At 33.6% G+C, this 72,089-nt stretch overlaps 7 protein-coding genes across 11 annotated transcripts in view; 4 read left to right on the top strand and 3 right to left on the bottom strand.

Annotated features, from left to right (window-relative positions):
• Window positions 1-1,265: 1,265 nt before the first annotated feature.
• Window positions 1,266-3,215, top strand: LOC127253000 (PLASMODESMATA CALLOSE-BINDING PROTEIN 3-like). 2 transcript variants are annotated; one of them, XM_051277396.1, is made up of 3 exons: window positions 1,266-1,782; window positions 2,244-2,277; window positions 2,810-3,009. In XM_051277396.1, the coding sequence occupies exons 1-3, from the start codon at window positions 1,485-1,487 to the stop codon at window positions 2,856-2,858; spliced, it is 381 nt and encodes a 126-aa protein (XP_051133353.1). In that variant the 5' UTR covers window positions 1,266-1,484; the 3' UTR covers window positions 2,859-3,009. The 2 variants fall into 2 exon arrangements, with proteins under 2 accessions (XP_051133353.1, XP_051133352.1); XM_051277395.1 differs by having other exon boundaries at window positions 1,269-1,782; window positions 2,781-3,215.
• A 14,396-nt stretch (window positions 3,216-17,611) lies between these two features.
• Window positions 17,612-21,172, top strand: LOC127252765 (ER lumen protein-retaining receptor). The gene is made up of 6 exons (XM_051277071.1): window positions 17,612-17,837; window positions 19,130-19,395; window positions 19,481-19,596; window positions 20,377-20,450; window positions 20,596-20,659; window positions 20,749-21,172. Exons 1-6 carry the CDS (start codon window positions 17,747-17,749, stop codon window positions 20,783-20,785), a joined length of 648 nt encoding a protein of 215 aa, XP_051133028.1. The 5' UTR covers window positions 17,612-17,746; the 3' UTR covers window positions 20,786-21,172.
• An 8,437-nt stretch (window positions 21,173-29,609) lies between these two features.
• Window positions 29,610-30,475, bottom strand: LOC127252868 (stress protein DDR48-like). Its single transcript, XM_051277224.1, has 2 exons — window positions 29,822-30,475; window positions 29,610-29,728 (listed from the first exon to the last, which is right to left on the bottom strand). Exon 1 carries the CDS (start codon window positions 30,419-30,421, stop codon window positions 29,843-29,845), a length of 579 nt encoding a protein of 192 aa, XP_051133181.1. The 5' UTR covers window positions 30,422-30,475; the 3' UTR covers window positions 29,610-29,728; window positions 29,822-29,842.
• A 281-nt stretch (window positions 30,476-30,756) lies between these two features.
• On the bottom strand, window positions 30,757-33,319 carry LOC127252924 (uncharacterized). The gene is made up of 8 exons (XM_051277312.1): window positions 32,872-33,319; window positions 32,696-32,764; window positions 31,731-32,617; window positions 31,563-31,677; window positions 31,347-31,480; window positions 31,190-31,265; window positions 30,896-31,095; window positions 30,757-30,807 (listed from the first exon to the last, which is right to left on the bottom strand). Exons 1-8 carry the CDS (start codon window positions 33,317-33,319, stop codon window positions 30,757-30,759), a joined length of 1,980 nt encoding a protein of 659 aa, XP_051133269.1.
• Window positions 33,320-33,814: 495 nt separating this feature from the next.
• On the top strand, window positions 33,815-49,725 carry LOC127252869 (probable disease resistance protein At1g61300). Of its 4 annotated transcripts, none has more exons than XM_051277228.1 (3): window positions 33,967-34,092; window positions 42,196-43,510; window positions 46,546-49,725. In XM_051277228.1, exon 3 carries the CDS (start codon window positions 46,554-46,556, stop codon window positions 49,581-49,583), a length of 3,030 nt encoding a protein of 1,009 aa, XP_051133185.1. In that variant the 5' UTR covers window positions 33,967-34,092; window positions 42,196-43,510; window positions 46,546-46,553; the 3' UTR covers window positions 49,584-49,725. The 4 variants fall into 4 exon arrangements, with proteins under 4 accessions (XP_051133186.1, XP_051133185.1, XP_051133182.1 ...); XM_051277225.1 differs by having other exon boundaries at window positions 42,196-43,465; XM_051277229.1 differs by lacking the exon at window positions 42,196-43,510 and having other exon boundaries at window positions 33,815-34,092; window positions 46,546-49,723.
• Window positions 40,911-43,321, top strand: LOC127252925 (putative late blight resistance protein homolog R1A-10). Its single transcript, XM_051277313.1, has 2 exons — window positions 40,911-43,231; window positions 43,273-43,321. The coding sequence occupies exons 1-2, from the start codon at window positions 40,911-40,913 to the stop codon at window positions 43,319-43,321; spliced, it is 2,370 nt and encodes a 789-aa protein (XP_051133270.1).
• A 22,034-nt stretch (window positions 49,726-71,759) lies between the features above and the next one.
• LOC127252926 (uncharacterized) overlaps window positions 71,760-72,089 on the bottom strand; it is a 6,924-nt gene continuing 6,594 nt past the window's right edge. Inside the window, exon 25 of the mRNA XM_051277314.1 lies at window positions 71,760-71,840. Coding sequence (XP_051133271.1) covers window positions 71,760-71,840 — 81 coding nt within the window. The remainder of the gene's footprint in view (window positions 71,841-72,089) is intronic.

Here is a 72,089-nt window from a genome sequence, read left to right on the forward strand (position 1 = left end):
ATACATTATAGGAAAGTTATGAGTTTCATTCGTTGGATTGCTTTAGATGAATCGTATGGATTTTGTTTAATTTCGAGCATGAACATAAAGCGACATAAATATATAAAAAAATGATAGATTTATGACAATAGAATTGTGGAAGGATGAGGAAAAATGGTTATTATTGTCATCTTCTTCCTCTTCCCCATCCTCAGTAGAGTTTGCAAAATTATTGTGAGCATCTGTCTAAAGTCTTTAAGATTGCTATGTATTGTTGGAGTTCTTGGACCCACCTCAAGATAACATAAAAAATATTGTACATCGTATAGCAAAATTAAAAGTTTGAACCCATGATAATATAATTATAAAAATAGTAATTTTTCTGTAGCAATTACCAAATTCATATTTATTTGCATCAAAAGACTTAAAACTATTTTATTAAAGAACGCCTAAGTTTGAACCCATGACTCAGTGGTAAATATACTTGCGAGCACGGATGAACTCCAATATTTTGATTTTTTAGTAAAAGAAATATGTGTGGTTTTATCTTCACCTGTTATTTATGTTGTATTATAAAAATCAAAGAATATTGTGTTGAACCGATAGTAGTAAATTGACATTCAGCCTCCCCTCCAAAATTTAGGGGTTGATTCCGCCACTGCCATGATATTAGATAATGAATTCGTCACAACACCAACATGACTATATACTCTCCGTTTCAAAATAATAGTTTCATTTTGCCATTTTTGTCTGTCTCAAAACAATAGCTCTATTTCTATTTTTGGTAACAAGCTCCCCACTTTTTTACAAAATTATTCTCATTTTTTTCACAATAATTACATAAAGTAGGAACATTTTGATCTTTTAAAACAATTTTACACTCTATATCAATATAATACTATTATTTTTTAATTCACGTGCCAATCACAAATATTTCTATTGCTTTGGGACGGAGGGAGGATTATAAATATAATTCCATTTTTATATACGAGGAGTGCTCAATGGAGTGAGTTGCAATAAATTCACTACAAAAAAAATAATATATTTGTAACAAAATTTCGTCCCTAAAGTTCACGTAGCTAACGTAATTTCATTTCTAATTCCGTCTCTAATGTCATTAGTAACGGAAAAAAGTAGATTTAGAGACAAAAATATTTTATTACAAAAATGATTTTTTCTTGAAGTGAAAAAAGAAAAAGCATGTCCACAACTTCAGTACCATTTTGGTTAATCGAACTAAATTTAGAAGATACCACGGTGGGCATACATACTTCTATTTAAATAAAAAGATAAACCTAGAACTAATCAAAGCAAAGATATTACAGACATTACTTTGAACCAGCCAAATCTAGTAAAAAGTAAAAACAAAAATAAAAACAAATGAAAAGAAAAGAAAGCATCCACACTCGTATTCTTTCATTGTCCATTGCTTTCTCCTCATCCCCAACTTAAATTAATTGTCTCACTCTCAACAATATCAGCAGCAGCAGCAGCAGCCTAGCTATATGGCACTAGTAGCCTTGCTACTCTTGCTCTCTGCCGCCGTCGAAACTCCCTCGGTCTCGGCCACATGGTGCGTCGTGAGGAGCGAGGCGAGCGACCAGCGCCTGCAAGCTGCTCTAGACTACGCATGCAGCGCCGGAGCCGATTGCGCCCCCCTCCGATCCACCGGACTTTGCCACTTGCCCAACACCGTACAGGCCCACGCCTCCTATGCCTTCAACAGCTATTATCAGCGCAAGGCTCGCGCCCCCGGAACCTGCTTCTTCGGCGGCACGGCCACCATTGCCACAACTGACCCAAGTTTGTGCATCCTTTCATATCTTTAATTCCGACAAGTTTTGGATTTTTTTAATTCTAATTTACTGTGTTTTTGTTAGAGTGTTGATTGAGGATTTATCGGTACTATGCTGCTGATTGATTGTAATAATCAGTGCATGAAAATACTATAAGTAATACTACATTCGTCTCTCTCTAAGGGTCTCATTTACTTTTTACGTGTTGATATTTGAACATTAATTATTATACCAAAACGTAGTACAAATTAAGAAAAAAAATTACAAAAATACTTTCATTAATATCTTATAATACTAATAGAATGACATTTGTACAAAAAATTATACAAACATAAGGATATTTTTAATGTTAAGTATAATGACGCAAAAAACAAATATGACCCTTAGAGGCGGACGGAGGGAATATATGAAAATATATTAGACAATATATATTAATATTTATAATTTTTTATTTTTATTTTTTGCCAGGCTATGGATCTTGTGTGTATCCATCTTCTCCAAGGTACGTTTGCTTTGTTGTTTGGAGTTTGATTAATGTGTGGTTTGTGATTAGTGGGTTATGGGTAATTAAAGCAGCCTTTCTTCTTTGCTTTAATTTTCTTTTTCTTTATTTTATGCTTTTTATGCGACTTTCCTTTCCTATTTGCTCTATTGTTGAATGAAAGTTCATTACTTTGTGATAAAGTCCAATTATACATATATAGATAGATTGATTGTTATTATTTTGCTTTTCTTTGATGGAAGAAGCTGGAGTCTTCAAGAACCTACTCATCATTTCATTTCTTGTTTATTCTTTATTATTATTAGTGAAATAATCTTTCAGTTTCGTGTTCGAGTCTTTTGAACTTATCTGCAAAATAAATATTGATTTAATATAAATAAATATTATATGTAATGTTTTAGATGAATAAACTAATTTAAATAAAAGATAATATTTTTTTAAAAAAATATAAAATTTTATGAATAGTATGAAAATCAAGTTAAAAGACACAAGTAATTTTTTAGGACTGCGGGCTTGACTAGTGTTGAATCAGGCGGCTCGAGCGCGCTACCAAGTACATCTACAGAGCCGCCTGCTGCTGATCATAAGCCTTTGTATGGAGGTGGAAATGAAGGTGGGATATTAAACCCGGGCATGGGATCCGGCGCGCCAAATGCTTCAGATGAATCGAAGTGTGCAATCTTGAACACATGCTTGCTCCTCGTAGCGTTCATATGCCCCGTTGTCGTTGCCAATGTCATGTAATATAGGTAGAGTTCGACGTGAGGAGATTTAGCGTCGAAACAGTGTTTAAAGTTTTGAATGTGGTGTGGTGTGGCTCTGTTTTTGTTTTTGTATTTGGCTTTGAAGAAGCACGTAATACAACAACGGCCGATTAAATGAATTGGGCGCATCACGCATGCATTCCATACTCTTCGGGTGTGTTTACTTTGCATAATTAGAGTGGATAATATTATTTTATACAACCTAATCGTGTGTTTATTATGTATTATTATAATTCGGGATTAAGTAAAGTTTGAAATAATAATGTTGTAATAAAGGATTATTAATTCTTTTCCTATATGTAGTATTAAATAATACTAAGTATAATAAATGTAAAAAGACCATTTTATATATCATTAATTCCTAACTTAAAATTAACTTTGTCATTTATTTAAAGTTATTTTAGGCAAAATTAGTAATCTTATACAATAATTCATTATAGCAAATATTAAATTATTTTATCATATGATTATATAATCTATTAAAACAATACACGGTAATCCTATCGTACCAAGTAAATACACCCTTCAAATATTGATTTAATACTCTGTCTATATACATATTTTTTAGAAAAACAAATTTAATACTATTTACTCTCTTTCTTAGAAAAATTCATGTCACTTTATTTATTTATTTATTTATTTATAATAATTATATGCTTCCAGCATCACATAAAGTTCAATAAAATTAGTATATAGAATAGTCTACTCTAGAACTTCAAATAAATTTAAGAGTGCATACACAAAAGCTTTATAGTTAAGGGCAAGAATATTTTGCAGTCCTATTGCATATTACATTGATCGAGTTTGATTTTATTATTATTATTATTATTATTTATTTTATCAATTTTAATTTTATGTAAAATAAAATTAATTAATTTTGCTCTTACTGTTAATTTTTCAACAAATTTTTTTGAAGTGGGAATATATATAGACCGAATAGAACAATACTGGAAAAAACATATCTGTGTTAGCTGACTTTACAATTAAGCAAATTTTACAGATAGTCAATACAACCATATTGAATACAATACGGTCGTGTTCAAATATGACGACAACATGTTCAAGTATGACCATGTTATGTACGATGTTATAAGTTGTATTCAAATGTGATTATAAACTGTAAACTGTTATAAAACCTTATTTACACATGGTCATATTCTGTGCGTTGTTATATACTCTTTTGAATATGATCATATTCTATATTTTATAATTAAATATGTGCACAATTCCTAATAAAATACTCCATTCGTCTGGTTCTAAGAGTCCTATTTAACTTTTGCGTCATTGTATTTAATATTAAAAATATCTTTTTATTTGTATAATATTTTACACAAATGTCATTATAATAGTACTATAAGACATTAATAGAAGTGTTTTTGTCATTTTCCCTTAATTTGTACTTTTTTCATATAATAATTAATATTCACAGATCAACACGCAAAAAGTAAATGAGACTCTTAGAGCCGGACGGAGGTAGTATCAAATTACGCATTTTAAATAATATTTTTTTACTTATTTTATAAACAATATATATTTATAGTAACATATAAATATTAATTTTAATGATTTATATATACGTTATATATATATATTAATTTAATTAAAATTTGTTGTATAAATATATATATGATAAAATATTAAATAAATTAATCATTTTGAATAATTATTTTTTACTTATTTTATTTACAATAAATATCTATAATCACATAAACATTTAACTTTAATAATTTTTTAAATAAAAACATATATAGATATTAATTTAATTAATATTTATTATATGATAACATTCAACAATATATAATAATATTATATATTAATTCAACTGATATTTATTATCTAAACTTCAAAAATACTATAAAAAATCATTAAAGTTAATATTTTTATTAGATTATAGATATTTATCGTCATAGATTAAGTAAGAATATTATTTAAAATAGCTAATTTGATATTTTTATTGTGCATTGTAAGGCTGTCTTTAATTAGAAAATTTGAAACATGATCATATTTAAATCGGATTTATAACATCATATATAATATGATCATATTTGAACAAAACCGATTTGTGTTCTTTTGTGGTTACCACATGTTTTTACTATTAAATTTTATTTTTTCTTATAAAAATATCAAATACAACAGTTATTTTTCTTTTTTTTTATATCATACTATAAAATTATTTTACATTTAAAACATCACATCAATAACTATTTATATCACGTCACACAACTATTCAAATTTAATTTTTTACTATTCATAAATTCAAACCCAAAAACTCAAAGTCACGTACAAACACACCCTAGAAACTCACACAGCATAATCATGTTTGAGCATGAGTTATAACAATATTAAATAACATGACCATGTCTAATACGCTCATCCAATACGGCCACGGCTATATTCAATTTATGTCAATTGTTATGTCACCAATTTTCGTTGGAAAATTAATAGTAAGCCTAAAATTTAACCAAAATTAATTAATATAATAAAATACATATTATTAATATTATTAAAACTTTTTTAATTATATTTTCTTAATACAAAATTAATTAAATGCATATTCTATTTTTTTTAATTATATACTAATTAAATTTATTTTAAAACTATTAATATTATTAATTATATAAAAATAATAAAATAATATCATAAGTTACTATTATTGACTAATTTAACATAATTTTCTTAAATACCGTATTCCTAATAAAAGCGTTCAATATAATTATATTAGAAAGAAGGGAATAGTATTTTTTTTCTTCAATCCAACATTATTGTTATGAGAAAACGAGAAAGAAAGCAAATAAAGAACACAGAGGTTTTACGTGGTTCGGTGACGGTGTGTCAACCTACGTCCACGGGCAGGAACCGGAGAGATTTTTATTATACTGATTCAGAGATTTACAATGTGTCATCCGACTAAGAACCATAGTTGTCTATTTATAAGCACCCCAAAACACTCTAAACCCTAAGCCCATTTGTTATTAATTAGGATAAGCCCAAAAGGAACCCTGCCAATTGAAACAACCCTTTCGCTTTGGTTTAGGGTCGGGTAGACCGCTAAATCCAAGTCACGTTTCAACAATCTCCACCTTGACTTGGAGTTTCTCCAACCGCCAAAGGTTCGTCAGTATCTCTCAGTCGTCTCATTCCTGCCAAATGCCCCGAGAAGGCTTTACCTCCTACAAATATTCACCAAGTTCAAGCAATGCTCAAACTTCTCCGTCGGTAGTGCCTTTGTCAACATATCAGCTGGATTGTGTTCTGTAGCTATTTTCTGAATAGAAAACTTGTCTTCCTCCAGAACATCACGGATAAAATTCAACCTTACATCAATATGTTTGGTTCTCTCATGATACACTGGATTTTTAGCCAAACTCAAAGCACTTTGACTATCACAGAATAACACCGGTTTCTCCACCTTCAGACCCAAACTCTGCACCAGACCATGTAACCAGATACCCTCCTTAATACCTTCAGTCATTGACATGTATTCCGCCTCAGTCGTCGACAATGCAACCGTAGGTTGTAAAGTAGACTTCCAACTGACTGCATATCCAAACAGAGTGAAGATAAAACAAGTTAGTGATCTTCGTTTCACCAAGTCACCCCCGTAATCAGAGTCTGCATAGCCAACAAGACCATCACCATGGCCTTTATCATCATATACCAGACAAATATCAGACGCTCCTTTCAAATATCGCAAGATCCACTTTACAGCTCCCCAGTGACCTTTACCCGGATTAGCCATAAACCTGCTCACCACACTAACCGCATAAGCGAGATCCGGTCTCGTACATACCATCGCATACATAAGACTTCCAACTGCACTTGAATATGGAACCGTCTTCATGTAACTAACCTCTTCATCTGTAGCCGGTATAGTGCTTCGATCAAGTTTAAAGTGTGCCGCCAAAGGGGTACTTACCGGTTTGGACTGATCAACAGAGAATGCCTGCAAAACTTTCTCAATATACTTTTCTTGAGAAACCCACAACCGTCTTGCTTCTCTATCACGCCAGATCTCCATACCAAGTATTTTCTTTGCCGCACCCAAATCCTTCTTGTCAAACTCACCCTTTAGTAGAGCCTTCAAGTCATTAATTACAGTCATGTTCTTAGCTGCAATTAACATATCATCCACATACAACAGCAGATACACAAAGGAATCAGTAGAAACTTTCTTCGAGTAAACACAGTTATTAAACTGATTACGAGTATAACCATTAGACACCATGAATGAGTCAAATCTCTTGTACCATTGCCTCGGAGATTGCTTCAAGCCATACAGAGATTTCTTTAACAAGCATACCTGGTCCCCTTTAGAACTGTAGAACCCCTCCGGTTGAGACATGTAAATTTGTTCTTCTAGATTACCATGAAGGAATGTTGTTTTTACATCAAGCTGCTCCAGCTCCAGATAAAAAGCATCCACCATTGCCAAAAGAACCCGAATGGTTTTGTGTTTCACCACAGGAGAAAAGACTTCATGGTAATCGATTCCTTCCTTCTGTGAAAACCCTTTTGCCACCAGTCTCGCCTTGAACCTAGCAGGTTCAACACCAGGAATTCCCTCCTTTCTTTTAAAGACCCACTTGCATCCCACTGGCTTCACCCCTTTTGGTAGTGCAACAAGATCCCAAGTCTTGTTCTTTTCAAGAGACTGCATCTCTTCATTCATTGCCATAATCTAGGTTTCTGCATCTTTACTCGCCACAGCTTCTTTATATGTCTTTGGCTCATCAGAGCCAAGATCATCACCAACCGCTAGTGCATAAGCAACAGAATCCATGTCACACGTATTGACACATCCTGCAAACCTAGTTGGTTTCTGAATATTTCTCTTTCCCTTTCTTACTGCTATGGAATCTTCAACCCCAGTACCAGCGTCATCAGTTTCCCCCTCAACCGGTTTCCCTTGAGGTTTTGACTGATCTGGTTGATCGGATTGATCAATATTATTATCCTGCTGCTTTTCCTCTAACACAACTCTGTCAGGAGTCTCAAACTCCACCCTCTGGTTAGCATCACAATTTTTTGTACCTGCAATACTTTCACAACCTCTACTCTGATCAAGCATAGCAGATTCATCAAAGGTTACATCTCTGCTAATAAGAAATTTACCAGGATTTTTACCTTTTGTACACCACAGTCGATAACCTTTTACTCCTGTTGCATACCCTAGAAATATGCATTTTACCGCCCTCGGCTCCAGCTTACCATCATTCACATGAGCGTATGCAGGGCATCCAAATATTCTTAGATTAGAGTAATCAGAGGGTTTACCGGACCATACCTCTTGAGGAGTCTTTAAGTCAATTGTAGTTGATGGAGATCTATTAACCAGATAGCTAGCAGTGTTTACTGCTTCAGCCCAGAATTGCTTAGACAAGCCAGCAAATATGCGCATACACCTAGCACGCGCCATGAGGGTTTGATTCATTCGCTCTGCAACTCCATTTTGTTGTGGTGTGTGTCGTACAGTGCGGTGTCTCACTATACCTTCTTTCTTGCAGAAATCATCAAATGGAGCGTTGCAGAACTCCAACCCATTATCAGTTCTTAGAGTCTTGACCTGTTTACCCGTCCGTTTTTCAACCATGGTCTTCCACTCCTTGAACTTCCCAAACACCTCATCTTTAGTTTTTAGAAAGTACAACCAGACTTTTCTCGAATAATCATCTATGAAAGTGACAAAGTAAGAACACCCGCCCTGCGATTTCACCGGAGAGGGACCCCATAGATCTGAATGAACATACTCCAGAATTTGTTTTGAAGTGTGATGACTGGTACTAAACCTCACCCTGCGTTGCTTCCCTTTGACACAAGCCTCACAGAATTGAATTTTACCTATCACATCTCCACCAAATAAACCCTGCTTGGTCAACACAGACAACCCTAACTCACTCATGTGACCTAATCGCCGGTGCCACAAATTTGTCATATCATCATGTTTATCCAAGGACTGGGATACCGCCGCCGTTCCCATCACTGAACTGCCCTGTAGAAAATAAATTCCATGCTGCAGTTTTCCCTTCATCATTACCAGCGCACCTTTCAGGACTTTCACTCACTCACATTCACCATGATATTTTAAACCATTCTTGGCTAAGGTTCCAAGGGAAATCAAATTCTTTCTGAGTTCAGGAACATACCAACAGTCAAATTTTCTGACAGTACCGTCATGCAATTTTATCTGCACTACCCCGCTCCCTTTTATGGCTAGAACCCCATCATCACCTAACTTCACCGTTCCATTCCACTCCTTAAAAGAAGTGAGTAGATCACGAGAGAACGTCATATGGTGAGAAGCACCGGTATCCATAATCCAGGAATCAGCAGTACTAGCACTACACGCTGTCAGAACTTCACCAAAGTCCCCATCATCAGAATTGTCTTGTACCACAGCAGCACTGCTGCCACTGTTACTAGAATCAACTTTTGTATTTCCCTTTTTTTGTGGACAATCCCTTTTAACGTGCCCTTTCTCCTTGCAAAGATAACACTTAACTTTGCTAGAGGATTTTGATTTTGAACGCGACCTCCCATTCCCGTTACCCCTCTCCTGTGGTCTTCCCCTACCTGCAAACAGACCTGAACCAGAGCCCTCTTCCAGAGAAACCTTTCTTTTCAATTCTTTGGACATAAGGGCATCTTTCACATCATTAACAGAAATTGTAGTTCTACCATATAGCATAGTATCTACAAAATTCTCATATGAACCAGGTAGTGAACACAGTAAAATTAGGGCTTGATCTTCATCATCTACTTTAACCTCAACTCCTTGAAGATCAAGAATGATACGGTTAAAGGTATCAAGATGATCCTTTACCTGAGTACTTTCGGACATCCGGAGGGTGTAAAGACGTTGCTTCTAATATAGCCTGTTCGTGAGAGAGTTGTTTTGGTACTTCTCACACAGTTTATTCCATAACCCAAAAGCCGTTGTCTGATCTACAACCTCCCGTAACACCTCATCAGTAACTGACAGCAAGATCGCGGAATGAGCCCTTGCCAAAATCTCCTTATTTACCTCCTCCTTCGTGTCTTTAGGAAACTTGTCTTCTCCCTCCAACGCAGCCGCACATCCTTGTTGAACCAGAAGTGCCCTCATCTTGACCTTCCAGAGCGTGAAGTCATTCGACCCATTAAACTTCTTCAGATCAAACTTATACGAGGACATCTTCAATTAATGAGATATGGCTCTGATACCACTTGTTATGAGAAAACGAGAAAGAAAGCAAATAAAGAACACAAAGGTTTTACGTGGTTCGGTGACGGTGTGTCAACCTACGTCCACGGGCAGGAACCGGAGAGATTTTTATTATACTGATTCAGAGATTTACAATGTGTCATCCGACTAAGAATCATAGTTGTCTATTTATAAGCACTCCAAAACACCCTAAACCCTAAGCCTATTTGTTATTAATTAGGATAAGCCCAAAAGGAACCCTGCCAATTGAAACAGCCCTTTCGCTTTGGTTTAGGGTCGGGTAGACCGCTAAATCCAAGTCACGTTTCAACAATTATAAACTATTTTGAAAAACTAACTCTCCTTTTGTTAAGTTAATTATTCTTAGTAATTTTCATCGCAGTAGTTATTATAATAGGCAAAATCAAAATTAAATCAATGATATACTAACTTTAAAGCAATACACCATTTTCTTTTTAATTATTATTATTTTTATATGATCATCACTGCTTATTAAAACAAAAGGCATATTCAACATTTATCTCCTATTTGGGGTGTGCTTGAAAACAAAACTAAGTAATTCAAGGATTTGAAATTGATTTATTCTGATATTTTTTAAAAAATAATTTCGATCAAATTCTATTTCAAATTCTATTTTTTTTTTTTTCAATTTCTCGATTTGAAGCTAATTCAAATTTGATATTTATTAAATTCATGATGAATACAATAAGGAGTGTTTGGTACAAAAAATAAAAATTGCAGAGAAACGATAATTGATAATGGTATTGCAGACAAAAAAAATTCAAAAGAAAATGAGAATTAATTCTTTTGTAGGATAAAATAGAGAATTTAGTTGAAAAATGTAAAAAAAAAAATACAGATTATTTGGACGAATCGATCAAAATAAATAATTAATTGACCAATAAAAAATTTTAACGAGTGAAAATTAATAAAAGAATATATTTTTATTTAATTTTTTTTTAAATAATAAATTAGCTACTGTGAGATCAAATTTTGGTATAATTTTTTAAAAAATAATAAAAAAATACATATTTGAATAATAAATTAATAGTCATATATAATTTAATAAATATAAAAATTAAATATACAAAATAAAAAAAATATAAAAATATATACCGCATCAAATATATAAATCTTTCTACCCGACTTACACAAAAAATAGACTTTTTATACAAAAAATAATATGTTAATGTAAAAATGATTAATTTATTAAAAACATTATATTAACATAATTAAATATAAATAAAATTAATGAATAAAACATATGGATTTATGAAAGTATAAAAAAGTTTAATTTATATTGCAAGAAATTATTTTATTACAAACTCTATTGAAGGCTTTGGGTATATTTCTTTGAATCCTTACTTCCCAAACTTACTGTAGGGTAGGTTTAAGTGGCCTTTTAAGGGCATTTGTGGGGTGCTTTCCCTGCATAAACCTCCACGTCAATGTCAGATCGTTATTTGCATATTAAAATAAATTAAAAAAAATTTTAGCAACCCACAAAAACTTTTATTTTTTTTTCTAAAATATTATTTATTTTTATTTTTTTATATTTTTGTATTATATAAATTTTTATTTTATACAAAATTATATATATTGATATAAATTTATTTAAATTTAATAATATTATTAATTATTTTGATATAAATTAAAAAATATATAGTGGGGTGGAAGAAAAAGATTGTGAAATAAAAGAAAATGAGTATGAAGTGGAAATTGAGAAAAATTTTTGGAGAGTTCTTTTTGATTAGATGACATAAGTTTTCGAATTAAAGCAACTATCTACTATTTTTTATTCTCCATTAAACAACCCATTTTTTTTTTTAATTTTATTTTATCTACTTTTATTTTAATTAAAAAAAAATACAATTCATAACATTTTATTTTATAATATAAAATTTAATTTAAATAAATTATTTTACTTATTTTTATTTTAATTAAAAAAATAAAAAATACAATCAACAACATGTTATTTCATAATTTAAATTTAAATTTAAATTTAATAAATGATTCTATTTACAATCATTTCAATTTAAAAAATAAAAATAATATAATTCACAATATAATTGTAATTTAAATTTAAATACATTATTTTATTTATTAGTTTAAATCATAACTATTATTAGTTATCAAATCACTATTCATAAAAAATTATTTAAATCTTCGGCCCGAACCATGTATGGCAGATCAGTGACTTAAGGCGTCTGAGTTCTTGGTCACAAGTCCAATCCCTACACCACCAGGCTTTTTAGGGCTTTTGATAAATGTAAAATTGTGTTTAAACAATTATTTTCAATTGATTGGCACTGTACACATCACATGGTTATTTCATCTAACTTCCCACCATTCTATCTGAAATTTTTCACGCAATCGTACGGTGTATTTTTCTGCCGAAATACCATCAAGTAATAATAATAATATATAATATAATTATATATTACTTATATCTTATTTTATTTTATATTAATTTATGTCAATAATAAATTAATATTTTACTTTTTATGTTAAATAAAATTTTATATTTTACAAAATAATATTTATATTGATTTTATTTTATTACAATATTTATATAATTTAATTTAATTTAAATCAAATATTTTCTTTTATATATATATATATAATCTATCAATCCATTATAAATTAATCGTTACAATTCAAAAACCACCCAAAATTTTCTATCTAAACACATTTCGATGTACCGGCTCAATTCAAAAACCATCCATAATTTTCTATCCAAAATTTACGTAGATTTTCTTTATTAGTATTATATAATATAAAAGGAATAACATTTGTTTAATATATTGTAAGTTGGAAGAATATTTATTATGTTAGATTAAGTTGTACAAATGTTAAATTAGGAAATGATAATTTTATTTTGGGACAAATCAAAATAAAAAATGACAACTTTTGAATAAGACAGATGGAGTATTATCAATACAAAAATTTTAAATTTAAAATTTTCTAAAATTTCAAAATTTCAAAGTCTTCTATCTAACCAACCCTAAATATTTTCGAAAGTAATTTCAAGTGCTAATCAAAGAGATCCATACTTTTTTTTAAGGGTTTGTTTGTTTGGGGATTTGGATTTTGAGTTGGGATTTAAATAATAAAAATTGTAAATTTGAATAGTTGTATGATGCGATATAAATATGTGTTGATATGATGTTTTGAATGTAAAATTGATTTTTAGTATAATATAAAAAATAAAAAAATAGGTATTTGATTTGATATAATTGAGGAGAAAAAATAGGATGAATAGTGTATTTAAAATCCAATCCCCAAACAAACACATTTTTTATGAAAAAAAAAGGCACTAAATTGGGTTTATTAAATAGTATTAATTTGAATTTGATATTAAAATATTTTATATAAAAAAAATACTCTTTCCGTGCAAAAACAACATAGATATTTGGACCGAGTATGAAAATTAAAGAATAATAGTGTTAGATGAACAGTGGACTATAAAGGATGTAAAAGTGTATTTAAAAGACTAAAATGTTCCTACTTTATGTTATTATTATTAAAAATTTGGAATAATTTTGTAAAAAAATAAAAAATTAATTATCAAAAATGAAAATGAAATCATTATTTTTTAGACGGAATAAAATGGTAAAATAAAATTATTATTTTAAATTGGACATAAAATATATTTTTTCCCAAAAATACTACTAAAACTCTGGAGTTCGGAACTAAAGAAATACAACCTTTTATCTTACAAATATCAAATTGTTACGAAGTGTACACATAGCAACTATGTGGTACTGTGGTTGCTTTTTTGTTTCCTTCGTGTGGATGTTTCATGTATCTATAAATATATGCTGAATGAAACGAACTGCAATCGCATTACATTTCAATTTCATTCATTCACATTTAATTTCCTCTTGTCTGCTCCATTAAATTATCTCGTTTTTGCTTCTTTCATTCTGCGCAATTCATATACAGTGGTTAGCGGTAGAAGTAATTAATATTTCTATTGGCTAATCCTATATTAATATTACAACAGGTTATCAACACGATTACATATTTTATTTCTGCAAGGTAATACTTTATATTTTATCTGTTTATTATGTCTAACCTTGCCAAATAGTAATTTCTTTCTCTCATCGTTTTTGGCCGAAATTATATGACATGGGCTCACGATGTTAAAATGTATCTGGCATCAATGGGCTTGGAAAATACCATTGCTCGGGATAAAAACTCCCCGAGCCAAGATCGTGCAAAGGCCATGATCTTTTTGTGTCATCACATCGATGAGGCATTGAAAATGCAGTATGTCACGCTGGAATCCCCACTTGAATTATGGGAGAGATTGAAAGAAAGATATGATCATTTGAGACTAACGTTGTTGCCAAGGGCACGAAGCGAATGGCAAAGCCTACGGCTTCAGGACTTTAGAACAGTCCAAAAATATAATTCTACAATGTTTAAAATAACATCATAGCTGCGCCACTATGGCGAAAATGTTTATGAATCTGATATGATGGAGAAAACTTTCTCCACTTTCATGTCTTTAACATGGTTTTGCAGTAGCAGTATCGCGAAAGAGGCTTTCAGAAATATTTTGAGCTGATCACCTGTCTTTTATTGGCCGAACAAAATAATGAATTGCTGTTGAAAAATTACGAATCTCGGCCGACATGTGCAAATCCATTTCCAGAGGCCAATGCAATACAACCGGAAAATCCGGTGCGTGGTCGTGGGCAATTCAGAAATCAGCGAATTGATCGCGATCGAAATCAGAATCCCGGACGGGGCCGGGTAAATGCATACAGTCACAATAATTATTAAAACAGGCCCCGATATGTGCCAAATCGGCGTTATAATGACAGAAGGCCATACAGACCTCAACAGAGGTTCAACACCGGGAGAAACAAAAACAATGACGAGGAGTGCACCCGGTGTGGAATCAAATGTCACTTGGCCCATGTTTGTTGCACGGCCAGTCACTTGGCTGAAATGTATCGGGCCTCAAAAGAAAGACAAGGAATGATTGCCCCCGAAACAAATCACGCTGCCCACGATGACACATTTGACAATGTGATGAATGAAAATATCACGCACCTGGATGCCAATGATCTGCTGGACATAGCTGATGATGTTAAATGATAAAATATTGTTGTATCTCTTTTGTTATTTTGATGCTTTCTGCCCCTTTTTTGTATTACCCTCTATAATATAAGTCTATTTTGATTATGTTACTAATACATATCTTTTATTATTTTTACCTTCTTGCAAATATTTGCAAATATATGGATGCCAAATATTTTGAAGCCGATGACAACATCTGTCTTATCGACAGTGCTACGACTCACAACATTCTGAAAAATAAATGTTATTTCTCCCACCTGAATATGGGAAAGACTATTATTGTTACTATCACTGGTATATCAAAAATGATTGAAAGCTCAGGAAAAACTATTGTATTTCTCCCAAAAGGAACAAAAATGACAATTGAAAATGCCTTGTTCTCGAGCAAAGCTCGAAGGAATTTACTGAGCTTCAATGATATTCGGAAAAATGGGTATCACATTGAAACATTAAATGAGACAGAAAATGAGTATCTCCTGATAACTCAGATTGTGAATGGCAAGAGAATTGTGAAAGAAAAATTGTCATCATTTTCTTCCGGCTTATATTACTCAAAAATCAGTGTCATTGAAACATATCACCTAGTAGACTAAATGGCTACTAGCGAATTTAAAACTTGGCACGATCGACTCGGGCATCCTGACAATGTAATGTTGAGGTGAATTATTGAAAATTCAAATGGCCACTCATTGAAAAAGTAAAATATTTTGAGTCCGAATGAATTTGCTTGTGCTGCATGTTCCCAAGGGAAGTTAATAATCAGGCCATCTCCAACAAAAGTTGGATTTGAATCCCCAGTTTTTTTGGAAAGAATTCAGGGTGATATTTGTGGACCAATAGATCCACCGTGTGGACCCTTCAAGTACTTTATGGTACTAATTGACGCGTCAACGCGATGGTCACACGTATGTCTGTTATCTACTCTCAATCTAGCTTTCACTAGACTACTTGCACAAATAATTAAATTGCGAGCACAATTTCCAGATCACCCGACAAAGAAAATACGTCTAGATAATGCTGGAGAGTATTCATCACAAACATTTGATGATTATTGTATGTCAATTGGCATTACTGTGGAACATCTTGTTCCTTATGTACAAACATTTGATGATTATTGCGTCTTTCTAAAATTTCAAAATTTCAAAGTCTTCTATCTAACCAACCCTAAATATTTCCGAAAGTAATTTCAAGTGCTAACCAAAGAGATCCATACTTTTTTTAAGGGTTTGTTTGTTTGGGGATTTGAATTTTGAGTTGAGATTTAAATAGTAAAAATTTTAAATTTGAATAGTTGTATAAATATGTGTTGATGTGATATTTTGAATGTAAAATTAATATTTAGTATAATATAAAAAATAAAAAATAAGTATTTGATTTGATATTATTGAGGAGAAAAAATGAAATAAATAGTGTATTTAAAATCCGATCCCCACACAAACACATTTTTCATATAGAAAAAAATGGCACTAAATTGGGTTTATTAAATAGTATTAATTTGAATTTGATATTAAAATATTTTATATATATAAAAAAAATACTCTTTCCGTGCAAAAACAACATGGATATTTGGAGTGAGTATGAGAATTATAGAATAATAGTGTTAGATGGACAGTGGACTATAGGGGATGTAAAAGTATATTTAAGAGACCAAAATGTTCTTATTTTATGTTATTATTGTAAAAGTGTATTTAAAAGACCAAAATGTTCTTACTTTATGTTATTATTATTAAAAATTTGGAATAATTTTGTAAAAAAATAAAAAATTAATTATCAAAAATGAAAATGAAATCATTATTTTTGAGACGGAATAAAATGGTAAAATAAAATTATTATTTTAAATCGGACATAAAATATATTTTTTCCCAAAAATACTACTAAAACCCGGGAGTTCGGAACTAAATAAATACAACCTTTTATCTTACAAATATCAAATTGTTACACACTTGGTACTTTTTTGTTTCCTTCATACGGAGGTGCAGTGGTTTTATGTTTTTATAAATATATGCTGAATGAAACGAAATATATATATTTACTTATATATTATATACAATATATAATATAATTCAAAATATGAAATATAGTGGATAGTAATTAATATTTCTATTTAATAATCGTATATTAATATTACAACACAAATTACTTATTTATTTATTTTAAAATATCATATTACTAACATCTATTTATATTTAAAATTCATTATTCTACTTTAAAAAAAAACATGAATGTGAAAATATGTAGAATCGGACTCCTGAATAAATAGTAAAAATATAATTGAAAAGAATCATGGCGAGCCTTTGCACCGGATCTACTCTTTCGGCCGATTGAGATATTGAAAGTTCGGATTTTTTCCGGGAAAGTTAGGGTGAACGAGAAAGAGAGAGAGAGGGAGGGAGGGAGAAGAAAGGGGGAGAAAATGAATATATTCAGGTTAGCTGGGGACATGACCCATTTGGCAAGTGTTCTTGTATTGCTCCTCAAGATTCACACTATCAAATCTTGCGCTGGTATTGCTTTCAACGCTCTTTTTGATCTTCGCCTTTTCAACGAGTGTATATGCTTCTGATTTGGATTTATGAACACGGATAAAATCTGTTTAGGTTTTCTTAAAAATATATTTGGTTCGGAAGTTTTGTAAATGTTTCTATTGTGCTATTCCATTTACGTTGCGAACTTTGATAAGAAATAACGAATGGAGACACTTTTATGCGGTTGTTTCGGTGGCTTGAAGCTTGTTAGGGATGCCTGTGTTGGATCTGTTATTGGTTAATTTAATGGTGGATTTGTTAAAGTTTTATTCAGTTGGGAAAGGATTAGCCCTAAGCAGCCCTGTCAGATGCTCAAAGTTTGTTTGTTAAATTAAATTGATTGTAACAAGAACTGGAAGGGTTAGATCTTTTGGTTTGGCTATTATATTAATGGAATGTATTTGAGAGTTTGTTGCCTATGTTGCTGCGGGCAGGAAATGCAGACAGATGCATTGAGCATAGATTTGGTATTATAAAGAAGATTCAATGACTCTCCCGAATTAGGAACATTTTTTATGTTTTGATTTGTCACTTTTGATCTCATATGCTTATATTTAAATCTGCTTGTGGAACCATTAACAGCTTCCAAATGTGGATTATTTGTATCCGATATTCTAATGCTAGTCTCAATTGAAATTTGATGTGTTCGTGAAATGTAGCACGTCTTGTGTTTTATTGTATTCTTTATGAGCATTTATTTTCCTCTCTTAGTTTGTTCTTTATTTACTTTCGAGGATTCTTATAAAAGCTCGGTAGATGCATGGTGTGCTTATCATATTGAAGTGTGGCAGATTATGGACATTAAATATATTGTGTTTGCTCTTTGCTGAAAGATATATTGGATTTGATGTCTATGTGATTACAAAATTTGCACAAACTGTTGAAATACGTGTGTTTGTTTGGGGGTTTGGATTTTGAGTTGGGATTTGAATAGTAAAATTTTTGAATTTGAATAGTTGTATGATGTGATATAAATATGTATTAATGTGATGTTTTGAGTGTAAAACTAATTTTTAGTATAATATAAAAAATAAAAAATAAATATTTGATTTGATATTTTTTGGGGGGAAAAATTAGATAATAGTGGATTTGGGGGAAAATCCCCCAAACAAACACACTATAAATGTAAGATCATAATGGGACAGATCATCAGGTTCTGATCTTGTGACTTTTAAGAAGCACTTCTACGGTTTATTTTGCAACTATCTTCAGGTGATTTTACGTTTAATTTGCTCGTGGCATATAGTGATTTTTAATATTATCTTTTCCAGGCATATCTCTGAAGACTCAGGAACTCTATTCTGTTGTTTTTGCAACTCGCTACCTTGATCTTTTCACAGACTACATCTCACTCTACAATACACTGATGAAGATCATTTTCTTGGGAAGTTCTTTCTCAATAGTTTGGTATATGAGGCGTCACAAGATTGTGCGCAGATCATATGACAGAGACCAAGACACTTTCCGACACTATTTCCTTATGTTGCCCTGTATGTTATTGGCCCTAATCATAAATGAGAAGTTTACCTTCAAAGAGGTACTTATGCTGTTTCCATCGGAAGCTGCTATAGCTATAACATGATTAGATTGCTGATATCAAAATCCCTTTTGTTCTGCACCAGGTAATGTGGACATTTTCTTTATATCTGGAAGCTGTCGCCATTCTTCCTCAGCTGGTCTTGCTTCAGAGAACAAGAAATATCGATAACTTGACAGGGCAATATATTTTCCTTCTAGGGTATTTCGTACTCTTTCAATTCTTATTTCCAAATCAAGATCTCTATTCATGAAAGAATTACGTATGAAATTAGCCTTTAGCTATGAATTTGCCTGTGTTTTTTTCAATATCATTTTTCTGCATATAATTACATCTGCTTGACCACAAAATTCTCATGTTTTAAGATTTCATAACATGCTAAACTACTATGAATAGTTGAACAAAGCTCTATTGGATGTCGTGCTTTGCAAATATAAGGAGGTAAGTTGGCCTAAAGGATGCAGCTGAAAATTATTATAGATGATTCATCTCTCCTCCCGTTGTTCATTTATCACCTCCATTCTATACCCATGCTGTTTTTGTTTAGATGTGGTTGTATTCTTCAATTGCCATTGATTTTTTTTTCATTAGCAGTAAGCATGTCATTCTTTTGAGCAACTAGCTTTTCATGGCCTGTAGAAGTAGATTGTGAATCGAAGTGCATTAAGATGATAGTAATTGAATAGACTGTCTATATCTCTTCTACTTTGTGTTGATGCTTTTATAGTGCTCTTACTTTGGGCATTGTGTAATACGATAGCCTGGTGTAGATTGTGTTTGGCAGCAGCTTTACTTTAGTTATCTTTATTTTATTAATTTTACATGGGTTTTGTCTCGACCCTTTGATTGATTGTGTTTTTTCTTCTAAGAACGTTTGGAGTCTTAGTATGATCCACCATTTGAGATTTCTAATTGTGGAAGAAGGAATGACTTGTTCTTTGATCAAGCGGTGACTTATGATACTTTTCATCTTTATTGCAGAGCCTACCGGGCATTATACATTTTGAATTGGATTTATCGCTATTTTACTGAGCCACACTATGTGCATTGGATAAGTACGACTCTATCTCTCTTCTCATCCACACACTCTTAACTCCCAAATCTGTCTGTGCATCAGCATGCATTGGCTTTCATTATCACATCGGAAGATGATCACAGTAAATTAAGTGATATATTTGTGTTGTGTTTCTGGCCTTGCAGCATGGATATCTGGGCTTGTTCAAACACTACTCTACGCTGATTTCTTCTACTATTACTTCCAAAGGTATATACAATACCCAAATCTATTTCTGTACTACGGGCTGGGTAACATGTCGTGCATATTTATGATCATCTGCAACTTTGCGGTTTCAGCTGGAAGAACAATGTCAAACTTGAGTTGCCAGCTTGAGATTAATTTGTTTTTCCCCACAAGATACGGAGGGGCTGTTTCAGAATCATGAACAAACACATACATCTTAATGTCATTCATGGTTGTGTCTGAGATAGATTCATGAGATAGAGATTATATATATATCTTGCCATGTACAAGGAAAAGTTTTAGCGAGCATGTGTATTTTGTCTGTATCTACTACCAGTTCTGTTGTGGTTCCAAAGGTTCTTCCTTGTCTTAGCATATTCATCACTAAGTAAAACTAACTATCGTTCGTGGGGTGGTCATGCTCTTCTCTTCTCAATTAATATTACATTTCCAATGTCATAAGTGAGATTTTCAAAGGGAGATTGGATTAGATTCCCCTTAATGGTTTTTTATTTGTGATTCGATTTTCAAATAGAAGTTTTGTTAAATTTTGTCCCCCATTTACATCTATGTTTACATTTCGCTCCCCATTTGACTTTTGTTACAATTTGTCCTTGTTTTGTAGAAAGGAAAAAATTACCTTCGATCAAGAAAACAGTAAAACTAGTTAAAAGAAAATGAATTATAGGGCACCCGTTTTCGCTAGTGAGAAGCAGTGTCCGAAAGTGATTTTTTTGTAACTGTGACCTCGGTAGCGTTGGTAAAACCAGCCATTGGCTGTAGGTTGGAGGCCTTAAATGACTTGTATTTTCTCCATCAGGAGTTGGGTGTGCAAAATGGATTTTATTTTAGCATGTGAGGTAACTTTGATCTTCAAATATGTTTGATTCATAGTATGTACTGTTGTATTAGTTTGTAAGTGTTGTTTTAAATGTGATTGTTGCTATCCTTGGGAAAAATACTTTGAATTGGTAGAGTTGTAGTTGTGAATTGTAGAAGAAAATTAATGTGTATGAAAATATATATATATAAGGCCTACTTCAAAGTTTGGCTTGGCCTACGAGTCTATTTAAAAGTCTATAATATATATATTTTTTTCAAACTTAATATTTGTAGAAAAATATGTACAATTATTTATTATATCTAATAAATCAGTTAAAATAAATTAAATTTTTAGTTTTATTATCACCAAATATAATTTTTTATAAACTATAAACAATTAAAAACATAATATTTATATATATTAGATAAAAAAATATATTATATAAATATTATAAATAGGCCGGTCTGATAGGCCAAAAACTCTAAGTCTGTTTTATTTATTTAAAAAGATTTAAAAATATATCTGAATTTAGTCTTGTTAGTAAACAGGTTAGACCAAACCAAATCTTATACAGACCAGATTGTACGTGTGGTCTATTTCTGTCCCTAGGTGTAGGCCATTTACTTTGAGTTTTTGATGACCAATAATCATTTGTTTCATAGAGAATGATAAAATATTCATATGAGATTATTTATACAAGTGCCAAGTATAGGGCAGTTTAATAAAGTACTATTGATTCCAACCGTCTCAAGTTTTAGAGGAATCCTTCGTAAGTGGAGTAAAATTGCTCCAACCGAATCAATTTCTTCCTCAATTTCTAAAAGAACATTGTGGCATTCTTCCAAAATTGGAGGAAAAGTTCTTTTTTTTTTTTTTTTTTTTTTTTTATTGCTTTGGGGTCCTTCATTTTTATTTTTAATTCTTATTTATTCGGTAGTTTTAATTTAGTTTTTATGTTTTATAATATTGTAAACATTATAAATTAGATATAAATATTCATAATGCAATAAAATTATACATGTTCTATTTATTTGCATTGTTTATTTTTGCTCATGTTGAAAATGTTAGAAAATCGGTTAATTATTTAATCGATAGAATCAGGCGCGTTCCTGGCTTTTCCGAGGCTGAAATAGTGGGCCTCTAAATATATATTTTTATATTAGCATAATAATAAAAATAATTTTACACATTTTTAATGTAAATGTTAAAATAAAATTAATTTTTATATATTTAAAGATCAAAATATAAATAAAATTAATGTGGCATTTTTTTGTTTAATATAAAATATCCAAAAAATATATATGATTTAATATTTTTTAATTTTTTTTTTTTTTTTATTATAAATAGTCAAAATCTTTTGAAAGAAATTTTCAAACAAAAGTATTATTTAGGTTGTTTTGTTTTGTATTTTGGTTTGAAGAAATTTTTTTGATATAAAGTATAACAAATTATGTAAATTATAAAAAAAATAATTGGCTCTGTTTACCTGTAAGATTTTACTTTTGATTTTACTATTTCAATTTTATTTTTCCTTCAAAAACATCAAACCAAACACTCAATTTTTATTTATTTTATTATACTAAAATCTAATTTTACATTCAAAACATTACATTAAAACATATTTATATCACATCCAATATCTATTTCAATTCCGAATTTTACTATTCAAATTTCAAAATCAAAACCTCTCAAGTAATATATTAGTTTTTTTGAAAAAATGTACTGAAAAATTTTTGGTAAAAAAAATAAACCTATTATATAATACACAATTTTTAAAAAATATCACCAAAACATATAATAGAATATACAAATTTAAACATATAACCATAAAAATAAAAATATAAAAAACACACAAAATATTATTCTCTATCGTATCTTCATAATTTTACATAATTTACAACAAAAATATATAAAATTATACAATTAAATAAACATACTAAAACATATAAATAAATAATTAAAAAATTAATATAAACATAAATTATTTAAAAAAATAATATGATTTAATTTTATTATTCTTTAAAATATTTAAAAATAATAGTATATATTTATATATTAAGTATGTAAAGAGTGTATATATATATATATATAATTGGGGGCTCCTATGGCCCCTAGAGAAAATAGGCCCGGGATAAAATTTAATTATGAATGAAATTCATAATTTTCAAATTTGATTAATGAGCGAGTAAAAATACAACAGGCTGATGGATTAAATTAATTGATTTAATTTGGATTATATATGTTCTATTTGGACTAGGGCTAAATACAGCCATTGAACTATACAAGTGTTTACAAGACAATTAACTAATTAATTAGTTATTTATCTTACACTTAAAATTATAATACAAATAAGTTGTGTTTACATAAGTGTGGCATAAACGGTGGCTAAGTGAGACACCCACGCGCTGTCCCCCGGACTGGACGCGAAAACTATGAAATAGACTCGAGTAAAATATTATTTTGCTCAGCCCCAAAAATAGATAGTTTTCTCTCGAAAAATCTGCACATGCATGCATAATTATTTAAAATTCAAAATTCAAATATTATATTTATAACCGGAATTAACCGAAATTAAGTTCGGTGTGTATGAGTGGATGTAATTGACATTTATTATTCATCGGTTACCGATGGTTTTGACACGGTCAATTATTGGCCCGCGTGGTGGAGGTGACTATCAAAAGCCTTCTCCTCACACCATTTACAACAACAACCTCCCCTCCCCTCTACCCGTTTCCTTTTTCGATGAGTTTTCGGCAGTTTCTGGTTGATACCCAACAACTCTCTTTCTTCTAGCCTCCCATCTCAGTTATGTTTCAACTTATTTTAGTTTGTCGGAGCTCCAGAATATTAGGATGCCACATAATCTAGAGATGATATGTTGTTTTATCTTTGAGAACGTTACGCTATGAATCAGAGGCACTACCGGGGCACATTTGTTTTTGCGGAGAGAGATTTTATCCTCTACTCAACGTGATTACCGAATTTATTTTGATAAATTATACTAATATCAAATTTATTTCGATAATTATATTATCGTGATATAATAATTCTCTAATAACCACAAAACAAAATGACTTAGGGTCTGTTTGGTTGGAGGGTTTAGGAGGGGAGGGGAAGGGAGGAGAGGCAATTCTAAAATTTTTTATGTTAAATTATATTATATATTTTGAAATATTTTTAATTAAATATTTTAGTCAAGTTTAATTATAATATTTTTTTAATAAATCATATAAATTTAGTATATAATTACATCTATAATATTAACAATATTTTAATAAATAATTTTAAAATAACTTAGTTTTAAATGAATATATATTTAAAAAAAATAAGCAATTTATTATCTTTCAAAAATAACTTCAAGCACAATATTCATTCAAACAGTCTTCTAACTTAAATTCCAATACAATTTTGCATGAAAGACATAAACAAAATGCTTACAAATCTTATTTTATTATATCGGACAAATACATTTTGTATAATATTTTATGAATAAATTAATCAAATTTTATTAAATAATTTTATTTTTTTTTATATATAATATAGGGCAAAATAGTAAAATATTCTATTTTTCCTCTCCATCCTATCTAACCAAATACAAAAATATTATTTTTGCCTCATTTTTCTTTCATATAAACCAAACACACTGTTAAAATTTTAATATTCTCTCCCCTCCTTTCACCTCCCCTCCCTTCCATTAAAATCTCTTACCTCCCCTCCCCTCATTTGAACCAAACAGACCCTCAAGGTGACTAAATGAAGATTTTTGGAGACAAAATGACTAAATTACCATTTCCTTCAGTCAAAAGAAATATGGAGCTATTTGAATTAATTTATACCGATGTGTGTGATTTAAATATGTGCAAACTCAAGGTGAGTTTTCTTTTTTTTTTTCATCTTTATGGATAATTGCATCAGATATTGCTATATCTATCTGTTAAAGGAAATAATAATAAGCAATAGATGACTAAAAATATTAAGGTAGTTCTAAGTGATTGAGAAGATAAGTCATTGAGAAGAGCATTGTGTAGCTGGGTACGAAGAATTATGTAGCATAATTAATCAAACTACGACTTCATAATTGAATGGTGTTACAAATTGAAATGCAAAAATCAAATTCTTAGGGTTGTTTGGTTCACCGATTTTTTTTAACGGGATTGAGATTTTATAGTGAGATTTATATGTGATAGGATTGATTGCATTTAGGATTTGGAATCATATCCTGTGTTTACTTGGTAAAGTTATCTGAATTTATATTTTCCAAATCTAATTTGTTTTGCAAATTAATTGAAAATTTTGGATTTTTTATATTTTAAATGACATAATATCCTTTTACGAACTTTATTTAGTGTGATAAATTAAAATTTACATCCATCTCTTCTCTTGTGAACTTTATTTATTGTTTTACGAGATTGGGTGTGTTCTAATAAAAAAATATTTAATACGATTTTCGATTAATATTTAAAAAATATCATATATATAGATTCATACAAAATATATAATATATAGTCTATATACTAAAAAATATAATAAATTAACATAATATATATATTTATATTATCGACACTCTTTCTCATATTTAATATAAAAAATACTTTGAACTAAATATACAAAATTAATACACTAGTCAAATAAATTTAAATTATTAATTTATTTAAAATATCATTAGTAATATAATTAAATATACATAAAATTAATGATTATAAATAAATATATGTATTTGTAGTAGTATATTTTGAATAAAATATTATATTTTTATAAAATCAATAAAATATAATTTAAATATAGATATATATATACATATAATATTTTTAAAAAATATATGATTTTTTTGTTGGGTGGGAGGATATAATTGTATAATGTGAAATAGAATGGGAATGAAATTTTAAAGTAATAGGGGTACCCTATTACTAAAATATCATCCATTTGCAGGATTTTAAAATTCCGTTCACTTTAAATTCCATCATATATTTTGTATCCAAACATGGATTTATTTGGATTTTAAAATTCAAATTCCATGGAATCCCACCAAATCAATAAACCAAATAGCCCTTTAAAGAAATTATAAATGCATTATTGATTTTTGCAGGATTATCCAAAAATTGTGGGCAATTATAAATGCAATTTATATTCCGAATAAAATTTCACTCAACGGTACGGATAAAACTCCTTATAAAATGTGAAAAGATAAGAAACCTTCGTACAAATATTTAAAAATGTGGGGTGCCTGGCTAAAGTGAAAATACCGCCTCTTAAACAAGTCGTAGAAAAAGCAGTAGATACTAGTGAGTGTCTTGAGTTATTACCCTCGACTTTAGCATACATTACACAAGATATTCTCTAATACTTGAAGGATACTGTGATGTTAACGGGATATCTGACACGTAAGATTCACTATCTACAAACTGATATGTCTTCAAGATCGGAGATGGAACAATTTCGTGGAAGTGTACGAAACAAACTTGTATAGCTAACTCTACTATGGAATCAAAATTCACCGTTTTAGATAAATCTCATGAAGAAGCCGAATGATTTAGAAAATTTCTTGATAATACTTTATTTTGGTCAAACCCAGTACCTCTGGTAATAATACATTGTGATAGCCAAACTGCAATAACAATGACAAAGAATGAAATTTACAATGGTAAATACCGATATACCCGATGCAAACATATAGTACTATGAGACAATTGATCACTAGTGAAGTTATGAATGTTGACTAGGATAGGTTAATAGAAAACCTTGTGGATTCGCTTACCAAAGAGTTATATCGTGATAAAATGTATAAACTGCTAAATAGAATGAATCTGAAATCCATAACTTAAGAGACAATTACAGTGGTAACCCAACCAAATAACTTGGAGATTTTAAGCTTTGTACAATAGGAAAACAAATCTATAATAGTTGGGCATGAACACTTCACCACCATTCTCTAAAAAACTACGAGTGTTACAAAGTGCAAAGTGGTGAGGTTGAGCCCTTAACTCTTAATAATCTTAAAAGTAGGGCTGAATACTTTAAAATATAATTACCTATATAAGTGTGAATTGAGAGTTGCTTCAAATGAAACACTTATGCATCCAAAGATGTGATCCATGACCGAAATGAATCAAAATATGAGAATAAAATGAGTCAATTAGGTCACCAATGCATACCAAGGTGAAATAGTTTAATGCACCGTGTCAATTAGGTCACCAATGCATACAACGATATTGACTGACGAAAGTTCAAAGCCATAAAATACATATCCCGACGTGTCGATATCTCTAAAACTAAATCATGCCTTGTCCTAATTATGAGCATTTTCACTCATACGGGGGAATATTAGAAAATTATTTAATTATTTAATCGATAGAATTTAATTTATAATTGTCAAAATTGAATAATCAGTGAGTACAAATATAACGGGCCGATAAATCAATTTAATTTGATTAGTATAAATTAAATATATGCTATTTGGACTGGGGATAAGTATAATCATTGAAGTATTATGAGTGTTTAAGGGACAATTAAATAATTAATGAATAATTTATCCTACACTAAAAGTTATAAAACAAATAAGTTGTGTTTATATACAACATTACATAAGTAGGACATAAAGTATGTTTAAGACATGGCAGGTTAGTGAGCCACACACGCGCTGTCCGCCCTGACTTGATACGAAAATCATGAAATGGATTTGAGTCAAATATTAATTTATGAAGTCCCAAAAGATAAATAATTTTTGACCAAAAAGTCTGCATATGCATGCATGATTATTTGAAATTCAAAATTCAAATATTATATTTATGACAGGAAATTAAATATGATATTTATGGTTGTATGTTATTGGAATTTATTCATCGTTTGTTACCAATAGTTTCAGCTCGAGAAATGAATGTCCTACATGGTGGAGGTGCCTATAAAAGGCCCTATCCTCAAACCATTTACATCAACAACAACAACCTCCTTTACCTCTCCACCCCTTTTCTTTCCCGATGAATTTTTCGGCGAATTTCCGATTGATATCCAAAAACTCTTCCCTCTCTCTAGCCTTCCAACTCAGTTTGTTCCGACTCATTTCAGTTCGTTGGAGCTCCTGAATATTTGGGTGCCACCTAATCTGAAAATGATATATCATTTTATTTTTCGAAACATTATGCCATAAACTGGAGGTACTACCAGGGCGTATTCATTTTTGCGGAGAATGGTTTTATCCTCGACTCAACATGATTATCGAATTTATTGCGATAAGTTTTATTGATATCGAATTTTCTTCGATAATTATATTATTGTGATATAAAAAATTTCCCAATAGGGAATTGGTGAAATTCTCCATTTTACCGAATTCACAAAAATCAAATATTGAATGAAATATTTAATTATTGAAAATAAGCTATTTGAAAATTTATCTATGACTTGTATAGACAATAACTAGAGTAACAAGTCAATATTGGTTCCAATCATATATATATATATATATTTTTTAATTTGTAATTCTATTAAAATTAATTATAAAAATTAGTCCCACACGAAAAAAGTCTATCATTTTTTGTCCCACCATTAAAATTAAAACGGAATGTGCTAATGTAATTTTTTAACAAAAATTTATGTGGCATTTGATTCGGACCAAACACGGCGGTGTTATATAGGACACAACTATGTTTAGACTGTTAGAATGTCAGTTTATTTTTATGTTCATATACCATTGTGCTTTATGTTCTCCACCTAACTCGGTTTCAGCGGCTGCCCTCCAGCAGCCGGCTGGCATAAGGCCGGTGGCGGTTGCGCAATAACAGCATGCCCTCCTAGCCCCCATGTCTGGCCTGAATCACTCTTTGGGGGTGTAGCGGCCGCATAAGTGCCTTGCTGGACCCAAGATTGCAGTGGAGGGTTCCACGCATGGTTCGCCGTCGCGGATCGGCGTCGCGGATCGGCCTTTACCGTTCCAGATACGTCGCGGCGTATCGGTCGCGGTGTATCGGTCAAATATCGGCCTATATGATTTTTTTATATAAAATTTATATTTTTTCAAAAAAATAATAAATAATTAATTAAAATACATCAAATTATAAATATAATTAATTTAAAAATATATATTATTGAAAAAATATATTATAATTTATAATAGATCAAAATTTAAAATGAATAATATTTCAACTAAATTAGCGGATATATATAAATGTAAATGCTAAATTTTATGTTTTGCATATTGTCATTATACTAATAAATTTATTTTAATAACAAAATGATGTACCTTGTGTCCGTCAATGTCAAGATTTCATCTTTATCATCTGCATTATATAAATAAAAATAATTAGAAAAAAAATACAAATAAAATTTTATAAAATGTTCAAACTACGTTTATACTAAATATTTATACTTACCATTCAATACCATGTGGAATGTCATGGAGGTTCAAAATCATTTTCATCTGGATTCATATTGCTTGGATAAGGAGAGATGTTCGAACCATATTGATTTTCTCTGAATGAACCCCTTCCATATACATCAAAACCTCGATATTCTCTATTATCATTGCTTCTGCTTGATGAACCATAATTTTGTCTACGATCATCAATACTACCCGAACCAGATGTAATCCCTCCGTAATATGTTCCAACTGGTTGGTTGGATCCAAATATAGGAAGATTGGCTGAATCCTGAAGATGTCTGGGTAGATTAGATAAACCGTATCCTGAGTAATAGGGATTATGATATGCATTTGGTTGGTCCCACTCCTGTCTCCCCAATCTATTACTCGAGCTATGAGAAGAATCTCCATAGGAATAACCTATATTCAAGTCTTGCATATGTTCGTGAACTCCAGAATATCTCCTAGTATCTGAAAAATTTGAAGCATCGGCTTCACTTGAAAATTCTGTTAAACTATTTAGAAAATCTCTTTGAGCTTCTATACCAGGACGATATCCATGATCAGTGTCTTGGGTAGCATAATAATTTTCATTTCCTTGAGCCCATCCCATATCACTTGAGTATCGGCTATCCCTGTAGCTCCCACTACCACCACCACCACCACCACCACCACCACCACCATCATCATCATCATCATCATCATCATCATCATCATCATCATCATCATCATTGTTATTATTCTTATCTTCACCATTAGTCGATGAAGATGAAGATTCCAATATGATTGCTTTTTTTTTCTTGGCCGTATTTTTGTTTTCTGTTTTATTCTCTTTCGCTTTCTTTTTTCCATCAGCTATAAATTGAGATAAAAGCATATCACTGTCATGATCATTATGCTCACTATGACCTCGATCTCCACTTTCTTCAATAGCCTCATCCAACCAATTCAAATCACTATCACGAATAAGTGGAGATTCATTTTCTCTAACCCATTCATCTAAAATATCATTTTCATCAAAAATATGATTCAAATCAATTGGGTCATAAAAATCGTCTGTGTCTGTCCTTTGCATAAAATTTTTTACCCGAAGACGCATGTTGTAGTGGACATAGACTAGCTTATGCAGTTTCTCAATAGCTAATCTATTCCGAAGTTTAGTATGGATCAAAGCCCACGTACTCCAATTCCGCTCACAACCCGATGATGTGCAAGTTTGACTCAAAACTTTTAATGCAATTTTTCTTAAATTAGGAGCTTCATCACCGTACATATTCCACCAGTCAGCTATTAAAAATAAATAAAAAATTATTAATAATGCAACATTTTATAACAAGTATATTTAAAAATATAATTAAATGATAAATTTCATAATACATACCTGGTAAAGATGTAGATACAGCTCTAATAGCAAGTGCACTTCCAAACTCTCCAATTTTGTTAACAAATATGTTTATCTATAGACAATATAATAGTAAAATTATTAGAAATTAATATATATATATTTATATATTATTTATAAATTTCACATAATTTACCTCATTCATAGCCTTTACTTGTATATCCAAATCTGGCTCGAGTCTTTTGATAACTTCTTTTACTCCTTTTCGAACCTCCGATGAATCAAATTCACAAGTGCCGGAGTATTGAAGACCAGGATTTAAAAAATAAGCTGCATGAAATGTATATAAAATTAAAAAATAAAACAAACGATTAGCACAATATAAAAACAAAAAAATAACAAGAATAGTTACCTGCTGCATGCAAATCTTGATGCAATTGATTATACCATCTTTCATCGATGATATCCCAATATTGTTGAAAATCTTTCACCGCGGTTTTTATTGCCATTTTTGCCCTATCCATTGCCTCATAAATGATAGGTAGTGTAGGTTTTTTATCTTGATAACTACTTTTAAAACCTTCACTAAGGGTTCCATGACCCCACAGACTCGGCGTATCCGTTTCCAAAATCTTTCATTCAAAATCAAGTCTGATATATCTCCGGCTTCATGTCTTCTCCTCGAGGTATTATTGTACTCAACCCATTCTCTAGAAGTACACATTCTTTTCAAATCGGTTGCATATCTCAGAAGACTTTCCATTGCAACAAACTCGGTTGCAAATCTTGTTATGCCTGGTCGCAACAGATCTCGGCCATTCGTATATGTTTTCATCAAATTAACCACTTTATCACTGTTGTATATAAATCCTGTAATTCTTCTGGCTTCTTTTATCGTATCTTTCACTGACAATATATCTCCGATGTCTTCTAACATCAAATCAATGCAATGCGCTGCGCATGGAGACCAAAAAATGTGCTTCCTTTTCCTCATCAGTTTTTTCCCAGCCGCCTTCATACTAGCTTCACTATCAGTTACAATTTGTACAATATTGTCAACCCCTACTGATTCCACCACCTTATCCATTAGGGTGTAGACAAAGTCCGCAGTCTTCGCCTTATTTGTACAATCAACCGAACTGTGATATATCATATCTCTATCACAGTACACCATAAAATTTATGATTGGATGTTTTGTACGAGTACTCCAACCATCACACATAATTGTACATCCGTATGTTTTCCATTTCTGCTTTAAAGAATCAACATACTGTACAACTTCTTGCATCTCCTCGTTTAAATATTCACCACCAATTTGTTTACCAGTAGGTCCTTTAACTCCAGGTCCAACCGATGCAATCGTGTCAATCATCGTTTGGTAGTAAGGACCACTATCGGCAGCGTGAAATGGTATTGCATTAAAATGAAAAAATTTCGAAATTGCTCTACCCACTTTTTTTGCATTATCTTTTGAAAACATATTTTTCAAAGACTTATTCTTCGATTGAAACATGTATGGATCAAGTTTTTTTTTTTTATGCAAACCTTCTGTCTTTTTCATAGAGCTTTCGAAAAAATTTCTTTTACTTCCTTTTGTATTCGAGCTGCTTCCTCCTACAAAGATAAAAAAAAAAAAAAAAAAGCATATGATCATATATGGTTGTTATCTCAAAAAAAATATACTAATATTTAAATATATTTTATAAATTTAATAAATATACCGGCTTTAAAATTCAAGCTTGGTAGATCTCCGGAAACAGAATGTCTACGCTGCTGCTCCATAAATTCCATATTTCTGCTTTCAGCCATTGCTCTTTTTAAGTGTTTTCTTTCAAGAGCATCTATCTCATCTTCATTTATTTCAAAAACTTCATCTTCTTCCTCATCAGAATCATCTTCCAAACGAATGGAATTTTGCAATGCTTCTAACTTTTTTTTATGTGCTGCTCGCATACTTTTTCCTTGGATCAAGTGTTCTTTTAATAACTCTCTTATTTCTTTTGGAGCTCTCGTGCATGCTTCAACTTGACCTGTAACATGTGCTATATGTTGTTTCATCCTAGTAATTCCGCCGTGAACAATTTTACCACAATAATTGCATTTTGCTTGTTTTCTATCATTGCTGATAGGAGTAGCATGATCCCAACCAATATCTCTGTGCGGTGTCATTTTACACAAACTCTGTAATTGAATAATACAATTGTTAAAATATTTATAAATAGTAATTCATTAATTGAATAGACAAATTATATATTAGTTTATTAATAAATCAAACTTATACAAAAATTTAAGTAGATAACTAATTTGTTTATATAAAAAATATAGTTAAAATATTAATTTTTTACAATAAATTTACAATTAATACAAATTTTGTCTAAAATAATATTAATTTTAAATAATAAGATTATAAGTTATTCTAAAATATTAATTTTAATGAACTCAATTTATATAGATTAAATAAAAATTAAATACAATCCAACACAATTAAACTAAATTTATCAATAAATTAAACAAATTATTCTAAATAATTAAATCTAAAATAATTAAACCTATAAATTAAATAAACAAATTAATAAAAAATAATTCAAATTTATAAATATTTAAATTAATTAAAATAATATAATAATTAATTTACCTTCCTCGCGATTTCCCCTCCCCCACGATTTCCCCCTCCCCCCACGATTTCCCCCTGCCTCAGAATCGAAGCCCTGGCCAGACGAAATCGAGTCGTTCCTCGACGGATCCGTCGCCGAAATGTCTCAAATCGGAGCCTCCACCACCACCGCCGCGGAATCGGAACCGCCGTGCTTTATATGCCACGATTTTCTTCACCGACGCGAACGCAGAATCCTCCCACTTCTTCTTCCCCTCCCCCACAATTCTTCTTCAGACGCGAACGCAGAACAGAGGTCTTTCCTCCACGATTCTTCTTCAGCCCACTGGTAAATGTTTTCTTCTCCGATCTGATCGAATTGAGATGAATTGTTCGAATAATATGAATAAAAAGTAGAAAATCGGTAAGAATAAGATTTATAATGGGTTTTATAGATAAGATATGAATGGATGGGAAAATTTTGGGCAAATATCGGATATTTTTGACGAACCGGAACGGTCCTGACCGTTCCGGTTCCGGATCGGCCGAGTCGGACCGGACTCGGCCGATCCGGCGAACTATGATATCAAGTCACACTACAGGTCTCTTCCAAGCACGTGGCAGGGAGTGTTGGTGTAGGTGGTGATGTGCAAGACGACCTGATGGACTAGGAAGAGACCTGATGGCCAGCTGCACATCTTTGATTCCTATACACAACTCAATTATCGATTTCATGTTTTCCTCCACTCTTACAAGCCACCGAATCTGTGACTCGAGATCTGATCTGGGCCTCTTAAACTTTTCAGCCATTATGCAATTTTCAATGCCATCTTCTGCTTCGTAAGCAGCATCTACAATCTTCCTCTCCAAATCCCGTCGTTCTTGACTCTCTCCATGAAAATATGCCTTCAGAAATCGCTGAAAGAAACTTCCCATTTCCCCTAGGCAGTCAATTTGGCACCTGTAAAAACTTTTGTGGCTAGTACGATCCTGGATCCGTCTCACAGTATGGATAAGAGAAAGAATAGCTGCATAAGCAGCAGCCATCCCTAACCTCTTTCTGCTCCCTTACAGAATTTAAACGTGAAACTAGAATTGACTTTTTGGTGTGGGAATCAAATCAAAAATTAAATGATATATATATATATATATTCCAGAAGATTGTAATGGATGCAAGAATTCTTATGTTTGTAATCTGCTGAATCAAACTACTAAGCATCTGGTGTAGAACTATTACAGGTCTCATGGTGGCTCTTATTTGTTGTTCGGCGTTTCGAGTGACTGATGAAGAGGAAAGATTTTAAAATAGCTCAAGAAACTTTTGGAGAACCATGTTGGCCATATACTTGTAGTAATTGTAGGCACGCCTAAATTAAATTAAATATTATGTAATTTGGAAGAAAATAAAATTTCAATAAAATAATTATATTGTATTTAATTATGTACATATATTGATTTTTGTAAAATAAATATCAATTATTAATGCAAAAATTTGTTTAAATAGAAGATATCGTATGAATATTACGCGCATAAATAGAGGCATAATAAATTTGGCAGCAACATAAATTAATCTTGTCAATAAAGGAAGTATATAAATTAATATCTTCCCGAAAAAGACAATGATATAAAGATCTTGGCGAAAAAGGAAAGTACACAATCAAATTCGTCAAAAATGGAAAACAACATCCGATGGAAAAGGAAAGATTATAATATCCGAGGTCACCCCTCCCATATAAATAGAAGTCATGACCAGTTCATTTTAGACACCGAAGTTACATTGAGGATTCAAGCAAATAGGTAAATCTCTAGACTCTCTCTGTATTGTTCTTCATGTTCTTCGTGTCCTTCGAAGCGTTATTCGTCGAAAGTCACTGATTTGGGCAAATGATTCAATATTGGTTGACGAATCGATGGCGTTAACGTTCTTCGTCGTATGCCCAAGCCGAAAGAAGGATCAAAGCTCCGAAAGCCGTTGAGGAATTCGTCAAAGCCAAGGAAGAGCCTCCAAAGCCCATCCCAAAGCTTCAAGGTGTTCGTCGCGTTCTTCGTCAAAAGCATCAACCAAGCCCTCTTCGATGGAGCACCAAATCCACATCGTCGAACATTAAAGTCGGGAATAGTCTAAAGAAGACATAAAATCCAAAGCCGATGATCAAATCGCTTACACGGAGACCAAAGCTGTTCAAAAGGCGGCAAAGTCAAATCAAAGATCAAACCTGCGGATTGTCCAAAGAAGACATCAAGTCCAAAGCTGACGATCGAATCGCCCATACGGAGACCAAAGCCCTCCAAAAAGCGGCAAAGACAAAGCAAAGATCAAATCCTCGAATCGTCTAAAGAAGATATCAAATCCAAAGCCGATGATCAAATCGCCCACACGGAGATCAAAGTCCTCCAAAAGAGGCAAAGACAAAGTAAAGATCAAAGCCTCGGATCGTCTAAAGAAGACATCAAATTCAAAGCTGATGATTAAATCGCCCGGATGGAGGCCAAAGTCCTTCAATAGCGGAAAAGACAAAGCAAAGATCAAAGCCTCGGATCGTCCAAATAAGACATCAAATCCAAAGCCGACGATCAAATCGCCCACACGGAGACCAAAGCTCTCCAAAAAGCGGCAAAGCCAAACCAAAGACCAAAGGCTCGGATTGTCCAAAGAGGATATCAAATCCAAAGCCGACGATCAAATTGCCCGCATGGAGACCAAATCCCTCCAAGGTCCGGCAAAGTCAAACCGAAGACCAAATCTCTTCGGATCAAAGAAGCCATCGAAAATCAAGTTGGAAAAAAATTGACCTGGAAAGAGAATCAAAGGACCCATTTAGAGAATATGACCCTCTTTAAATCCAAATTACATATAATTTGTACAAATTTTTGTGTTTATTAAAAATAACACAATTTATTGTCCACAGATTTTTTGCATGCCCAATGAGATCTCTTTTTCCGACAAATTTTCAACAACCAATGGCTTTCTACAATATCAAGACGCCCAACGCTGCGTCGAAAACTGCTGCTCAAGCTGCTGCTGCCAAAGGAATCGCTGCATCCACCGCATCAAAAAACTCAAGCACTTCAACAAATGTTGGAATGACAACACGAAGCGTGACCAAAATAGCATTGTCATTCTATGAAGATGCTCCTACTAAAATCATAGAGCAAAGTCAACTCTACAAAGAAGACAACAACTTCAAGAGTGTTGCCGCATCGGTTCACCCTTCAACAAACTGCAAGTCATTCAACCGTATCAAGCTCTGCTACGGTGATTACTACCAACGCTTCAAATATTGAGGACCCAAAGACCGCGGATCAAAATCTGCTCTGCAAGGAATAACAAAGCTTCAAAGGCATTTTCATGCCACCTACTCAGCGGCCAATTTCAAGTCATTCAATCGTATCAAACTCTGCTATGGTGATGACTATCAATGCTTCAAATATAGAAGACCAACTTGCAGCATTGTCCATAATCGTTAAAGAGATATCTCAACACATGCAATAACAAGACGCCCTTATAGAAAAACTTTCCACAAAGCTGGACAAGCCTGAAGAATCCGGTTATGCCATAAATAACCATCTTCCCCAGCAGTCCAAAATAAAATGGCAATATCTATGGAGCAACGTTATGTCAAAGAAAAGGTGGCGGAACCAAATCCATTTCAAGGATCATTCAACTCCTTCATCCATATATCCCAACTTTACAAATACATCAAGAGGGCAATCAAAAGAGAATTCGAAGGAAGTTCAAGGCCAACGCACACTTACGCCAAGCCTTACACTGCAAGGATTGACGCCCTCAAAATGCCAACGGGCTATCAACCACCAAAGTTTCAATAATTTGACGGAAAAGGCAACCCAAAGCAACATATAGCGCACTTTGTCGAGACATGCAACAATCTTGGAACATATGGAGACCTCCTAGTCAAACAATTTGTGCGGTCACTAAAAGGCAACGCCTTCGACTGGTACATCAACTTAGAGGTTGGTTCCATCGACAATTAGGAGTAGTTGGAGTACAAGTTCTTGAACCGGTTCTACATCAAAAAGAGAACTGTCAGCATGACCGAACTCACCAACAGCCGCCAATGGAAAGATGAGTCAGTAATTGACTACATCAACAGTTGGGGAAATTTAAGTCTCAACTGCAAAGACCGTTTTTCTTAGGCTTCTGGCATAGAAATGTATATTCAAGGAATGTAGTGGGGCTTGAAATACATCCTACAAGGGATCCGACCCCATACTTTTGAAGAATTCGCCACTTGCGCTCATGATATGGAATTGAGTATGATGACTAGTGGAAGATATGAACCGCCTACCCACGATTTCTCAGATGACGAGAAATATAACACTTCAAATAGTGGGGGCAATCATACCTACAACACTCTTGGAAACGAGGATAAACTTTCTGTAATCTCCTGAAAACGGGGATAAACTTTCTACAGCCTCCTAGAAATGAGGATAAATTTTCTTCAACCTCTTAGAAACGAGGATAAACTTTCTTCAGCACTCCTAGAAATGAGAATAAACTTTCTACAACCTCCTGAAAACGAGAATAAATTTTCTTCACTCCTAGAAACAAGGATAAACTTTCTTCACCCTCCTAGAAATGAGGATAAACTTTCTTCAACCTCCTGGAAACGAGGATAAACTTTTTTCAGCCTCCTAGAAGTGAGGATAAACTTTCTATAACCTACTGGAAACGAGGATAAACTTTCTACAATCTCCTAAAAACGAGGATAAACTTTCTACAATCTCCTGGAAACGAGGATAAACTTTCTATAAGACTCCTTAACACGAGAATAAACTGTTTAATAAAAAAAACAAATTCAATTTTTTTTAACTATATTATTATTTGATTTCTTCACCGGATACGTAAGCAACTTAAAATATAACTCAGAGTTCAGTCAATTATATAAAAAAAAGCTCTAAAAAAATCGGGCTTAAAAAGATCATGTCAAAAAAAAGAAAGGGCCGTTAAAAAAAATGGAAAAAAAGGGCAAACAAAAAAGAAAGTTTCATTAAAAAAAATAAAAAATAAAAAAATAAAATAAATTAACTTATGTTTCGAGACTCATTCACGCCTTAAACGTTTTGCGTCGGCTTAAACAAGTCTCAATGGGGCATTTTCTAGGCACTAAAAATTAAATTAAATATTATGTAATTTGGAAGAAAATAAAATTTCAATAAAATAAATATATGGTATTTAATTATGCACATATGTTGATTTTTGTAAAATAAATATTAATCATTAATGCAAAAATTTGCTTTAAATGGAAGATATCGTACGAATATTACGTACATAGATAGAGCCATAATAAATTTGGCAGCAAAATAAATTAATCTTGTCAATAAAGAAAGTATAATATCTATCCGAAAAAGACAATGATATAAAAGTTCTTGGCGAAAAAGGAATGTACACAATCAAATTTGTAAAAAATGGAAAACAACATTTGATGGAAAATGAAATATTATAAAATTTTCCTGTTGGCCCATCAGGACGCGTCACGTGGTATCATTCAAAAAAGAAGCCTAGGTCACCCCTCCCCTATAAATAGGAGTCATGGACAGTTCATTTGAGATACCGAAGTTACATCGAGGATTCAAGCAAATTGGTAAATCTCTAGACTCTCTCTGTATTGTTCTTCATGTTCTTCGTGTCCTTTGAAGTGTTCTTCGTCGAAAGTCACTGATTGGGCCAAATGATTCAATATTGGTTGACGAATCGATAGAGTTAACGTTCTTCGTCGTTTGCTCAAGCTGAAGGAAGGATCAATGCTCCAAAAGCCGTTGAGGAATTCGTCAAAGCCAAGAAGAGCCTCCAAAGCCCATCCCAAAACTTCAAGGTGTTCGTCGCGTTCTTCGTCAAAAGCATCAACCATGCCCTCTTCGATCCAAAAGTCAAAGAGACACGCCGCAAAAAGTGTTATGGAGCACCAAATCCACATAGTTGAAGATTAAAGCCGGGAATAGTCTAAAGAAGACATAAAATCCAAAGCCGATGATCAAATCGCCTACACGGAGACCAAACTTTCCAAAAGGCGGCAAAGCCAAATCAAATATCAAAGCCGTGGATCGTCGAAATAAGATATCAAGTCCAAAGCCGACGATCAAATCGCCCACACGGAGACCAAAGCCCTCCGAAAAGCGACAAAGACAAAGCAAAGATCAAAGTCTCGAATTTTCCAAAGAAGACATCAAATCCAAAGTTGATGATCAAATCGCTCACACGGAGACCAAAGTCCTCCAAAAGCGGCGAAGACAAAGCAAAGATCAAAACCTCGGACCGTCTAAAGAAGACATCAATTCCAAAGCTGATGATCAAATCTCCCACACGGAGGCCAAAGTCTTCCAAAACCGGCAAAGATAAAGCAAATTAAAGATTAAAACCTCGAATCGTCCAAAGAAGACATCAAATCCAAAGACGACGATCAAATCGCCTACACGGAGACCAAAGCTCTCCAAAAGGCGGCAAAGCCAAACGAAAGATCAAAGGCTCGAATCGTCTAAAGAGGACATCAAATCCAATGTCGACGATCAAATCGCTTGTATGGAGACGAAAGCCATCGGCAAAGTCAAACTGAAGACCAAATCTCTTCGGATCAAAGAAGCCATCGGAAAAAGTTGGAAAAAAAATCGATCCGGAAAGAGAATCAAATGACCCATTTAGATAATAACACCCGCTCTAAATTCAAATTAAATATAATTTGTACAAAATTTTTGTGTTTATTAAAAATAACACAATTTTTTTGTCCACGATAATTAAACAATTCCCAATTGTTGTTTGCTGATGTACAGTTCGTGGAATTATTCAAACAAAACTTACTCCTCAAAGAAACATTTTATAATTATGGAGCCTATCAAACTTCCCATAAAGAAAAGTCGCAACTTTTTTAAACCAGATGCTTCAGATAATTTGATTCAGCTGATTTAAAATCTTTCCTCTACAACAGTCACTCTCAACGCCAAACAACAAAGAAGATCAACCAGGAGATCTGTAATAGTTCTAAACCAGATGGTTCAGATAATTTGATTCATCTTATTACAAACAGAACAATTCTTGCATCCATTACAATCTTCTGGTATATATATCATTTAACTTTTGATTTGATTCCCACACCAAAAAGTCAACTCAAGTTTCAGGCGTAAATTCTGTAAGGTAGCAGAAAGAGCTTAGGGATGGCTGCTGCTGCTTATGCAGCTATTCTTTCTCTTATCCATTCTGTGAGGCGGGTCCAGTACCGTACTAGCCAGATCAGTTTTTACAGGTGCCAAATTGACCATCTGGAGGAAATGGGTTGTTTATTTCAGAAATTTCTGAAGGCATATTCCCATGGAGAGAGTCAAGAACAACCAGATTTGGAGAGAAAGATAGTAGATGCTGCTCACGAAGCAGAAGATGCCATTGATAATTGCATAGCAGATGAAATTCTTGACAGCTCGAGATCTGATCTCCTGTCACACATTGAGTTGCTCGAAAGAGTAAAGTTAAAAATGAAATACATAATGGAGTTGTGTGTAGGACTCAAAGATCAGCAGCAGCTACCCTCCAGGTCTCTTCCTGCTTCATCAGATCATCTTGCACATCACCACCTACACAAATACTCCCTGTCACGTGGTTCAAAGAGACTTGTAGTGGGACTTGAGATAGAACAAAATTATATCCTGGAATGTCTCACAGCGGGTCACTATTCACTTCAGGTCATTTCAATCGTTGGGATAGAGGGAATTGGTAAGACCACATTGGTGCAATCTCTTTATGAAAATAATCTTGGTTTCCATCACTTTGATATCAAAATTTGGATCACATTGTGCAAAGAATGCACTCTGCGGGATGTTCTTTTGCAAATATGTTCTCGTCTTGACAGACAAGAAAGTAGTGATGATTTACTCAGTGAGGACCAATTGAAAGTACTTTTGTACAAAAGTTTATGTTGTGGTAGATATCTAATTATATTAGACGACATGACGAGTTTGGAAATTTGGGGTGGCTTAAGGCCTTGCTTTCCGGATAGAAAGAATATGAGTCGAATCATTTTAATAACTAGGCCATCAAGAATGGTATCTTATTTTGACTTTCCAGTCCTTGAGAAGTGCTTTCTTGAAGAAGCTACAAGCTGGGAATTGCTTTGTAGAACTACATTTGGAATAGAGAATTGTCCTAATGAACTTCAGAATATAGGAAGGAAGATTGCTCAAAAATGTAAAGGGCTTCCTCTCTCTATCATTGTCATTGGGGGACTTCTAAAAAATTTGCCTTTGATCAAAGACGTTTGGAAGTCTGTGGCAAGAGACCTAAAGCCAATTTTGAATTTAAAAGATTATAAAAGTTGGTTCGGTATATTGTCATTGAGTTACAGATTCTTGCCTAGACATTTGAAACAATGCTTTCTTTATTTGGGAATTTTTCCTGAAAACTATGTAATTCCTGTTTCTCAACTTATCAAGCTTTGGATTGCTCAAGGTTTTGTACAACCAGATCATGATAACAGATGTTTGGAAGAAATTGGTCTGGATTATTTAGAGGATCTCGTTGATAGAAATCTGGTATTATTCAATCGACATGGATTAACCGGAGATATGAAAACGTGCTATATTCATGAATGTGTACGTGATCTATGCCTATGGATTGCTCGAGAAGAGAACTTTTTCGACATCTTAAGAAATCATTGCATTGTATTTCGTGAAAAGAATCTCTATCAAGAATTCAATGATGCCATATATCCATCACAGACCGGTACTCTAATATGCTGTGGTGAGGGTATGCCTCAGATAGAGGATGCATCACTGCTGCGCGTAGTAGATGATGTTGATATAAATTCTTTCGAAGATATTTTTCAACATGCAAACCTGCGATACATTCGATGCCGCTCTACCTCAGCTGTGTGCAGAGTTCCTTCAACAATATCCAACCTCTGGAGTCTGGAGACTATAATTTGCCACAACACTCATTTGGTTTCAGCTCCAATTGAAATATGGAGTATGAAGCATTTGAGACATGTGGAGTTCAGTAAGATTTCTGTTCCCGACCCTCCTTCAACCATGGGATTGCCACAAAATTCTGCTTTGGAACACCTTCAGACCTTCATGAAAATAGTAAATTTCAAGTGCACCGACGATGTCCTTATGAGGATAAAACGTGTAAAGAAGCTACAAATCAAGTATGATAGGGCAGAGTCAGATTATTTCCTTGAGAATATGCGTCATTTTCCAATGCTGGAATCATTGAAAGTCTTCTTCCATGTCGACTCTCCAGTTATGAAGAAGGTCTTGTTGCTCCAACTCACCTACCCAATCTCACTCAGGAAATTGAGTTTAGACAACATCGAGCTTTGTTGGAAAGATTTGCAGATGATGGCGTTTTTGCCTAATCTTGAAGAACTCAAGATTAAGGGCAACATTTCAAGAGTTGGGTGGTCCCGTTTCCCCCAGGCATTCTGCTCTCTCAAGTCTCTGAGAATCGATGGCTCTACTGATATAGATTTCTATCAACTAGACAAGTGTTGGTTTCCTGTCCTGGAAATTCTTGATCTGGGTACAGTGCTCTACACATTCCACATAGGAGACATCCCAACTCTGAGACTTCTTAAACTCCATGCCACTAAACGCATCACAGCCTTTTCAGCACAGCAGATACTGGTGGAGAGGAGGAGTCGTGGGAATGGGGGCCTTCACATTCAAATCTCCTTCCTCAATAAGGAGGATATGTTGGTGTTCAGGAGAAAGGCAGAAAGGTTAAAAATGTCTATTACTACAGCCAATTTTACCGTGGAAATTTGGTGATATTTCTCACTTATTATGGATATTTTTTTACTCATATTTACTCATTATACTTAATATTAAAAATATATAATTTTTTTTTACAAATTTTTTTCTATTTCTATTAGTATTATAAGAAACTAATAGAAATATTTTTACAATTTCTTCTTAATTTATACTTTGATATAATAATTAATGTTTGAGGCCGTAAACCCGAATCGAGATAGGATTTGTTTTAGTATTTGATTTCGATGTCAAATAGATGCATAAAATTTTGATGATTTATTAGTTTAGGGATTTTTTTTTCTATTATTTTTTCAGATATTTTGATAAAAAACAGTAAGCATATTCATTATTTTTATATTTTGTACACAATTATTCTGTACTTAACATTTAAAAAGTTTATTTTCAACACTCTCACAAAACAAACACTCTATATTTCTGTAGGTTGAGTTTTATTTTTTTGGTAGATTTCCATACTAAAACAGTTTATGAAAAGTTATTTGGTTAAAATTTCATAATGGCCTTTGGATAGAAATTGTCGCAACATAGGAGAAAACAAAGGACTGGACGTATTTACAGGGAGGAGAAATAAATAAATACTAGCGTGTGTCGTGTGATGCACAATCTTTTTTTTAATATTGTACTTTCTTTGTTTATATTATTAATTTTGAAAAAAGAAAGTATTTAATATTTCATTATTATTTTTTATTCAATATTATTTATTGTATTGTTATTATCATTACCGAGCATTATTTTCTTTAATTACTAATTGAATTTCTATATGTACCTCCAATTATGTAAAACAAAAAAAACCACTTTTTAAATAGAATTTGTATATGAGAAGAAAATTAAAAATATAAATTGGAATTTTACTCTCTAAGTCTTGTATGCTACACACACTACAAAAAAATAATATATTTGCAACGGAATTTCGTCCCTAAAGTTTACGTAGTTAACCTAATTTCATTCATAATTCCGTCTCTAATGTCATTAGTAACGGAAAAAGTAAATTTAGAGACAAAAACTTTTTTTTGTCTCTAAATCTACTTTTTTGTAGTGATTCTTAATTTAACCCACAATACATGAAATGAAAGCAGCTTGCTTATTGAATTCTCGAACACAAGGCAGACAGTTGCTCAATCTTAACCATTTGCTCCTACTGTCACATGCCCAGAGCACAACATTATACACACTATCAAACGATATTCGCCAGCTTGAGCATCAAAGTAACGCTTTGCTCGGTTATTCAATTGTAGGATTCATGAAACAAACTAACAAATCGATTGTCTGAGGAGGCAATAGTTAACCTTAAAACAACTCACTTCATCCCCAGTCCCCTAAATAATGAAAATCCAATCTTCTTCAACATTGTATTGGTGTTGAAAACAGAAAATTAGAGTTGAAATTTGAATTAAAGTTATAAAACTAATCTGAGGAAGTACAACGCAACCATTTTCATTAACCATTACATGCATCAGTATTTTTGTTGGGGAGCGGTAGTTATTGAACTCGAGACCTAAGACTTTGATAGCAACATGGGGATTCCATACCATGTTAGAAACTATAATCATGTATTGAAATTTTTAGATATATGTTATTATAGTAATTACTAATATTGATTTAAAATATAATAATATTTAGCGACGAATATATTTTTAGTAAGGTATGTGACATCTACTACTATATTCACTACACAAAAAAATATATATTTGTAAGAAAATTTCGTACTTAAAGTTTACTTAGCTAACACAATCCTTCTCTTCATCCTTAATGTCATTAGTAGCCGAAAAAATAAATTTTGAGGACAAAAAAATTCGTTACAAAATGCATTTTTTCTAGTAGTGATTGTTCCTTTAACTATAGTTTATGTTGAAATAATCTTATATTTAATTTGTAGTTGTTGAATAGGTTTTCTAGTACAAAATATTGTTACTATATAAAAATTTAAATTCAAATCAATATTTGAGGTTAAAATTGCCACATGACTATCACATGTTAGCTCTTAGTGTGCTATGTTAGCCCACGCCACAATATTTTAGATTAAATAATATTTTGTGCGACTACGAGCTAGATATATGACTATTCCACTACATATTTCAGTTAATGATCACATAGTAGAAAGTAACACATTCGAGGCAGAAAAAATATTTATATCTAATTTTTCTGGTGTATTTACTTGCATATTGTTTTTGTTTTATTCCTTTGTTTTCTTTTGAAGTAAAACAATAAATAAATATAATAATTTTAATAATAAAAAAGGTTGTTATCTTATCTAATATTTGTAGAAAAAATAATTAGTTGAATTAGAAAAACAAAATACAAGTAATCACTTCTTGAATAAGTCAATGTACAACTAATACTAATAATTTTTAATAAATATTATAGTTGCAAGATATTACTTTACTATGTTTTGATTATATATATATATATTTTGCATGATAGTGACTTAAATTAATAAAATTATGTATGTAGTTGTTGACTTAAGTATTTTTGTATATATTAGTGGCTAATATCATCAATGATTGTAGTTAGGAAGTATTTGGCAAACAACGACTTAAACAGTCTTCCCCGCGTAGCCTTTTCGTTTTCTTCTATTCAATTATTGTGTTTGTTGCTTCTTCACATTCTTGTTGGTTTTAGATCTACTGTGGCCTAAGCTTTCATTCAGGTGATCCTTCAACAATTATGATTCCTGTATTTTACTATTTCTCTGAAGCAACAAGGCGAATGTTTATCTGTCTTGATCTATGGTTTTCTAAATTCTTACTGTTTAGATGTACTAATGTTTTCTGCAAAATATCAGTAGATTACAATAGCTTGGTCTTGTTTTGTGTTAAACATACTCATCAATTGAATTGCTAACATAAAAAATGATAAACTAGGGTTACATGTTTTTGGCTCTCCATGCTCTGCTTCTAATATCAAATGACATAACACAAGTGCACATATACACACATTTCCATAGCATATACAAAGCAAGTTATTCAAAATTCAATTGAATGAACCTGTGTGTTTCTACGAGGTTATTTGAAGTCTGTTGTGTTGAATGCAGAGAGAAAAATGCTTTGGGAAATCGCCGGACCTTTTCTCTCCAGGCTCGGGGAGAAACTGGCAGATTATGCTCTGGGCAATATGACCACGATCACAAACTACAATATAATATTGGAATCTCTACAAATGAACTTGAAATCGTTGAGTGATAAAGCATTTGATGTCGAGAAGGAGGTCAAGAATGGTGAGCAATCGGGTATGAAGAAAAGAAAGCGTGAAGTCGAGAGCTGGTTGGCAGAGGTGCGGAAACTTGAAATGGAATTCACGGAATTCGGGGCTGCTATGGATTCTGATGGATTTACTAGTGGCTTCTTCGGGGGAGATCGAGCACAGAAATTGAGTTTGAGAGTAGACAGATTAGTTGACCAGAGTCAACGTTTTGGTGAACTGCTTCATGCTTGTGAACCCGAGCAAGTTCCCCTCCTGACAAAGAAGTTGGTGGGTGAAAATTTTGAGAAGAACTTCGAAATGATCTGGGATTTGTTAGTGAATGATGGAGTGTCAAGCATTGGGATTCATGGGATGGGTGGTGTCGGCAAGACAACGCTGGCGAAGCACGTTCACAATCGGTTTGTTGAAGGAGCTCAACATGTTGTTATTTGGATAACCGTATCTCAGACATTTAGCATAAAGAACTTGCAGGATGAAGTTGCTAAGGCAGTGAATGTAGACCTTTCAGCGGAGCACAGTGAAGACAAAAGAGCAGCGAGACTGAACCGAGTACTATCACAAAGAAACAAAGTCTTGCTGATTTTTGACGATGTGTGGGAAAAGTTCAACCTGGAACACATTGGAGATCCACTTTCGTTGAACCAGTGTAGGCTAATCATAACAACCCGTTCGTTGGAAGTATGTCATCAAATTGGTTGCCAAAAAGTGATTCCTGTGAAAACGCTCAGTAAGGGAGAATCATGGAGTTTATTTAAAGAAACTCTTGGAGGGGGGATTACGCTAACTTCCCAAGTACAAGAAATTGCGGAGCGCATGGTGGAACATTGTGGTGGATTGCCATTGGGCATAATCACAACAGCTGGAAGTATGAAGGGTAGAACCGATGTTTGCGAGTGGAGGAATGCTTTGACAGAGTTGAATGACTCAATCATGAGAGAAGATGGCTATGAAGAAAGGGTTTACAAGATACTCAAGTATAGTTTTGATCGATTGGATCAAGGAGAAGAGAAGCACAATGGATTTACAATGGTCCAACATTGTTTCTTGAATTGTTGCTTGTATCCTGAAGACTCAGAAATCGATAGAAAAGAATTGATTGAACTACTCATTTCAGAGGGGCTGTTAGACAGAAGAAGGACTAGAAGAAAGCGGGTGGATCAGGGTCACGTCATACTGAATAAGTTAGTAAATGTGTGCTTGTTAGAAAACGGAAATGGTAGTCGACAATGGGTGAAGATGCATGATTTAGTAAGAGCTATGGCATTAAAGATCACAAAGAATAAACTTTTGAGAAAAGACATTTTTGAAGTAGATGAATGGAGTGAAGATCTCGAGAAGATTTCTTTGATGCACAACAACATATGGAATATTCCTGTAGAGTTGTCTCCAAGATGTCCCAAGCTCTCAAAATTGCTCTTGCAGAACAATTATTTTTTGGCGCTTATACCAGGTTCCTTTTTCTTGGAAATGCGAGGTCTGCATGTTCTTAATATGAGTTATACACTAATTAAAGAGTTACCACATTCTTTGTCTAATTTGGTGAGCCTTAAAGCCCTTCTCCTGAGCAAGTGCGAACACCTTAAATATGTGCCAGACTTGGGAAATCTAAAAGAACTAAGAGAGTTGGACATTTCAGGGACTTCAATGGAGGAATTGCCTTTGGGAATGCAAGAACTAGTCAATCTTGAATGCTTGAAGATTGGTTCTGGAAAATTGAAAAAATTACCAAGTAATTTGTTGCTGAATTTCCAAAAACTTCAATGCCTCCATCTTCCATTTTATATCGAAGCCCCAATGACAGAAATTGAGAAATTAAAACAGCTCGAGGAGTTCTGTGGGCGTGTGAAAGACATGTATGATTATGGTCGATTAATGACATGTCTACCAAGATTCAAAGAGTACAATCGATCTTATGGTGTTGTTGTGGGAGAATTTCTCGGCCAGCAAATAACAGCATATTGTGATAACGAAGTGTTTGTAAATGGGATGAAGCTGAATGAAGAAGGGAGAAGAGATGTTATTGTATGGCCAGTCGACATGAAAGGCATTGGATTTGTAAAGTGGGAGGGTCTAAGCAGCTGCATGATGGATGATATTCAAGGACTAAATATTAATATCGAACCCTGCAAACTTTTGACAGTGTATGAATGCCAAGGGGTAGAGTGCATATTGAAATCGAAGGAGTTTCCAATGGCGATGGCAGGAGGAGGAGGACAATTAAATTTTCCATTGAAAAATTTGGAAACCATGACGCTAGAGGGGTTGCCTGATTTGATAGGCGTGGTGATGTTTCAAAGTGCATCTCCACCTCGTCCTCTACACACAATAGAGTTTTCGTCTCTTCAGCAGTTGCATATTTATAGATGCAACAAGATGAAGAAGATGGGGTTGTCACTATCACTCTTGAGAGGCTTACAAAACCTTGAAGTGGTGGATGTCCGACATTGTAGTGAAATAGAAGAAATATTTGAAGGAGGAAATGATAGAGGAGGAAATCGAGCATCATCATCTCAAAGACTCCCTATCCATCTCCATATGCCCAAATTGAGGAATCTATGGCTCTTTCAGCTCCCAAAATTAAAGAGTATCTGTGACTCGACACTGCTCTGTAGTTCCATCCAAGTAATTTGGATGGAAGGATGCACAGAAGTGAAGAGACTGCCATTGCTCTTTGGAGAAGCAGGAAACTCTAATTCTGATTATCATTCTTTTTGTCCTCCGGCATCTCTTGTAGTTATCCAAATTCTCAGATCAGAGAAGGAATGGTGGGAATCATTGGAGTTGGAGCATCCCTCGCTCCATCCCCTCCTCCAACCCTTTCTCATGCTATTGCCGGACGCCCTAGGGCGTCGGAGTTTGAACCCATAATCTTATGATCATAAGTTTCTGGACAACTAACTATACTATGACCTTTATTGGTTTTGGTAATAGATCAAGTTTGAATCCAAATATATTTTGCATATAATATATTTTAAATTTACAATATTTGGTATTATGTTTTCAATAAAAATATAAAAAATTTGTGTAATGCTCAATTTTGTTTTAAAAAATAAATTAACTGTATTCTTTTGTATTTTTATTTTGTTAATTTTAGATTAAAAATAATTCTTTAATATGAAATGCTATATAAAAAATGAGTTGAAAATAAAAATTTTATAATAGGCAATAAGTTTGATAACACAAAAAAAAAAACAAACTAAATCTATAATAAATAGTAACAAAAAATTAACATAAAATATAGGCTAAAAATTGTTTGGAAGACCAATTTTGCAACTGTAGTAATTCTTGAGTATTATTATTTCATTAAAAAAAAAAAAAAAAAAAAAAAAACAAGCCTATTACAGACAATAATGAACAACAACATACAGTAAAATAACAACATCAATTACTTGTAGCCAAACATGCATGCTGCGTTCACAGCTACTAAATATTTCCACCAAACATTCCTCCAGAGCCATAGGAGGAACCGCTAGCAGCATCTTCATCATCTGTTAAATGAAAAATCTCATTACCAATTTTTGGAAAATGGACAAAATAATCATGTGTTGTTGTTGTCGTCAGAAACTATAAACAACAATCTTTAACCAAGCATGTGCAGTCCCATCAAGCCTCAACCTTGATTGTGTTTATTTGTCTTTCGTATGATGGTGTATTCTCAAGATAAAATGAACACTTTGGGTTTGTCCTCTGATCAGAAGTGTATAGAAATACACTATTCCTTTTTTGTATTAATTGCATGCTGCAACATGTCTTGTTGTGGCTGCCTTACATAGCTCGAGAGGGGAAGAGTGCAGTGATGAGGTTTTAGAGAGTGTGTAGTGAGAAAAAAAGTGTATCAGTTGAGTGGAAGGAGTTGTGGTTGTCTTTGTTCTTAATCAGCACTGATTAATGAACTTCTTCGGGATTCGTATCCCCCGGATATAGGATTGTTTATATCCGAACCGGATAAACAAACCCTTGTCTCATTTACTGCTTTGTATTTCTGCATGCATTTAGTTGGCAATAGGGTGTTATAATTGTGATATAACTACGCTTCGGGAGTTGGCCCTTCAATATATGTTTGAAGGTGATTTGGTACAACACCTATTCTCCCAACATTTGGTATCATGGCAGTGTTCTCTAAGTTGTTGAGTAGGTCATTTCATAGTTTCAAAGATGAGTAAGGAAGGTCGTTATACATCGAGACCTACATTGTTCGATGGAACAAGCTATCGAAGTTGGAAGAACAAAATGGAAGTTTTTCTGATGTTACAAGGTGAAGATGTTTCTGATGCTGTCGAGTTTGCATGGTCTCATCCCATGAAGACCATCCAAGATGAAGATGGTATTACCTCTTTTGTGAAGAAACCAAAAAGAGAATAGACTCTAAACGAAAAAGCTGTTGGAATCGTCAACTCAAAAGCTCTCTTTTCGATCTTCAACGCTGTGGATGAAACGCAGGAGAAGTTGATATCCAACTGCAAAATTGTTAAAGAAGCTTGGGACATTCTAGAAAATGCATTCGAAGGATTAGTGCAAGCCCGAGAATTAAAACTGGATTATGTGGAGACATTGTTTGAAGGAATGAAGATGAAACAATTGTTGTGTATTATAATTGCTTTATGGATGTTGTCAATCAAGCTGAAGCTCTTAGAATGCACTTTGAAGAGAGGAGGATGGTGAGGAAGATGCTTAAAACTTTCACAAAAAATTTCAGGCCAAGGTGATTATGTTCGATGAACTACCAAAGCTGAAAAATATGACATTGGATGAATTGTATGGAACACTGGTGAGTTATGAAATAAACTATCTTGAAGATGAAACTCCTAAAAGTTTGGCGTTAAATGCTGAAGACATGGAGCTGATAGAGTTTGATAAAGAAATGGCACTACTGAGTCGTAAACTTTCTCGAATGATTAGTGAGAAAAGAGCATCCAAGCTGAAGTGTGGGAAGTTCTAGAATAGAAATGGTTATGAGGGAGTGAGTACACCCAGTTCACAACGAAAATACTCTGAGCAGAAGCCTACTACTTCCAGCAAGCCAAAAGAAAAATTTGATGGTGGATTCAAGAAGAAGTTTGTGGTGTCTACAAAACTTGAGACTGTCCAAGAGTCTGATGTGGTGTCAATTGGTAAACCATTTGGTGATCACAAATGATTGGGTTTCTGTGAATATTTTCAAAGAAAACCAACTACATTTATGCGTGGTGGTCTGCTGACTGATGTCAAACTGCCAGAGAAGAGATCAATACAAGTCAAGAAACAAAACCCAACGAAGAGCAGAAGCATAAATTGGAACAAAAACCGCAGAAGAAGTCATAATGACAAATCGAAGTTATCACAACCTACTGACTTCAAGTACTGCATGTATCCTGATCTTTCGGCTGAGAAGTGCTTCAAGCTGGCAAACGATGTTATCAATGGAAGGCACATTCAGTGGCCTACTGAAGCGTTGAAACAAAACATCAAAGTCAAATTGGTATGGATGCCTAAGGAAGCTCAGAAACAGCTGGAGTGCAATGTGATATTGTCGAGTCAAGAGTCCACCCGGGGTGATCGATGGTACTTTGATAGTGGGTGCTCTCGGTATATGACTAACCAAAAGGGACTTCTCAAGAATTTTGTTGAAGACCGAAGTGGAGATGTTATCTTTGGTGATGGTGCAAAAGGAAATATCAGTGGTTATGGCGTTCTTGAAAAAGAAGGGATTCCAAGATTGTCGAAAGTCTATTTTGTTGAAGGACTTAGTACGACCTTGATCAATATTAGTCAATTATGTGATGATGACTTGCATTTGAAGTTTACTAAGGATTCATGTGAAGTATATGATGCTGGACAAAAATATGTGATGACTGGTGTTCGATTGAAGAACAATTGCTACATGCTGGAATATCCGAGAATGGAAGCATTGATATTGAAAGATGACGAGTAGATGTTGTGGCACACTATATTGGGTCATGTCAATCTGCAAAACCTGCTGAGGATCAGAAAAATTGGATCTATAAGAGGATTACCTAGATTTTCAAAGATGCTCAGTACTACGTGTGGTGACTGTGCAAGAGGAAAACAAAAGAGGGTTGTGCATTCGTCGTTGAAACAATGCTTTAGCAACAACTGTCTGGAGTTGCTGCATATGGATCTCATGGGTCCAGTTGATGTTTGTAGTCTTGGATGTAAGAAGTACATTTTGGTCTGTGTGGATGACTTTTCCGGATATACTTGAGTTGATTTCTTGCGTGAGAAAAGTGATGTCTTTGAACAATTGGGTACACAGACTCATGAATGAGAAGAAATCAAAGATTGATAGACTGAGAACAGATCACGGAAAAGAGTGTGAAAATCAGAGATTTTCTAGATTCTGCAATGGATTGAGAATTAAACATGAATTTTCTGCCCCAAAGACTCCACAAAAAAAAGTGAAGATGAAGAATCGAACTCTACAGGAGATGGCTAGGTCGATTATGCATGCCAAAGAAGTTACCAAACATCTGTGGGCTGAAGCTATTAATACAGCTTGTTATGTGATCAATCGAGTTTACCTCAGACCTCATACAGAGAAGACAACTTATGAAATATCATGAAGGACAGGGATCAACTACATAATTTTGATATCAATCAGATAAAGGCATATTCTTGAGATACTCTCTGAATTCAAGAGCTTCCAGAGTGTTCAACAATCGTACTAAGAAGGTGATGAAATCTATGAATGTAATATTCGATGATACCATTTCTGAGAAGAAATCTAAACATTCAAGTGACGATGATGTTGCTCCTGTCAAAGTGATTCAGAATCCTCCAGATGTTCAGAACATCCCCAAATTCAGAATGATCTGCCTCATACTGGTGACAACAATGCTACAGAAAGTTCTGTCATATTTGATTGGTCAGAATCAAAATGTTCAACGGATGTTACCACAACCAATCGAAAACCTGCTAAAATTAAATCTGATGCAGAAATGAGAAAATATGGTTCCAGAGTTCCACATTGTATTTCTTTTATTGAATTTGTTCAAGAACGATGAAAAGTGTAATGCGAAGAAGTTTGATAATCCAAAATTTGAGCATATTTATCGCTTAAAAAATATATTTATTATATATGCTAAGAAATCATCATAATATCTAATTTATAAAATATGTCAGCATTAATTATCACTTGAAACTATCTAAGATTCCAAAGATGAACTTTCGTCCCAAAGACAGAAAATGAGTGAGATTTCTGCAAAGCAGTCTTCCTTTTCCCAAATAGTACTAGTCAGTAAACATCTTACGTGAAAGCAAGATTTATGTGCTTGAATTCGAAACTTGAGACCTTTGAAGGGACGCATTAGATGGACTTAACATTCTACTAGAACTCACAATGACAGTAATTGGGGCACTTAATGAAGTCCTTCACTCCAAAGCATTTATCATACAATCTGTGCACCCAAGGGGAAGATTCGTGCTGAAAGCAATTACACCGAGATGATCAAGATGGACGGATGTGCTGCAAATGGATTACAACTATTACAAGAAATTATTGATGTGATGTTCTGAATATAAAATTAAATTTTAGTGTATTATAGTAAATAAATAATAGAGATTTGATTTAATATTTTTTTAGGAAAAAAAAAATAGAATAGTAAAATGAAGTATAAAATCTTATTAAGTAAAAACACCCTCAATCTATAGGTGAAATTATTCAATACTACAATTTATTATAATATTAGTCTATAATTACTTAGTTAAGTTTGATTACATATTTATCTAATAATAATCATAAATGCAAAGTTGAGAGTAAGTAACCTAATAAAAAAATCTAATACCTACCCACTAATACAATTTTTTTGAAAGGTTCAATAATCTCACGATTTAAATTCATATTCTAATCCTAAAATAAGAATATAAAGTTATTTAATTTCTTCGTAAGAAACAATGATCAAGCAAATATTAAAAGAACAAAACAAAATATGACAAAATTCAAATGTATATGAGTTAATACATAAATAGATTATAAAGTTGGTATAGAAATCAAGATGACAATAGGTTGAGTCTAAATTGATGGTGGGAGTGACATAAAAAAGAAGAATACATATAAAAAATAATTAGAAAAAAAACAAATAAATTTAAAAGATAAAAGTAGATGAACACATGAGGCAGGGAGGGTGGGAGTCCTACTATTATTATTATTATTATTATTTTTTTAATTTTTTTTTTTACTACTATTGTTTATTTAGCCTCAAGGGTCTGTTTTGTTGGAGGTGTTAAGAGAGGAACGGAGGAGAATGGATGGAATTTTAAAAAAAATTGTGTTTGGTTCAAGTTTTTTGAGGGGGAAAAGTGAATGGAGGGGAGGGGAGGGATTTAAATTTTTATTCCTCTCCAATTTGAGAGAATTTGGAGGGGAGAAATTTTATTAAATAATTTTTGTCTATTATATTTTTGTTAATATTTTATTAAATTTTTATAACATTTTTAAATTTTAGCATTTATTTATTTTATTTTTAATTATACTAATAAATACTAATGTATATTGTGCATATATCTAAATTACATTATATACTTTAAATTAAAATTTGCATTAAATTTAGTCATAATATTTTCAAAAAATAATATATAACACTTTTTTAAAAAAAATAATTTTAAATTGATTTAGTTTTAAATTATTGTATTTAGTTTTAATAATTGATTTTATCAAATAAATATATTTAAAAAAATTAATATGATTTTTATAATTGATTTAGTTTATATAAATTTTACTATATCTATTGTCATACTTCTATATATAATTATTATTATTTTTATTTTAATTTTAATAAATACTTACTATATCTAAAACAAATCACATTAATTTAATTCAAATGTATTTTAAAATATTTTTAAATAAATTTAATCGAATTTATTTTATGATTAAATATATATTTTAATTAATTCTGTTTAAATGATTTGATTTAGTTTAATAATTAAAAATAAGAAACCGAAGAAACTCAAGGACAAAGTTAATGAAATTGAATAGATCAAGGGATGATTAAAAGAAGTAGCTCGGACAATAGCACACGGTAATGCAATAATGGAAAAGAAAGTGAATAGCATATTATGTCCACTTTCAGGAGGAGAAACTTAGAATTTACTTAAAGAACGTGGAGTTGAAACAACACGATAAACTCATAAAAATTATTTTTTTATGAATAATCCAGACCAACTTCGAGCGATTATTGAATGTCCACCCGAAGCACACAGATCGGTCATTATGTATATGGTGTTTGGTTCTTCCGATGCTTTATAATGTAATTTTTGTTTTATTATATTAGACAAAGAAATTTTGTGTCATGCTTTATGAATAAATTAATCAAATTTTATTAAATACTTTTATTTTTCTTTTATTTATATAATATAGGGTTAAAATAGTAAAATTATTTTATTTTTCTTTCCATCCATTGCCTAACAAAACATAAAAATATTATTTTCTCTCGTCTCACCTACATTTTCTTCCATACGAACCAAATAGGCTATTACAATTTTAATATTATCTTCCCTCCCTTAGCCTCCCCTCCATTTCATTTAATTCCCTCCCCTCCCCTCATTTCAACCAAACAGACTCTAAGGGTCTATTTGGTTATAGGGTTTAGAGGAGAGGAGAGACTATTCTAAAAAATTTTATGTTTGGTTTAATTTTTTTTTAGACGGGAGGGGAGGGGAGGGGAGGGGAGGATAGACAATCTCTTTAAATTATTTTTTTCTTCCAATTTGGGGAATTTGGAGGAAAGATATTTTATTAAAATTTTGTTTTATCTAATTACCTATTATATCCTTTAAATATTTTATTAAAAATTTGATAACATCTTTAAATTTTTAATATTTATTTATTTTATTTTTAATTATACCAAATACATTTTGTATGACATTTTATAAATAAATTAATCGAATTTTATTGAATATTTTTATTTTTTTTATTTATAACATATAGGGGCAAAATAGTAAAATTTTTATATTTTTCCTCACCTCGTCAACTTTCCCTTCTATATGAACTAAAGACACTATTACAATTTGAATATTCTCTCTCCCTCCCCTAGCTTTGAACCAAACAGACTCTAACGATCTTCTGGGCACAAGATTTTATTCAACATGATGAATATATCTTATATAATATAAATGCATAACACGTACAGTATATAAGAGTGAGAGAGACAGTTCATTATATCATATTTCCCTTTTTTCTCTGCGCTTAACGGAACACAACCCCTTCATTCTTCAATCATTCAATTTTTCAGATCAGTTTCCGCAAACAACCGAAGGTCGTCGTTCCTTCGTTATTCTGCAATGACACACACTCTACTATCTGATAAAGAAGTCATTCTCCTTCTTCTTAATGAGCTATGTGACGCCAAAATCCAATTGCCTCCCCAAATCGCCCGTGTCCTTCCAAATCATGACATTTACAGCATCAACAAAGAACCCCAGGAGTTGTTCAACGACTACGAAGATAACAAAGGAATTTACTTTATGACAACGCTTAGGGCACTGCCCGGTGTTGATCGTTACAACCGCGGTTGTGGCCTAGGGGCGTGGAGGAAAGCCGGCAGCCATGTCGAAATCTACGACAACGATGAAAAACTAATAGGAACAAGGAAGGGTTTCTTTTTCTGGAAGGGGAATCAGAGGAATGCTGACAATGATCATCAAACGAGATATACATTAAGAGAATATACACTCGCCGACCAGTACAAAAATTGTGTCACAGGAAATCACAAGCTGAATGCACTCTGTATAGTCGTGAAAAAACGCGTCTCGGATAGAACCTATTGTACTCATGCCGGTGCGAGTTGCATCAATGTTGAAAGATTATTGGATCTTCTAGTTTCAAGAAATCTTAGGCAGCAAGAAAGTTCTTCTGTTAATCGTGATAATTGATATCTAGTTGAGATGATGCATGAATTTGGAATGTCTGCATCTATATTGAACACTTCTTGTTTCTTGATTTTCTGTAAGTGATGATCTTGATTTTTCCTTTTTGTATAGCAACAGATACAGCTGTTGATCAGTGATTGATCATTTTACGCGATAGTTTCTTTTCTCAGTCTTCTTCAGAGTCGTTCTTGTTCTTGATGTATAGCAATTCAATGTCCACGATTAGGAGTCAATAAACAACTAAAAATAAAAAAGTTATAATGATGCCATCTTTAATACAAGATATCACAAAGAAATTTCCAGAAACTATCATTGTCAATATTAAGTTAAAGGTGCAAGAATACATAGCAATTCCACACTCAAACACTACACTACATATCATCCATCACTATTGGACTGATTCATTGTTCCAAACTTTTCAAATAAACTCTAAATTTCTTGATCACAACCATAGAGTTGTTGGAAAATATGTAGGAATTCTTGTATTTAGAATTTCGGGTATCAAATGCTAAATATATAAATATTTAATATATTCTCAAAACTGAATTTTGGAGATAAAATCGTTGTTAAAATATTATTATCCTTATCACATTATTCAATTGCGCCAAACCAAGTTGTGAATTTTAGATAGGGTGTTGAACCTAGTCGGTTAGCTCATAGGTCTGATAGAGAAATTCAGAAAAACTCTACCCATATTGAAAGGCTAAAATTGTCATATGAGAGACTTCAATATCTAAAGATGTTACCATAATCGAGAATATCCTTATCGGATTATTAATTATTTTATAATTTTTGTTACGATTATCTCCTAATTTATTGAGATAGTATCAAGAAATAATCTCCAATTTTGTTGGGCGGAAATGCATTTAAATAGGCATAACCTTTAGACCTCGAGAATACGTTTTCTTTCAATATTCTATAACTCTTATCTCTTTATGATCGAAGAGTCTGCATTAAAATCATCTGCCCTACACTCACCCAAGGGTATACACTTTACCAGGAATTGAAAAAAGGGTATTAGAAGCCTTTGGCAACCCTACAATAGGAGACGGTTTAAATAGATTACTTTACAACCGCTTTGGTTTTAATTGTTTTTTCATCTTTATGGCCAAATGAACCATCTCCTCGAGATCCATGTATTGGTACATCTCCACCGCATCAGCAATATCCTTTTTAAGACTATTAAAAAATATGGACATTGTTTGCTCATGATCTTCATAGATATAAGCTTATAAAAGAAGTATTTCAAGCTTCTTATAGTACTTCTCCACTGACCAGGAACCTTTGTGTATACTTTGAAATATCCGCAATACTTTCTGATGGTAGTGAGAGGGGACAAACCTCTTTCGCATGAGTTTAAGAAGTTTGGTCCATGTCCGCACTGGAGCCTTTCTATTTCTGCGACAATTGATGCTCAATTGGTCCCACCAAGTAAGGACATAATCTGAAAACTTCATTATGGCCATATATTAGTTGGTAAGTTTGTTGTTGAATATCAAATATTAGTTCCAACCTTAGTTCCCATTGCAAGAATGCTTTAGTGTTGGATTTTCCTTGTAATGGTGGTACTTGAAATTTGATCCAGTTGATAGCCTCATATCTATCCTATCGGTTATTGTTATTATGATGCCTAAGTCGTTCCAAATTTCCTTCAAGCTCCTCATAATCGGGCTCGTCAAAGTTGTGGGTGGGGGCCGGATGTTGTGTCTTGGCCTCAAAAGCGGATGAACATCATTTCACCTCTGAACATAGGTAACGGTCGGATGTTCTCTTGTAACTTTTGTTGATTCTCTTCTAGTTGATCCATCATATTGTTCATCAATTCCAATCCAAAATGGTGAAAAATTTTAAACTCTTGTAAAATGATATTGGGAAGGCCTTGTACATCAACTATATTGAGATTAAAAATGGAAGTAGAAGACAAATATTCTGAGTAGATATTTTATTTTACTTTATTTTATTTGTATCAAAAGGAAATATGTTTTGAGAATAGAAATAAATAACAACTATCTAATTTGATAATACTTTTTTATTTTTATTTTTTGTGTTGTCTCTTGATTAACAAAGACTTTTTTCTTTTTCTTTTGTGAACAAAATCAACCAAAGATGACTCTAGTTGATAGAAAACTTGAGCGCAAGACTTTGATACCAGATGACATGGCCCGACCGTATATAATTACCCAAAATAATATCCTTAGCCAAAAAGTACAATAGATTCAATGGTTTGGAATACAGATGAAGGAAATGAGAATGAAGAAGAAAATATAGTGAAGAGAATATGAATTAACATGGATGATAACAAACTACGAGAATAAGTTTCGGATCTGAAATCAAAATCATAGACTAAAACACGAATAATAGGCTAAATCACAATGCAAAGATTGAAAGCCATGAACTGACCTGATTTGAGACTTTAAATGTGAGGAAATCACCCCCTAACATTGAAAAATTATAAAAGTGAATTATGATTCAAAATGTAAATTGTCTCATGATATACAATGACCTTATAGAGGTCCTTCAGAAATATAAAAGACAACAAATAATAACAAACCAAAAGGTAATTCTAACTATAAGGAAATTTCTAGTTATAGAATTATATTATATCGAAACTTATAATAAAAGGAAGTCTATCTTAATGTAATTTATAGAACTTTTCACAAGTGATGATTCTCTTGATAGTCTTCAATAATTAGCGGTTCTCTTAATAATCTTCCATAATTAGTACTTTGCTTGATAATCTTCCATAATTAGCGATTATTTTGGTCTTTTAATTCTTGATTCTTATCGGTCCTATTAGAGTAGTGTCAGGTGAGGGCAAAGTGGTCTCCAAGCATCATTCTTAAACTGATTCTTCATAAAAAAAAATCGCCGGGTCAATGCAATAATGGATTCTTGAAACTAATAAACTCGGCTTCGAGTGATAGGTCCCACGGGCATTTGAATTCTTGGAGATTGAACGTCCGTATCACTACACGATACCGAAGAATGAATGAGCTCTCAATCAAAATGAGATGAATGAATTGGAGAAGCAATGTATGAAAGATAATGTGCTTTAGCAATCATTCATCAAAGTTTAGATGATGATAAGATTGCGAATAAAGCCACCTCAAAGGAGCTTGGGAGAAGCTTTTTTTTGGATAAAATTTATTAACTGTTATAAATATATTTGTGTAAAATCAAATTTTAAATAGCTAAAATCACTAAGAAAAAGTTGAAATTTAGCTAAAAAAATCATTTTGTAGCAAAATGTAATGAATTCATAGCAAAACGTTTTTTTGTGATGAAACTCATTTTGTCGCCTATACCGCGTTAATAAAGGTCTTTGGCGACAAATATGAATTTCGTAACCAAAAAATAAGTTTTTTGTAATGAAAGTTAAGAAAAGAGATATAGCTACAAAAATATGATTTCGTAGATAATTCTCTTTTGCCATAAAAATAAAATTCATAACAAAAGAGTTTTAGCAACAAAATATGTATGAATTTTTTTAGCCAAATTATTTTAGCAATGAAAAATAATTTTGCAGCTAAAACCCTTTTGCTATGAAAAAAGAATTTTCTAGCAAAAAAATAAAAAATAACGACGAAATTATTTTTGTTGTACATAATTTATTGTTAGGGATGAAATTATTTTTTGTTGCTAAATGATATGTTTTAACTACAAAAATATTTCATAGTTATAAATATTGATACTTTTTTTTTTGTAGTGAATATAATTAAGATATGAATTATGGTTAATTTTTATTTAATTTATTTTAAATTTTATTTACTATATGTGATAATATATTTTATATAATAGTTTACATTTTTAAAATTAGTTATGTATTGTTTTAAAATTTTAATAACTTATTACTAGTTGTATTACAAAAAAAAAAAAAAAAAAAAAAGAACAAATTGTATAAAAATTTTAAACAGTATACATATCTGAAACGGTTAAAGACGATCTGCAACGGGTATCTTGCGAAGGAAAATTGATTAATTCATTCAAATCAGGTAAGGCATCATCATTCAATACATTTTGTTACATCCACAAAATTCATATATTATAGAAACCAAAAATACACATACCCCGAGCAGGAATTAGCATATCAATTTCGAACCAAATGTCATACATTATACACACAACTACGTTCCTCGGCTAGAAAATGGAAGCATTCCAATCACTATCAAACTCGATCGGAGATGGAAAGAAAATTGCTTATGTTGGATTAAAAATCCAATTTTGGGATAAATGTAAACTATTTCGGCTATTGGTCAGATTAAGCATATATTAACTTATCAATTAAATTCATTGGGCTTAATATGTACGTAGTAAGTGCGAGTCTACTATGTGCAGAAATCAGATAAATTATTAATTGAATGATGAGGCCAATTAGTAATAATGTATAGATACATTAGGGTTGTGATCTAAGTTAGTGCAAAGTTCATTTTCATATCTCATTGTGGAAATAACAACAGAAAACTAGGGGTTTCCTAGAAGGATTGCGTCATAAGTTTAAGAAAACAAAACATCTGAATTTGACTAACGTTACATTTATTTTCTTTATTTTTATCTAAAGTATTTCAAAACGACATATCTTGGGCTTAATTTCATTTTTAATAAATTCCAACAATTGGTATCAGAGCCTTTTTGGTATTGAATTGTTGGGATATTTGGTTAGATCAATTATTCTTTTACTCAAATTGTTTCGGTGTGCACACAACACAGATCTTTTCTAGATTTTCAATTCATGTTCAATTCATTCTTTTTGAATCAATTGAAATCATGATTGGGTGAATTAATTATTAATCAAGCATGCACAATTTAAACCCCAATTCGTGTTGATTTCCATCTTGACGCTTGCACCGACCTTTGATATTACAATTAAATCAAGTTATTGTTTAATTGAAACCAATAAATTGATGTTAATACATCTGCAGAGGTGTGATTATTTATTTATCATTGTTATTTCTAGTTGGCTCGATCTCTATCTTTTATACTTGGACTAGGCCAATTTTGAAATCAGACATGAATCTGTGACATATTTAATTATTTAATTATACGTCCGCCTCTATTGCCTTCGGTATATTAGACACTAATCTATTATTTAAGTTTTAATCAAAATTAAACTTGATCTATTTTTTCGGTTATCGAATTGGTCGACCGCCACTGCATTACGTTTGTGTTTGCGGCTGATATATGTATCTATATAAATGAAATTTTGATTGGATGGAAATTGCAATTCGATTGAATGATTCGGATTTGGATTAGAATATGTTAACATATTAGATATACGATGGTAATTACAATTAGGTAAATAATGCCGGTGCCGTTTGTTCATTTATTCAGAGTTTTTTTTTTTTTTTTTTTTTTTTTTTTTTTTTTGTTGTATGAAACTTGTGATTTGGTTTGAATTATTGCATGGAAATCAAATTCAAGTAGAACTATACACGTGTGTATGCAATCATAATTAAGTTTATGTACATTCAATTGGAATAGCACATGCATATCTATCGTTTGGGCATCGGTACAACTAATTAATACTATGATTGAAGTTGCAATTATGTGAATAATAGAATATTATTCGTTTGATAATCTAATTAAATTTGGAATACAACAACATGTGTGTGTTTTTTTTTTTTTTTTTACCGTATGCGTTTATTCAAATTCTACTATAATTGTTCATTGAATTATATTTATAATCTCTTTGCGTGACATATTTTGTATGTAATTCTGCCGCATCTATTGCTCTCTTAGACTACTGGATTTTTTTAACGAGTTCGGAAATTAATTATTGCTATTATAGCTTTCATCTATATTGGACATATATATAATTTTTAATATAAATTCAATTAGCAATAAATAGTACAATATATTTTATAAATTGGTTGGAACAACTATGTTGCCAAAGCAGCCTCTATTGTGTCAATAAATTTATATTATATATTAGAAGGTTTGTGTGTGACTTATAAAACTGTTGATTGATGCAAAAGAAAGTCATCAATTAAGTAGTTACATGCATGTTTAGTGACATTGAATGTGGGGATAATAATTTGGTCATTTGTGTGTGAATAATAAATCTGTCGAAAAATAAAAATATTGTTTTGACACACTACTTTATTGTTAACATTCGATTGTCAAATCGGCTTTATCACTGGTCATTCAGTAATTTGTCTAAAGACAATTATTGATGCTGCTCGGTAACTTGTAATAAAATTGCTAATTTATTTTTAAATCCACATATGATACATTTAGTTGCTTATAAACATTCTTAATTTTTATGGAATCAAAATAGTATGCATTAAACGTGATTCTGATTCTTATTTTGTTTAAGGAAATTAGAAATTCATTAATAATGTTTCATGCGTTTTGACGGTGAAAATCAAGTATTTAAAGTTGCCAAAATAACCTCTTTTATATGAGATTTTTTACTTGATGAAGTAAGTATTTATATGTCTATTTTAATTCATGTGATTATTCATTGGCCCAAAGGTTGTTGGTAATTGATAGAATGAAATATACACTTGCAATAATATGTGTGAGATAATTACATGACATTAACTTATATGAATAGTAAATGAGTCCAAATTGTGAATTATTATTTTACATTACTTATTATCCGTATATGATTATTGCGACAAGATGACCGCTAGTAATCAATGTTATTAATAGTTGATCATTGATGTTGCACTTAGCATCTTGAGATAAAATTGCATTATTCTTGAGTTTCATTATGCTTCGTAGGTATTTGCATGTACATTAACCCGGTCCCAACACAGTCTGGATATAAATTTAAGCACTGAAAAGAATCAATATTGATTTAATTAGGCTATACGTACTTGGCATTAAGAATAGACAAACTCATCCCTCTTACGGTGGAAAGCACTGCTGATGAAAAGCAGTTGTTTGAGAAGTGTGATATGACCAATCGCATAAGTCTGATGATCATTAAGAAAATTATTCCAAAAAATCTTTCGGGGTACGATATCTGATGATTTTACTACTTCTAAAGTTTTCTTGTCGAAATTACGAAATATTTTTATTAAAAGCGATAAGGTGGAAATGAGTACTCTTCCTACTATTGTCATCTTTAACTAGTTCTTTGACAATTTTCTATTTATGAATTAATTTTTCTACTTTTGAATTTTTTTCATTTTTTTAATTCTTTTTAACATTTGTGTAATCGTTTTTTCTACTGGATTATTTTGCATAATCACATTATAAACGACTGCCGAAGCTGCACCACTACCACATTTAGATATTTATCCTCACCCGTGTGGCCTTCGTCTCTAGTGTCTTTTTTATGGAGCTGACGAGTATTTGCAACTATTGGATGCAACTAACAGCACACTGCGTGTGTTGTGTAACATGCTTCAAGAATACTCATGAGCTAGGCATCCATGATGTCCAAACATCATTCAGTGACTTAATCATTTCTGCAAGATCCACTTAAAAAGTTTCATATGTTGTTGTCAAAAAATTGCCACCGACGGCTTAATCGGAAAAGTTTATCGGAATTGATTTCTTCAAAGGGTTCCCAAGCTTCTTCAAAAAAGGATCCGGGCTATCTCACGATAAACAAATAATTAAAGTGACGGAAAGGCAAAAATAAATCTAATAATGCAGGGAAAAGGCTGGAAATTAAAGAAAAAAATTGAATTTTATAAAAGAAAGCTGTAAAAAATATATGGGTTGTTCTTGAAAGGAAAAAATTGCAGAAAAATGCAGAGGAATTATGAAGAAGATGATTGAATGTGAATGGTGTGTCTTGTTCTTTCATTTTGATCTTTTATCTCCTCGAATCTTGTTTAAAATCTTGTTTTGATAAGACTTTATCCCCAAATTTTCTCCAACCTCTCCAACCTCTTTTTTTCTCAAATCATATCTTATCTATTTGCTTGCTAGCTTCGATTGGGCTGCTTTTACAGCTAAGCTGACTTGATTACCAGGTTGGTCGGGTCCACAGGCCCACTTGTTGATTTGGACCTTCTATTGGACCACGAACCTCCCGAAGCTAGGACTGCACTTGTACTGGGCTGGTCCAATCAATTTTGGGTGTGTACAAATGCCCCCCATAAAATTGTTTGGACAAGAATTAACTCGTGGTTTATGATGATTTTGTCAAATACCTGCTGTTTCTGTGCTTTCTCGGCCTGTCGGACCCTTTTTTTCTGCTTCTGAAAGGTCATCGTTAACTACAGCCTGATCGTGCCTTCCTTCCAACTCCTAAAAAGAAGGATAGACCTCTTAAGATGTCTCATATTGATAAACATCTTCAGCTCCTCCTCTTCGGGCTCCATCAATCTATATGCCTTGTTAGAAGACTTGGCCGATATGATAAACGTCCTTCCAGTGTGAGGGACCACTTCCCGAGCTTCGCATCTTTGGGGCTTTCCAGTATGATGGCCTTGTAGAACATGTCACCTTCCAGGAAGGTCTGATGCCTCACGCGCTTTCAGAAGGTCGATTAGGCCTTCTTCTTTTTTATGCCGAATGCGTTCAAGAGCCCGCAGTCTCTCTTAGAGTAAGGCATTGAGCTCCTGAAGCAACGTCTGGTCCTGCTCTTCCATTGGCAGCTGGTTCATCTTCAAGATTCGGAGAGAAGGAATTGTAATCTCCAACTGAAGCACAACGTCATGGTTGTAGGTCAGCCTTTAATGAGTGCTCCCGGTGATGGAGGATTTGACATTCCGATATGCATTTAAAGCCTCTTCCAAAGTCTCATGCCGGCCCCTCGAGTTATCCTCCAACGGTTTCTTGATAATGAGAATCAAGATTTTGTTCATCGTCTTGGCTTTCCCATTAGCCTGAGGATAATACGGAGATGAATGGAGCAGCTGGATTCTGTATTTGGCTGTAAAAGCCTTTACCTTCGCGCTCATTAACGCAGTCCCTTGGTCAGTGGCTAGGGTCTTTGGAATGCCAAACCTGTGAATGATGTTATTCTTAATGAAGCATATCGCATGATTATGTTGTACCTTGGTCAATGAAACGGCTTCTGCCCACTTCGTGAAGTAGTCCATAGCTATGAGAATTAAAGAATGCCCCTTGGAAGATGGATGATGGATCTTGCTGATGATGTCCATCGCCCACCCACGGAAATGCCAACGTTTGATCATCGAATGAAATTCTTCTACAGGGACATACTGGACATTACCGAGAATAATCGATACAATCCTGCGAGATTTGTAGCAAAAAATAGCCATATCAGAGGATCATCCACTTTATAGCGGGTCTGGCCCTATGGGCACCTCCAACACCTTCATGGACCTCGGCTATGACCTTCATAGCATTCTCACTACCCAGACAGAGTACTAAGGTCCCATCGGATCTCCGTCGATACAACTCTCCAACGATTTTAATTGTTTTAGAAGCTGATGGCACACTGCATTTGAAGCGACCTTCCCAGGGTCTATTAGACCTTCCAGCAAGGGGTGCACCATTCTGGGTATTGATCAACCTGCAAACATTCATATCCTTGCAGTATTTCATTTCTTTTGAACCCGGAAGCCTACTGTCCTAAGTTGTTTGCCTCTAAATTCTCTTTTCGAGGTATATCCTCCAATGCTACCTCCATGAGCCGCTGAAGAAGGTCGTGGGCTTTTCAAAGAAGATCCTGGAGCCATGGTTCCTTGCCCTTGAATTCTTTGAAGGCCTGTCGAATAATCAGCTTAGAATCCCCTCGAATAAAAACCTTATTGATACCTTCTGCGATCAAAATTTGTGATGCTAATAGCAACACCTCGCATTCGGCCTGGTTATTGATGACACTTTGCGGAAATTGATGGGCGAAGCGCCACACTCTCCTTCTGGACTGAAGACCACCATGCCTACTCCGGCTGCTCCCGAGGTGCAGGACCCATGAAAGGTCACCAGTAAAGGTTCTAGCCTCAGGTAATCCAAAGGAACGGCCTAAACTATCCCGGGATGTTCGGCCAAGAAATCTACGATGGTCTATTCTTTCACGGCCTTAAGGGCTGGTATGTTAATGAAAATGACGCTAACTTCAACGCCCATTTAACTAAACGCCCTTGGAGGACCAGCCTATTTAATAAATACGCAGAAGGTTGACCTTGACCTTTGTTTCAACCGGCATCAAATAACATTCAAATTTCGTGCATGCATTATATAATGATAAAAAAAAAAAAAAAAAAGTTTTCAATGCACAAATAACAAATTTCAACATCATTTAAGGTCTTACTAAGATAATAACGCATTTCTGACCTTCATAATCGTCTTGGGCAATGAGGCAGCCCATTGTATCATCAGTCGCGGCTATGTACAACTTCAACTCCATTCCACTGATTGACGGCATTAACACCGGATGAGATGCTAACGCCTATTTAATTTGATCCAGGGCTTGTTGTTGGGTTGTTCCCCACTTGAATACATCTTTATTCCCACGCAGCAACACCGAAAAGGCCTTCATTTTCTTGGCAGTGTTGGTGACGAATCTCCTCAAGATATTGACCATCCCCATCAAGTTTTGCAGCTCCTTAATCTTGCGTAGGGACCCAAGTTACTGGATAGCCTTCGCTTTATTTTTGTTGATCTCAATGCCCCTTTGATGAACCAGGAAACCTAAGAAATTCCCTACTTGTACTCCAAAACAGCACTTCGTCGGGTTCATCTTGATGTTGTACTGCCTCATCTGCATAAAGGCCTTCCAAAGGTCCAGCAGGTAATGATCGAATGCTCAGGACTTCACCACAATGTCATCTATGTATACCTCCATAGAAGCACTGATCAACTCGTGAAATATTGAGTTCATTGCCCTCTTATAGGTCGATCCGGCATTCTTGAGGTCGAAGGACATTACTATCCACTCGAAGATTCCAATTGCTCGAAGGAAGCGGAAAGCTATTTCATGGACGTCCTCCTCGACCAAATATATTTGATTATAGCCAGAGTAGCCGTTCATAAAAGAAAAAATCTCGTATCCAGCCGTAGAATCCACGAGCATGTCGGAGACTGGCATCACGTAATCATCTTTTGGTGTTGCCAAATTGAGATTGTGGAAGTCAATATGGATCCGGATCTTTCTATTTTTCTTCATCACTGGAACAATATTTGAAATCCACTCCTGGTATCTGCATGCTTGAATAAGTTAGCTTTAAGGAGTTTTTCGAACTCCTCATCCACTTTCGGTAACAATTCCGTGTTGAAACACCTAAGGGGCTGTTTCTGCGGCCAAAATGAAGTTTTAGTAGGTAATAAATGCTTCACTAAGCTCCTTGATAGCGCCGGCATCTCATGGTAATCCCATGCGAAACAATCTTTGAATTTTCGGATTAAAGCAATCAGTTGTTCATTTTCGACATCCAGCAAGGTGTTGACCCATGTCATCCGAGGGGCTGCCTCATCCCCCAGGTTGACCTCCTCCAATGGATCCTGCACTTTGAAGGGTGGAGCAGCTCTTCGAATCGCTGAATGAATATCCTCTTTGTCTGGGTTGCAAATTGGCGGCTGGGAAGATGTTCCCGTCTGCCTGTCAAGAGGTTTTGCGGCATGATTTCCAGCTTGTATAAATGGACAGCCGGACCTGCCTGCTCTCATCTCGAAATCCTATAAAATTAGGATGTCAAACATGATTAATACCTGAATTATTTTTCCGTGCGTCGGCCTCGACTTTGATTTCGAACCCCTTCATGGTTAGATTATATTCTTTCGATATTCCAGCGTCCTCCAGCATCATGGACAACGGGTATACATTATGAGAATAATAAATGAGTTCTTCCGAATGCACCTCCATAGTTGGATCAGCTTCGGCCTCTACCGTCTCGACTTGGTCTCCATTCCAAAACATAACTTTATGGTGCAAAGTCAAAGGAACGCATTGGGTAGTGTGCATCCAATCCCTCCCGCGAATGGCCAAATAAGTTGGCTTTCCTTTGATGACGAAGAAGGCCATCCGGTCCGTCATTGTTCCGACCGTCAGTACTGTGGATCAAATCACTCTCGAAAATGGCCAAATAAGTTGGCTTTTCTTTGATGATGAAGAAGGCCATCTGGTCCGTCATTGTTCTAACCGTCACTTTCGCCGCCAACACCCCTGCCGTCGTATGCTCTTTTCCAGTGAAGTCGGTCATTCATATGGTTCTCGAGACGAGATTGTTTCTGTTTTTCCCGATCTTCCTTAGGGTAGACAGAGTCATGACATTGACGGAAGCTCCTCCATCAACTTGGACCTTGCGAACTGTCCGCGCGTCGAGGTATACGGTGAGGAACAAGTGTTTCAAATGACGCATAATCTCGTCCGTTAATTCCTGAAAGACCACTGGTTCCGGACCTTCTTTTTGAATGTCGGAATTTTGGTCCACCCAACATAACAAACCAACTCTTGCAAACAAAACATCTCCTTGGAGATAGTCGGGCTGGGGTGGAGGAGCTTCGAAATCTCGAGGTAACACACCTATTGTATTAACCTTGAGGTATCCCTCAAAACGTAAAGGTTGTTCAAGGTCTTGCTCGGAAGCAATGATATCCAAGCTAGCATCCGATGCCTCAGAGCAATCAAGAGCATCGATCATCGGCTCATCCTTTGGGGTCTCGGTTGTTTCAAGTACTGCACGGGCCTGCAAATTAACAAGACAATCATTGTTAGTTAAAACACAATTTGGTCTCCAGTCTTTCCGGGCCCGAAGCTGATGGCGCTAGTCCTTCTTATTTAATTTCAATCTTCCAGCAGCACCTCCTTCCTGATTCTCAGCCTGCGGCCACTTAGCCGGCTGCCTGTGGTCGTAATCCTGCTACCCCCCAACCTGATCCTCCTAGAAAAGCGACCGGCCAGCGTTGTCGCTGCATTCTTCTATTATTTTTTTCAGATCCTGATGCCGACTTTATAGGCCTTGTTGGATGTATTCCGACGGTGTTTATTGGTGCAGGGAATTGTTCGGTATCAATCTTCATTTCATGCTTTGCGGCCAGTCGGTGGCGGCCTTCCTTGATGACTTCCCTCTGGGATTCAGCCAGAAAAGTTTCATTCGTTTTATCTTCGGCTTTGCCAGCTTCTCCCTGGGAATGGGCAGGGTGGTTCCCGCTCCAAAAATTATTATTTCGGGCCGTTTGAGCCTTTTTCAAGGGTTGTTCGGCCTCTACATCTTTGGACATCGGCTGTTGAAACTCGTGGTATTGCTGGAGAGTCACTCTATCATGCAGCTGGTGTGTCATATTATTTATCAAAATATTCACCACCTGGTCCTCCGATACACGAACTTGGCATTTATTTTTTGCCCTTATGAATTGTTCCAAGAACTTCTTGACTGATTTTTTGCTTCTCCAATCGCCATACATCCTATGAATTGCATCTTCGATTACCTGTGGATTTATGATGGGATGTGGCAGCGGCACCATCTCTGCCTGCCCCCAAGCTGTTCGGAAGCTACCTAAACGGACAGCACATTGCGAAACACTGGCTGCGGGAATGCATGATGAGTAGGTCCCTGTTGTGGAAAACGAAGTCGGGGGCCTTCCGTAGATTCTCTAACTGGAGCTTACTGCAATGGTGTATTTTCTGGGGCTGGTTGGTCAGGATATTTGTAGGCTTGTTGTACCCCAAAACTAGTAGTAAATTGATCTTCCTCAGCAGTTCTTTACCCCCCAGTGTATCGGGATGGTGTTGGGACTAGTGCCACTGGTTCCCAAGTCATTTTGGAAGGCTTTGGGACAAAATAAAGTGCTGGAATCGTTGTCGGCCCTGCTCCCATGCATTAGAAGTCTCATGTCCGGCCGTTGGATTTCTTTGAAGGCCCAGAGTGGGGACTAGGGTGCTGAAAGTAGTTCCAACAAATAAGGGATTATTTTGCTCACGTGGTGTTGATAGGATTGACCCAAAGTCCATCCCAAATTCTTCGGTTGAAGGCGGCCCAAAAATGTCTGCCCGGACGACGTCTGAGATTCTCTGACCTTCTGGGTGGTGATCAGAGGTCTTCCACATATCTGGAATCCCTACCGAAGATAGAGACATGACCATATTTGAGCATTTGGGAGGTCAGATCTGCTGCAAAGCTGGATGTAAGGCCCTCGGGAGCCCAAATCTCGGCTGGCTGGAATTGACCTTCGAGCCTTGCTTTTATGAGTTTCTTCCTCCAAAAGCAGCACAAACTCGTTCTGAATGGCGGGTTTCAAAATATCGGTAATGTATCGTGATAGTTCTAGGGCGGATCCGTGAAGGGACGATTGAATTTCCCCACGGATCTGCTCCTAAAGGACGCTATCTGAAAGTCTAATAATCTGGTCCGGCGTTCCAGCAGCCATAAAAGCGTCGTCGCGTAGGGCAGTTTCCTGCGCATGGCACGATGACTAATCACCCATGATTTTTTTCTTTTTTTACATCTTTAAAGTCGTCAGCGGTGTCAGTTTTCTCTTCCAAAGTTGTATGCAAATATCGTGAGACGTCGGTGTCCCACTAGGTGTGTCAATTCTGTTGTCGTAAAAAAATTGCCACCGACATCTTAATTAAAAAATCATGTCATACATGATTTGTTTGAAGGATTTCTCGGCCTCCTCAAGAAAGGATCCGAGCTATCTAAT

Source organism: Andrographis paniculata, unplaced genomic scaffold (assembly GCF_009805555.1).
Source record: "Andrographis paniculata isolate CXL003 unplaced genomic scaffold, ASM980555v1 Contig49END, whole genome shotgun sequence".
Taxonomy (NCBI): Eukaryota; Viridiplantae; Streptophyta; class Magnoliopsida; order Lamiales; family Acanthaceae; genus Andrographis; species Andrographis paniculata.

What these genes read in the sequence shown, in the direction of transcription:
- LOC127253000 (XM_051277395.1), top strand. Translation starts at nt 1,485, where the DNA reads ATGGCACTAGTAGCCTTGCTACTCTTGCTCTCTGCCGCCGTCGAAACT. An exon ending in CATTGCCACAACTGACCCAA is followed by an intron (nt 1,783 to 2,243) that starts GTTTGTGCATCC and finishes ATTTTTTGCCAG; the next exon opens with GCTATGGATCTTGTGTGTAT. An exon ending in GTGTATCCATCTTCTCCAAG is followed by an intron (nt 2,278 to 2,780) that starts GTACGTTTGCTT and finishes GTAATTTTTTAG; the next exon opens with GACTGCGGGCTTGACTAGTG.
- LOC127252765 (XM_051277071.1), top strand. Translation starts at nt 17,747, where the DNA reads ATGAATATATTCAGGTTAGCTGGGGACATGACCCATTTGGCAAGTGTT. An exon ending in ACACTATGTGCATTGGATAA is followed by an intron (nt 20,451 to 20,595) that starts GTACGACTCTAT and finishes CTGGCCTTGCAG; the next exon opens with CATGGATATCTGGGCTTGTT. An exon ending in TTCTACTATTACTTCCAAAG is followed by an intron (nt 20,660 to 20,748) that starts GTATATACAATA and finishes TTGCGGTTTCAG; the next exon opens with CTGGAAGAACAATGTCAAAC.
- LOC127252868 (XM_051277224.1), bottom strand. Translation starts at nt 30,421, where the DNA reads ATGGGATGGGCTCAAGGAAATGAAAATTATTATGCTACCCAAGACACT.
- LOC127252924 (XM_051277312.1), bottom strand. Translation starts at nt 33,319, where the DNA reads ATGACACCGCACAGAGATATTGGTTGGGATCATGCTACTCCTATCAGC. An exon ending in AAGTAAAGGCTATGAATGAG is followed by an intron (nt 31,266 to 31,346) that starts GTAAATTATGTG and finishes TATTGTCTATAG; the next exon opens with ATAAACATATTTGTTAACAA. An exon ending in ACTACAACATGCGTCTTCGG is followed by an intron (nt 30,808 to 30,895) that starts GTAAAAAATTTT and finishes ATGATATTTTAG; the next exon opens with ATGAATGGGTTAGAGAAAAT.
- LOC127252925 (XM_051277313.1), top strand. Translation starts at nt 40,911, where the DNA reads ATGGCTGCTGCTGCTTATGCAGCTATTCTTTCTCTTATCCATTCTGTG. An exon ending in GATTTCTATCAACTAGACAA is followed by an intron (nt 43,232 to 43,272) that starts GTGTTGGTTTCC and finishes ATCTGGGTACAG; the next exon opens with TGCTCTACACATTCCACATA.
- LOC127252869 (XM_051277225.1), top strand. Translation starts at nt 43,327, where the DNA reads ATGCCACTAAACGCATCACAGCCTTTTCAGCACAGCAGATACTGGTGG. An exon ending in TTCAGGAGAAAGGCAGAAAG is followed by an intron (nt 43,466 to 46,545) that starts GTTAAAAATGTC and finishes TGTTGAATGCAG; the next exon opens with AGAGAAAAATGCTTTGGGAA.